The 70,533-nt window shown below is 50.6% G+C and overlaps 2 protein-coding genes across 2 annotated transcripts in view; both read left to right on the top strand.

The window, feature by feature from the left end:
• Positions 1–1,028, top strand: part of LIN52 (lin-52 DREAM MuvB core complex component) — a 121,304-nt gene extending 120,276 nt beyond the window's left edge. Inside the window, exon 6 of the mRNA XM_032179582.2 lies at positions 1–1,028. This exon is cut by the window's left edge and continues 784 nt beyond it. The gene's annotated coding sequence lies outside the window, so the exon portion shown is untranslated.
• Positions 1,029–40,463: 39,435 nt separating this feature from the next.
• On the top strand, positions 40,464–63,683 carry VSX2 (visual system homeobox 2). Its single transcript, XM_032179581.2, has 5 exons — positions 40,464–40,833; positions 42,084–42,168; positions 46,045–46,168; positions 60,376–60,556; positions 61,365–63,683. Exons 1-5 carry the CDS (start codon positions 40,464–40,466, stop codon positions 61,688–61,690), a joined length of 1,086 nt encoding a protein of 361 aa, XP_032035472.1. The 3' UTR covers positions 61,691–63,683.
• Positions 63,684–70,533: the final 6,850 nt, after the last annotated feature.

Below are 70,533 nucleotides of genomic sequence, written 5' to 3'. Positions count from 1 at the left end.
GTGACGGAAAGGACTTTTGAGTTCTAATTAATCTGTTACAGATTCAAGCAAGAAAGTCAATGTAGCCTGAAAGACAAGAAACGGGGTGGTTTATAGGAGTTCCCATTTGGTTGAAAGCTAGAAGCCCTAATTGACCTTAAAGGAACATGCTATGGGATGGTGGGATTGTCCCCTCTGATAGCACGTATGAGATAGTTCATCTATATAATAGAAACACACACACACGAAAGAGAATCTTCTGACTTAAATACAACTTTCATGGAGTTCTTCACCACTTATCTGTCTCTGTTAAAATCCGAAAATCTAGCCCATGGGTAAAATCTATTATATGTGTTCTCCATATTTCTCATATAAGCCAGTCTCCAGTATCTGATGTTTTAAGAAGTGCATGGAGTTTCCTAAACTTTGCACAAAAGAATATCCTGGGGCCGGGCATGGTGGCTCACGCCTGTAATCCCAGCACTTTGGGAGGCCAAGGCAGGCAGATCATAAAGATCGAGACCATCCTGACCAACGTGGTGAAACCTTGTCTCTACTAAAAATACAAAAATTAGCTGGGCGTGGTGGCACACGCCTGTAGTCCCAGCTACTCGGGAGGCTGAGGCAGGAGAATCGCTTGAACCCAGGAGGCAGAGGTTGCAGCGAGCCAAGATCATGCCACTGCACTCCAGCCTGGGCGACAGAGCGAGACTCCATCTCAAAATAAATAAATAAATAAAAAAGAATATCCCGGCCAGGCGGCGCACGCTTGTAATCCCAGCACTTTGGCAGGCTGAGGTGGGCAGATCACTTGAAGTCAGGAGTTCGAGACCAGCCTGGCCAACATGGTGAAACCCTGTCTCTACTAAAAATACAAAAATTATCTGGGCGTGATGGTGCATGCCTATAGTCCCAGCTATTTGGGGGCCTGAGGCACGAGAATCGCTTGAATTCAGGAGGTGGAGGTTGCAGTGAGCCGAAATTATGCCACTGCACTCCAGCCTGGGCAACAGAGTGAGACTCTGTCTCAGAAAGAAAAAAAAAAAGAATATCCCTGTGACAATAGTCTGATGGTGTTTGGACACAAGAAAATTATGGTTTTGAGTCGTGAGTGTTTGCTAGGGCATGGCACTCTTCAGTTTAACAGCTGATCCATTAAACATTTTCTGACATTTGTGCCTTGTTCTCATGCTAGAATTAATGCTGGATTTTTCTCTCATTTGACCATCCATGTAGTTTTACTTATTGAAAGGAAAAAAGACTTAACACAAGATAGGAAAGATGAGTATGAGAAGTAAAACATTCTGCCGGGGTGCTACATAGAAGGTTAGGTTGTAGGGGCTTTGATTTTAATTTAAACTTATTATCGATTGATATTTCTGTATCTCACTAAATGCGGTTGAAGAGTGTGTGTGTGTGTGTGTGTGTGTGTGTGGCCAAAAAATAGTGCCATAATGTCAAATTTTTCCTTTGCTCTGTTTTTGAGAGTTGATGACATCAGGCACTTTTCAGCGTTTGGGGAAATTGATTGGGATACCTCCCCCAAACCAACTCAAGTCTGTAACTGGAAGCCAGGTAGTTGGTTTTCTGGTCTGCTTTGGCCTCTTTCTTTTACCGTCATCTTATTCACCAGCACTTAATGTAAGTAGATGTTTTAGAATTGCGATATTTATTGGTTTTGTATTTGTCATCCTTAGAAATGTTAATGATGTATTTTTATATTGATAATATAAATTTATGTACAGTATGTGCGTATATGTATTTCAGGATGTTAGTATTGTACTTTGTATGTGATGGTTTCTGTGTCTTCATAATAAATATGTCCCTTTTACAGGAGGGTGAGTTTTTCCTCAGAGGGCCGAGTTGGATATTTAAAGCACAGACCTCATCAGAAAGTATAACTATAATGATAAATAATCCACTGTTTTCCCCCTTAATATACTTAATGGATAGTTTGGGGCTTTACAGTCATCTACTTGGTCTCCTGCCTTCCAGTCTATCCTACCACTGCCCAACACCCTAAAGTGGTATTTAGAAACCTTTAATACCTGCCGGGCGCGGTGGCTCATGCTTGTAATCCCAGCACTTTGGGAGGCCGAGGCGGGCGGATCACGAGGTCAGGAGATCGAGACCACGGTGAAACCCCATCTCTACTAAAAATACAAAAAATTAGCCGGGCGTGGTGGCGGGCGCCTGTAGTCCCAGCTACTCGGAGAGGCTGAGGCAGGAGAATGGCGTGAACCTGGGAGGCGGAGCTTGCAGTGAGCCGAGATTGCGCCACTGCACTCCAGCCTGGGCGACAGAGCGAGACTCTGTCTCAAGAAAAAAAAAAAAAAAAAGAAGCCTTTAATACCTTCCCGTGTCTACTAATAAAGTCTCAATCTCTTGACCCGGCATTTTAAGACTCTCTGCGTGTAATCCTAAGCAACCCTTCCATTTAGTTTTCTTCCTCTGCTATATATGAAGTCTCTGTTGCAGTTACTCTGAACGTTCCCAGTTTCTCACTTGAGTGCCTTTGCTCCTGCCTTTGAGTTCCTAGAAGGTCTTGGATCCATTTTGCATCTAGCAAACTTATGCTTCTTATAATCTCCTGATGATCCAGCCGGAAATGGTCCTTCCCCTACATTCCTATAGCATTTACCCATATCATCCCTGTGACTCTTACCACACTCTGCCTTATATTTAAGTGGTCTGAGTACTTTTTCTTTTTGAGACAGAGTCTCACTCTGTTGCCCAGGCTGGAGTGCAATGGTGCAATTTTGGCTTACTGCAACCTCTGCCTCCGGGGTTCAAGCGATTCTCTGCCTCAGCCACCCTAGTAGCTGGGATTACAGGCACATGCCACCATGCCCAGCTAATTTTTGTATTTTTAGTAGAGATGGGTTTTGCCATGTTGGCCTCAAGTGATCCTCCTGCCTCGGCCTCCCAAAGTGCTGGGATTACAAAGTGCTGGGATTACAGGTGTGAGCCACTATGCCTGGCTCTGAGTACATATCTTATAGCCCTACTAAATTCAAAGCTCCTCAAGGTATAGCCGTCTCCTGCACATCTAGTTCTTCAGTGTCTTCTTTGAACTGGGGGTTCAAAACCTATTTGCTTGCAGGCTTCTGGTTACACACGATAGATTGAAAACAAGTATTTATCTGCCATCTACGAAATCCCTTAGTGTGGGTTCCTTTTCAACCATGTTCAAGAACTAGAAAAGAGGAAGTACTCATTACTGCTACGGCTATTACCCATTGATAGTTTACCTGCTCTAGACCAGAATATGCCCTTTTAAAGAAAACATTTCATTTTAAGGAAAGCAAATTGCTTCTCATCATAGGCCCATCATTTATTTCCAAAAAAGACATCTGGATGAACAGTAGATTTCTGTGATCTAGAAAAGCATGGCTGATTGACTAAGTAGGGACAGTGTTAGGAATGTTTTAAGTCTTTAGAGACTATTTTTACAGTAAATAATTGTTTATTATTTGCCTACAGATATTTTTTCCCTTTTCCTTTGCCATTCCAAATACCATCCTGTAAAGCATCTGTTAGCTGTGAGCAGCAACATTCTGAAAAGCATAGTACTGGAGCTTGGAGACACATTTGCAAATTCTTATTAACATTTTTTTCTTACCAGCACTCTCATTACTTCTTGCTGTCTTCAGTCTCACAGATTCTAGGCCTCTGCTGATTTGCTTGGCCTGCCTTCCGTAGGTTAGAGCACTTAAAGTTCACAGTGTATTAATTGTGTTGATACTGAAATGCCATCATTCATTTTTATCTTTCCATTTTTGTCATATTTTTTAAATGGACACTTGCTAACTGCTCCATGGTTTAGTTCTCTAGCTGCTCTTCTGGACTCTCCTAGATCAAGGCAGTGAAAATGGAACTGATGAAAGTCATTCCCTTGTCCCTGTGGCTTCAGAAGTGTGTTTGGACTTCCACAGGAGCTTTGAAATGAAGCCGAGAAATTTCATTTCCAGTGGGTTGCCCTGACCTGTCCTGTTTCCTCCAGGATTAAGACATCACAAGAAGGTGAACAGGCAGAGCAGGAAGTGAGGAAATGGACAGTTGGGCCAAGGTGGATGGTCGCAGAAGCCAGATAACACAGTTTCTTACCAGTTCTCAGCTTCTGCACTAACTCCATCTCCAAGAATTTGGTTATCTTCTCCATTTTCTGTTTTCTTCATCTTGTGAGAGCTACAAGGATACCTGATCCCTATGTGGGCTTTGTTTCACCAGAGAGTCTTGCAACCCCCAACCCCAGAGAGTGGCAAAGGGTGGTGTCTCCACGGTTGTAACTTCTGATGGACTGGAACTGATTATTCCTATCTATGTAAGCTTTTTGGCATTTGGGGTGTGTGTCCCTGTCTATGCCTAAAGAGGCCACTGGCCTTCCCACCCTTTGCCTGGCACTTTTTCCTCTCGAGCAGCTGGCGGCTTCAGACGATACCAGGTGTAACTGTGAGGCTCCTAGTTGGCGTGAGTGCTGGCAGAGCCTGTTAATTAGCACAGGAACACCCCAGTGCTCCATTAGCTGGGCCAGGCATTTGGAACCTTCCCCTCCTGTGGGCCCCTTCCTCCTAATGAGAGCTGGAAGAAGGGCCCTCACAAAACACTGCCTCAGAATAATATTCTGCTTTGTCCCCACCAGTAACCAGGGCTGACAGGATCACTCTGTCCATTTCTCTTCTAATTAGCACAATTCCAGCATGGCCTGAGCCAGCAAATAGAGAAAAGCGATCAAAAGCGATCGGACAACCGTACCGAATCACAAACACAAAGAGGGCCATTCCCTGTAATTAGGTGAGACAATTCCTCAGTCTTTTCTCGGCTGGAGTTTGCCGCTAAGACTCTTGCTGTTTGGGTCCCAGCAACACAAGTTACATGTCTCCCTGGGACACTAATAAGCCCCAAATTGTCTTCCGCTTCACACAACTCTAACCAGAGGACAGACATGGGGTGGTGGGACAGGTGGCGGGGAGGGGGTGGCGCAGTGCAGTGAGGGGACAGGGTCTCCCAACAAGCAGCTGCTGCAATGTTTCCCCAACTTCGAGAAGCAGACACGGGCTGTGGGCAGAGAGGTAAGAGTCAGTTGGCTTGAGAGAACTGCTCTGGGCACAGCCTGGCCCCTGTCACTTGAGCTGGAGTCTGAAGCACTGAGAATTTCTGACCCTCAGGGGAAGCCCCCTCTCAGCCATTTGCCCCACTCTGTTCATTCGCTGCCTCCTGTCTGTGGCCCCCTCACTGCTCCCACCTCTGCAGACCAGTAGCATCATTCCGGGAACTACATTGAGCCCTTCACAAACTGTAAGCCCTATACAACTATAGTTACCCTTTCATAGAAAGCTAACACACAGCACATGAGTGAATTCTGCCCTACAAGACTGCATGACCTGGAAGGGGCACCCACTGCCCCCCTCACTCTGGCCTTCATTTCTAGCACCCATCACCTTTATGTCTCTGGTTGTGTCCTCAACCCCTGCCTACTATCTCCTCTCTCCTGAAAGATCCCTGTTTTTTTAAAACAGAAAAGTGGCCCATCTGCCAGGGCAAGAAGCTGTAACTGGCCGCACTCCATGTGGCTCAGAGGTTGGCCACTTAATGAACAAAAACAGCTCCCCCAGGATTGCAGCCCATTACGGGGATTACTTGGGGCGATACAGCCGTAAACTTGGTCATAGCCAGGGACAAAGGAATGCAGGGGAGAGTGGCAGTTGGAATCTCAATTAAACTCAAGTTCGGGGCAGAATTGGACTCACATATTTTCATCTCTCTCTTGCCCTGTGCTTTCTGTCTCGATCTCTATACCTGATGTTTCTGAAAGTGACCTCCACTACCAAAGGAGATTCAGTTATGTAGAATCCAAGGAGCCAAAAAACTCAAGTAATCAAGAGTTGCATTGTTTTTCTACCTTCATTTTTCTGAGACACAGGATAATGATAAGATTTGACTTTTAAAAATAACTTTTGGGACATGCCAAAGAATTGATCCAAATTTGTTCAATTTCCTACAGTATCTTTGGTTATAAACAGAACTACCTGGCACATAATAGGTGCTAAAATAAGAATTTGTTGAAAGAATGAACTGTGCCTTGACATTCGGTGTTCATAGCCTCATTGCTGGTCTAAGATACAGTAAGTGCTTGGATTTTGAGAGAGAGGCAGGGGTGATCTTGTGTAAGTTACTTCTCTCTAAGCCTTGGTTTCCTTAGGACCTTTTCCACTTTTAAAGAGTCATATCAGCATCATGGATAAGGGCACAGGCTCTGAAGTCAGGCTGCCTGAGTGCAAACAGCACCTATACTAGGGTAGCTGTAGAGATTAAATGAGTATTGCAAAGTGTTGAGAGTGGTGCGTGGCATATCTTACCCATTATGTACATAATTACTTGATGGATAGATCTATAAAACAGATTCCATGTAGTATTTAATTTTTTATTATACTCACATTTGTTAAAAATTGACAATCTCTAGGCCGGGCATGGTGGCTCACACCTGTAATCCCAGCACTTTGGGAGGCTGAGGCGGGTGGATCACTTGAAGTCAGGAGTTCAAGACCAGCCTGGCCAACATGGTAAAACCCCATCTCTACTTAAAAAAAAAAAAAAAAAAAATTAGCTGTGCGGGGTAGCAGGTGCCTGTAGTCCCAGCTACTCAGGAGGCTGAGGGAAGGGAATTGCTTGAACCTGGGAGGCAGAAATTGCAGTGATCTGAGATTGCACCACTGCACTCCACCCTGGGTGACAGAGTGAGACTCTGTCTCAAACAAAAACAAACAAAGAAACAAAAATTTGGCAATCCCTATAGGGAAAATACAGTAACTTCTGGTTACCTTGACTAGTCAGTTAAGCATAATACCATTTGTGTAACCCTTCAGAAGAGCTGACAGTTTACTATTTCTCCTACCCGCATCCTTCCACCCGCTGAGGCCCTGTGCCAGCATGGACACTCAGTAGAAACCATAGTTGACTCTACAGACAGTGGCATTAAGCAAGGGAGGGAAAGGTATTCTTTGGGACATTGGCAAGTTTCTGAGCTGATACTGAACTTGGCATACATAAGCCTTAAATCACTGTGCTTTGCTAATCTTTGTGGTCCTAGTATTTTCTGAGCATCCATGCTTTTCTAGTCACTGCACAGGAACACACTTCCCTGTTTGATTCGGTCATAACCTCCTACCCCTAACCCACCAGTCCTCCACATTCCTCCAAATAGTTTTCTTTTTCCTTTCCCTTCCCTCCTTGCTTGCCCCCCCTTCCCCCCGCCCTTCCTTCCTTCCTTCCTTTTTTTCGTGAGACAGCATCTCCCTCTGTCACCAAGGCTAGAGTGCAGTGGCATGATCTCAGCTCGCTGCAACCTCTGCCTTCTGGGCTCAAGCAATCCTCCTGCCTCAGCCTCCAACGTAGTTGGGACCACAAGCACGTGCCACCACATCTGGCTAATTTTTGTATTTTTTGCAGAGATGGGGTTTCACCATGTTGCCCAAGCTGGTCTCGAACTCCTGGGCTCAAGTGATCCGCCCACCTCCGCCTCCCAAAGTATTGGGATGAGCCACTGTGCCTGGGCCAGATAGTTTTCTATGGTGTGAGATTTGTCAGGTTCTCGCAAACCTGTCAGGTCCCTTTCCAGGAATAAGCAGGGTCCACTCAGGCTTCTGCTCACCCAGCAGCCTCGTCTGTGCTTTGCCTACTCTGGGAGCCCATGGAGAGACCCTCGCCTGACTGCAGCCTGAGGCCTCAGGGTCAAGCGAGGCTGAAGGTCACATCCCAGGGCCTTCCTGGATGCAGCCAAGCCCCAGAAGCCAAGTTGGCCTGAGCCAGTGACTTCACACAAAGGAGCAGCTGAGAAGAGTCAAGTTGGGAAAGTCAGTGACTTGAGGCTGAGTAGAAATGAGAAGTGCTGGCTGTGGCAGGACCCATGAGGGATATGTGAGGTTTGGAACCAGAAATGGTCTCTGAGGAATGGTGGCTGGGGGGGCTCATGGTAAAGCAAGGTCCTGCGAGCTGCTTCACCTTGGCCTCGTGCTTCCCGCCATCCACCTCTGCTGCTGCTGCCTCTGCCTTCAAGTGGCCCAAAGGCTGTTCAGATGTGCAGCTGTTGAGTAAATCATGGTACATTCCCATAGTGAACTACCATGCAGCCAGTTGGTGTGTTTGCAAAGAGATTATGATATCATGGAAGAAATGGTTTTGTCATAAGGATAAGTGAAATGGCCAGATGTAACATAATTACAGCAATGTGGGGCGGTGAATGGAAGGCAATAGGCGAAAGTGGTAATAGTGCTTGCTGCCTGGTTGGAGGAATATGGGGTATTGTTGTTTTCTTCTGCATTTTCCAAACTCTCTACGGAAACAGGTATTGATTTTATAATACAGGGAGAAAAAAGCCTCTGGGGCCGGATATACAGATTTTAAAAGCCCTGCTTCTCAGCTCAGCCTTTTATCCTGCACACATGTGCACACATACATAGTTCATCGATGACCTTTGTATATGGTAATGAAATTTGTTCTTTAGTATGCAATTGTATATCAATCTGTACACCAGTAAGTGTTTACTGAGCACCTAATAAGCATCCAGCTATACTCTAGGATCTCTACTCCATTGCATGTAATGTGGAAAAAAAAACTTGTTCCCTATTCATGACAGTCCCATCTCTCCCCACACTCTTCAGAGCCTTTGCCCGGGAACAGAAAAAATCATTCAGTCGGTAGGTGTTCAGTGTTGCCAAATAGCTATCTTTTTCCTCAGTCTTTCCCTACCCTGAGAAAATATGTCTCACCTAACTTTGCTGTAGAGTCGTAGCATTAAGTTTCCCCCAGCTCTTGGGCATGCAGCACCTTACCTCAGATGTGTTTGCAAGAGTTTCCTTCACTGCTTTCTCCTTGCTTCCCTTCCCCTTCCCAACTGGAGGAGAAGGAAGAAAAGATGAGTTAATTAGGGGGTCAGGAGTAGGAATGGGTCAGAGAGGAGTCTGGAATTATACTCATGTTTTCATCACAGACAACCAGTTGGAGGCGCTGCACAATCAGGAAAGAGAAGGAAGTGCATTTCATCCGAGTTGGGGTCTGGAAGACACAAGGGATATGTAGGAGGTGGTTCTCACTTTTATTGGGAGACAAGTGTGTATATAAAGTCAGTTTCCCTGCAGGATGAGAAGCATAGTCATGGAATTGCTAAAGAAGATATAAAACCCTCAGGACCAAATGACATGAGAAAATCGTGAAGAAGAATTGACCTTGTCCCCAAGAACTGACTTGACCACATCAGCCCCGGGTTCCCAGAATATACAAGCCCACACATCTGACTAGGCCTGGGCTAGAAAATGGGGGGAAATGGGGAGCACTCCCCATTTTCCTTGATAGAAATAGATGCAGCAATGAGTAAAATTCCGTGCCTGCCACATCTGTGTCCTCCACTAGTGTATGCACTTGTCCATCCTGTTTTCCAAAGAGGGACTGCTTTCTGCCCAGCTCAGAAGAGCAAAACAAAGAAGGAACAGTGTCAGCCATGTGTGGCCCTGAATCCTGCCTGACCATTGCGGTCGCTCCAGGGCTTTCAGCCAGAAGAACTGGGGTGGCCAGATCTGATCCGCCTTCCAAAGGAGAGAAGAGCACTCTAGAACAGACGGCTGAAGCAGTTGTTACAGCAGCAGGATTGCAGGGCGGGCGACACTTCACAACATCACCAAAGATTGATGCAAATTGGTTTGGTTCTGACCCTGTCACACCAGGAAGGATAATGACTCCAGCAGCGCCAGGCATGGGAGGGAGCACGTGGTGGGAGCTGTGAGGATTGGTGTCTCACTTCACATCTTCATTAATGATCTGAAAGACAGGGGTAAACAGCATGCTAATGAAACCTGCAGATGATTGGTGTTACAAACCCCAGAGAGGACAGAGAAATAGCACAACGAGACCCAGAGAGCTTAGAAATATGGGCAGGAGATTGTCAAATGAGACTCGTCTTAGGAAAATGAAAGTCAACATGTCAGGGAGGAATGATGAACGTGCCTCTGGGTGGGGGCCTGCAAACCTGAAAAGCAGAGATGGGTGACAGGGTCAGGAGGTTGAGGGATGCGATAAGGTTTGGGGTGTGTTGGAGGGAGACAGAGGAGCTGACCTTGAGGACCCAGGGGACAAATACCCTCGTGCATTTCTGGTCAGGACTGACCATGGGGCCAACAGTTTGTGCAGCCGGGGAACCAAGCAGGTTGTACTGGCCCATTGGCCTGTGTCAGCCCCAGGACCCCTCTGCAAGCCAGGACCTCTGATTTCACAGTCACAAGCTGTGCCTATTTGCACCCAAGCCATTAAGGCTAAAAGCACCATTTTGACCCGACCTGCTATTTTCCTAAAATGAAACAAGCCAAAATACATCTTTAACATTTTGCACTAAATTATTGGGGATAGGATATTCAAGAGCAAAGAAAGGAAAAGATGTCCGTATTTTCAAGGGTTTCCCATTCAATAACGATTTATCAGAGGCGTAACTCATTTACATTAAATCTACAAATCTTAAGTGAACGGCTCAATGATTTTTTTCCTTGACCAAATCACTTCACTTCACCAAGCCTTGGTTTCCTCGTCTGAAATGAGCATAACAGCAGAACATATCTCACAGCTGTGTTGTAAAGATTAAATTAGATCGGTAAAGCCCCTTGGGCACAGTAAGTACTCACATATGGGGTGATTATTATTACTGTTTATTATCCTCTAATTTTATTCCTTAAGCTTTACTCTTAACTCCCTAAGTAAATGATTAATTTCTTGAAGTCAAGGACTGCCTTAAACTTCTTTTCAGCTCATGGGTGCTGAATAAATCCTTGTTTGATGGATTAACGTGTTAGAAAATTCTTTTCATATAAATAATTTTATTCTTACCCAACTCAGATCTACTTTAAATGAAATCGCTTTCTTCAAAATAAAACAAAAACAAGTAAAATCCTGATATCACAAGAGTGTTTTGAAGACAACATATTCTGCCTTGAGTCTATGCTAACACCACGTGCTGTCTGGTGAAATTTTAGGCCAGAGGAAATCCCAACCTGATGATTACGAGCTCACTTTTGGGGCTGGGTGTGGTGGTCACGCCTGTAATCCCAGCACTTTGGGAGGCCGAGGCGGGTGGATCACAAGGTCAGGAGATGGAGACCATCCTGGCTAACACAGTGAAACCCTGTCTCTACTAAAAATACGAAAAATTAGCCAGGCATGGTGCCAGGCGCCTGTAGTCCCAGCTACTTGGGAGGCTGAAGCAGGAGAATGGTGTGAACCCGAGAGGCGGAGCTTGCAGTGAGCCGAGATCGCACCACTGCACTCCAGCCTGGGCAACAGAGCGAGAATCCATCTCAAAAACAAAAAAAAAGCCCCACTTTTGAGTCCAGTCGGGTTTGAATTGGGGTGACTAACCATCTGATTTGCTTGGAACTCAGGGGTTTCCTGGCAGGAGGAACAGTCTTGACCATGTGACAGTTGATCAGTCTAGTTTTAATCTGGTTTCTTAATACTTAATAGCTTTGGGGTGTGGCCTTGGATAGGATTCTTAGCCTTATTGAACTTAGTTTCCTCTTCCGTTAAAGGGGGAAAATAACTACTTCACCAGGTTGTCGAAAGGATCAACTGTCCCAGATGCAGTGGTTCACACCAGTAAACCCGGCACGTTGGGAGGCTGAGGCAGGAGGATTACTTGAGTCCAGGAGCTAGAGACTAGCCTGGGCAACATAGTGAGACCCCATCTCTACAAAAAAAAAATTTTTAATTAAATAAAATTAGCCAGTGCAGTGGCACATCCCTGTAGTCCCAGCTGCTCAGGAGGCAGCGCTGGAAGGATGGCTTGAGCCCAGGAGTTCAAAGCTGCAGTGAGCTATGATCATAGCATTGCACTCCAGCCTGGGCCACAGAGTGAGACCCTGTCAAAAAATGGACAGGGGGTGGCAAGCATGATACACCTGTAATCCCATTACCTTGGGAAGTTGAGTCAGGAGGATCACTTGGGGCCAGGAGTTCAAGACCAGCCTGGGCAACATAGTGAGACCTCATCTCTCCACAATTAAATTAGCCAGGCATGGTGGCACACACCTGTAGTCCCAGGTACTTGGGAGGCAGAGGCAGGAGAACCACTTGAGCCCAGGAGTTTGAGGCTGCAGAAAGTCATGATTGTGCTACTGCACTCCAGCCTGGGCAACAGAGTGAGACTGTCTCAAAAAAAAAAAAAAAAAAAAAAAGAATTCAAAGAATATACCTATGCCTATTCCACTTATACCCAAGAAAAATGAGTTGACACCAAAAGACATGTGTGAAAACAATAGCAACTTTATTCATTCAAGTAAAAAACTGGGGGAACAAAGGCCATCAGCAGGAGAATGGATACATTGTATATTCTATGTGGAATGCCAATTGGCAGTAAAGAATGAACGAACTACCATGCCGCTTCACACAGTAATATGGATGAATCTCCCAAACACGAATGAAGGGCACATACCATATGACTCCATCTGTATGAAATTCTAGAACAGGCAGAACTAATCTAGGTGGTAGAAGTCTAAATAGTAGTAACCTTGGAGGTATTAACTGAAAAGGGGCCCAGGGAGCCTTCTGGGGTTTTGGAAGTGTTCTCTCTCTTGATCTGAGTGGTGGTTAACACAGGAGGGTATGTGTATAAATATTCATCGAGCTGTGCAGTTAATGGTTGCACACTTTAGGTAAGCTGTGCCTCAAAAGAAATTAAGGTTCTCTGAGTCTCTAAAAGGAAGTGTTGATGAAAGCTGATGGTTTTTATGTTTCAAACCACCCCATGAAAGCTATTTGGGGCAATAGCATAGGGGAATCTAGAGGATCCCAGTCTCAGCCTGGGTTCAAAGCTGTGAAGTCAGAAAGAAGGACAGAAGATGGTCAACATGTCCCTTTGGCAGCTGCCACTCATGCTCCACCAGTGACTGAGCATAAGGGCTGGAGGGCCCTGTCCCGTGCCCTCACTCTCCATGACCTCAATGTGGGGGAGGGCTGTCAGCCAAACTCCAAGCCCAGATGCTGCACCCTTGGGCTCTCCTTCGAGGGAGCACCATTGTCTATCCACCCTTTACTGAGAAATCAGTCCCTAGACTGGGAGCTCCTCAAGAGCAAGGACCAGATGTGTGTTTCTGTTTCTCGAGAGCCTGACCTACCATAGATGCTCATTGCCAAATGGATGCCTCCAGTGACCTAACTCATCACTTAAATTCTTCCCAGATGGAACTGGCCACTGATCTCAAAGCCAAAGATATGCTTTTTCACTCATGGATCATTCAGGCGCTCCTTCCTAAAATAACTGGGATTCCAAGAGAGCTATCGGTGTCTCTGACATGCTTCCGATCAGTGCAATTCTGATTCTGTTAGAAAGGATCTTCAGACCGGGCACAGTGGCTCACGCCTGTAATCCCAGCACTTTGGGAGACTGAGGCAGGCGGATTACCTGCAGTCGGGAGTTTGAGACTAGCCTTTATTTTTAAAATAAAATAAATTCAGTTTCTTAGTTGCGCTAGGCACATTTTGAGTGCTCAGTAGCCACTTAACGGCTACTGACTACCACTGTATTCGACAGTGCAGAACTGCATACATTTCCATCATCATAGAAAGTTCCAGTGGACAATGATGGATTCCAGGTAATCCTCTTGGAGCCCGTAGGGGAGGGGAGGAAGGAAATAGGTGGGTAGGACTGGGCCCCCACCCCCAGTTCAACCAGAGGCACTTTGCCTATAAATTCAGATTTCAAGTTAGATTTCATTTGGAAAAAAAAGTATGACTTTTTAAATTCTTTTTGAAAAGGTAGTAAATACAAACTATATTTAAAATGAACAGATTATGAAAAAATACATCTCCTTGCCATCCCATAACCCTCAGACCACTAGTTAACAGCTTGTGGAAACTACACGTGTTCTGCAGCTTGCTTTTTTTTTTTTTTTTTTATCTTGGATCTTGTTCATATTGGTACCTAGAGATGTAACAGCTACATACTATTCCACTGTATGGATGTGCCTTTGGTTACCTAGCCAGGCCCTGTGATGGACATTCAGGTCATTTCCTGTCTTCTGCTACTACAAACTATGTGGCGATGAGCAGATATCCTTGTGTTTAGGTATCTGTGGATATATCACTAGCAGGGGAATTGCTGGGTCAAAGACCACGTGCATTTTAAACTTTAATATATATTGCTGAATTGCATGCCCCGTGCCAAAAAGAGATGGTAACAACAAGAAGGTCTTTTCCCCATACCTTCCACCAGGCCACTGTAATCAGGCCTGCAGGTGTCCTGCAGGGTAACGGTGGCTTACCTCGGGAGGCGGTTGCCATTGCCTCCCCACAGCCCTGGGGCCCATTCCACCCAATCACACTCTCTTCTTGTCACTCCTTCCTGCCACCAAGAATAGTTAACTTTTTATTTTAAAAAATTTTAATGGACTAGTTAACATTTGATTGAGCACTCATCAGGCCCCTGGGTACAAATCCTACTCAGCCTGACCCTGCTCATTCAATTCACAGATTTGTCCTTTACTTCAGTGTTTCATGGACTCTTCACGACAACCTCCTGAGGCAGGTACCATTATTATTCCCATTCTACAGCAGAGAAGCCTGAGGTTTAGTGATTAACTCACTGGTTCACAGTCACCTAGCTGGTTAGTAGCAGAGCTAGGATCCAGCTCCGGGTCTGTGTCACCCCACAGCCTATGCTTAGTTCCAACAGGCTGCCCCACTCACCCGCTTCCCCTCATCCCTCCTCCCTTCATGGACACCAGCTCTCCCTCCCGCCCTCTGGCCCTGTTAATACCCCACCTTTCTTAGGTGTCTTTGCTGAAGTGCCCACAAGCCCTCACTCCCTGCCCACTCTCTCTCTCTTAAGGTCAGGGCAGACACCTCCATCTGGACCCTTCCTCCCTCACTGCCTTGGCTTCCTCTACTCTTGGCCTTGGGACTGCCCCACCTGAACTCCTGGGTCGGCCCAGCCCTCCCCTAGGTGATCACCTCAGCCTACAGGGGCCGGGAGAGCTGGGGAGGGAGAAGCAACGGCTTCCATCACCTGACCCTACTCAGCCAATTCACGAAGACAAGATGTCAAGTTAATGAGCCTGTGGGCCTCTAATTAGCTGTCAATTACCTCAAATTAATCACCTCCTCGCCTAATTAAGCATTATCGGCAGGTGGGCACAAAGCAGACCATTGTGTGAGAGCCATGAGAAAAGCTGGGCTGGCAAACTTGGTTAGGATCAGCTCTGTGCACTGCGCCCGCCTCCCCACAGCGCTCAGCCATGGGCCCAGCTGAGAGGCCCTGGGGCCCTCTGCCCACCACTGTGCCCAGACACTGGGTTACTTGGGGACCTCCTGGAAAGCTGAGTGGACTGGGAGGGAGGTGCAGAGCCTAGAGGCAGGTGAGACAGCTTTGGGGCAGTGGGGTGGTAGGAACTGGAGGCCACGGATAAGGGCGGGGCTTCAAGGTGTGGTGACCAGCTCCTGGCATTTACTGAGAGCCAAGGTGGGAGCTGGGCAGAGGGGACGCCAGGTTATGGCTGGGCGTCCAGGCCTGTGTGGGCAGGCAAAGCTGGCTTCCAATGCTGGCCTGGCCACTTGTGAGTTCTGTGACCCCAGGAAGAGACTTAATGTTTTTGAGCCACAGTTTCCATCCCTGGGAAGAAAATTTTTTTTGTTCTAAACACTGTTCTGGGTCTTTGTGAGGGTTCAGTAGGATCATGCTTGTGGAGCACCTGCCGCATGGTAAATGTTCAATGTCTTTACTAGTGGTGACAGTGGACGTGGGTGGTTTAAGACCCAGGGCCACCTCACCTAACAACTGCTGAAGCTTTTTTGTATCCCCAAATTCTGAGCCCCCGCGCCTCAAGCCTGTAGTGCACCCCTGAAAAATGTGAGTGGGCTGGCCAGGCGTGGTGGCTCAGGGCTGTAATCCCAGCACTTTGGGAGGCCAAGGCGAGTGGATCACCTGAGATCAGGAGTTCGAGACCAGCCTAGCCAACATGGAGAAACCCCGTTTCTACTAAAAGTACAAAAATTAGCCAGGTGTGGGGGTGGGTGCCTGTAATCCCAGCTACGCAGGACGCTGAGGCAGGAGAATCGCTTGAACCTGGGAAACAGAGGTTGCAGTGAGCTGAGATCACGCCACTGCACTCCAGCCTGGGCAACAGAGTGAGACTGTTTAAAAAAAAAACAAAAAAAAACGGAAAGAAAAAAGAAAAATGTGAAAATGTGAATGGGCTGCTAAGACGCACGGTTGCTGGATGCTGGGCTATCTGGCTACCACTTCCTCTCCCTCCCCATCGCCCAGCACCTTCCAGGGATCAGAGCTCCACTCACAAAGTGCCCTTGGTGCCATATGGAGCTCACCAGATGAGAAGACCACAGTTCTCTAATTAGAGACAAGAAGAAGAGGGCCCCTTGGGTCTTGGGGCTGCAGGGCCTAAAGCAAGGGGGGTCTCCAGGCAGGCCCTGGTCACTGAGTTCATGCCCCCAGCCATGGTCCTGGGAGGCTGAACAGTGTTCCCACTCTCCTCGGCACAGGGCAGGGTGAGGCCGGGGACCACCTAGACAGCTCCGTGCTCCCACTGACTGTCAAATGCCACCACTCCTATGCCAGATCTGTCCCCTCACCCCACCCTAGCCACCCCTTATAATCTGTACCCACTACTTCAGCCCTGGCACAGGAAGACCTTTCCCTGTCTCCTGTGGCAACAGAGACCCTCAGCCTCGCCGCCATGAAAGCTTGGAAACATCTTCCCCCTCCTTGGTCTCGGTCATTTAGCAAACATTGTACCTTTTAAGCTCAGTGTAAAGGGGTGATGGGCAGGTGAACACAGATCATTAATGCATGCTCTGGAGAGACAAAGAACAAAAAGGAGCTAGCACTTATTAAGTGCCTACTGTGTGCTGACAGGAGTGGTAAGAGATTCCGTGAATATATTACACCTGTATATACTGTTGTGTTTAATGAATTATTTATTTATCAAAATAGATAATACATATACACACAATTTTTTTTAACTAAAATAAGGGTGTAGAGGAACATAGGCTTCCCTCACTCCCCTGCCCTCTAGCCATCTTATTCCATTTCCCACAACCAACCAGTAACCAGTTTTTCATATACTTTTCCAGAAATTAAAAAATATTTATATGTATATACATATTTCATTTTCACAAGTGGAATAAAACATACTGTCCATCTTCCTTTTTTAAAAATAATACTGTTGGCCGGGCGCAGTGGCTCATGCCTGTAATCCCAGCACTTTAGGAGGCCAAGGCGGGCAGATTACCTGAGGTCAGGAGTTCGAGACCAGCCTAACGTGGAGAAACCCCATCTCTACTAAAAATACAAAATTAGCCTGGCGTGGTGGCACATGCCTGTAATTCTAGCTACTTGGGACGCTAAGGCAGGAGAATAGCTTGAACCCGGGAGGTGGAGGTTGCAGTGAGCCGAGATCGCGCCATTGCACTCCAGCCTGGCAACAAAAGCAAAACTCCATCTAAAAAAAAAAAAAAAAATACTGTCTTGGAGACTGAATGTGGAATAGCAGCACAGTATTCCACTGCATAAACATGAACTTTTTTCTTCTCTTTAAAATTACGTAAAAGTTGGCCGGGCGCAGTGTCTCACATCTAGGAGCGTCTGTCCGTTAGCTTGTATGCCTGTCCGAATGGAAGTGCCTCCCTGGGCTGGGTGCGGTGGCTCACGCCTGTAATCCCAGCACTTTGGGAGGCCAAGGCAGGAGGATCACTTGAGCCCAGGAGGTCGAGGCTGCAGTGAGCCGTGGAGGCACCACTGTACTCCAGCCTGGGCGACAAAGCAAGACCCTGTCTCTAAAAAACGGGGTGATGAGGCTCTTCCGAGTGAAAAGGTGAAACTACTGACCTAGTCCCACCCTGTCAATTCACCATGAGGAAACAGGCTAGAAAAGGGGTTGACTTGTCCGTAGTCTGGAGCTGCCTTGTCAGGTTCTTCCAGGTATCACTTGATCACGTGGACGGGCTGGCATTAGCCGTGTACAGTGGGCAAATGCTCCGCCGCCCTCCCTGCTCTGCTGGGCTTGGGATGAGTATGCGGTGGGCGAGATGTCCCTGATGTGTTGTGCCTCCAAGGAGGCCCTTTATTTATTCATTTATTTATTTATTTATAGTTGAGTCTCACTCTGTCACCCAGGCTGGAATGCAGTGGTGCTACCTCAGCTCATTGCAACCTCTGCCTCCCGGATTCAAGCGATTCTCCTTCCTCAGCCTCTCGAGTACCTGGGATTACAGGCATGCGCCACCACGCCTGGCTAATTTTTTGTTTTTTAGTAGAGACGGGGTTTCACCATGTTGGCCAGGCTGGTCTCCAACTCCTGACCTCAAGTGATCTGCCCGCCTTGGCCTCCCAAAGTGCTGAGATTACAGGCGTGAGCCACCGCACCTGGCCCAGGGAGGCACTTCCATTTGGACAGACATACAAGCTAACGGACAGACGCTCCTAGGATGGGTGCTATGCATTGCTTAAGAAGGGGAGCCTTTGAGGACCCTTGAAATCCCTCCCCTCTGATGCCTTGGAGGAAGGCGAACTGGCCCAGATTCCCAGACCGGCATCCGCCACCTGCCTCTCTGGTCTCCTCCCACCCCGAGGGGATCGCGCCCGCGCCGCGCCACCCGCGCGGCCACCGCTAGAGGGAGCCGGGAGCGGCCCCGAAGGCTCCCGCTTGCGGCTTCGCTCGGGCTCTGCCTTTCACCCGCCTCGCAGGGGCTGCGAGGCTCCGACAAGACTGGTCCCCTCTTGTCATTAGGCCCTAGGCCTGCAGCCCTCCGCGGCCCCGACCTCTAGGAGGTGCCCAGCACCAATAGGCCGACGCCATGCCCCCTACCCAGCCCTCCGCTATGAAAACCCTAATGCTGCTCTGCTACTGCCCCCATTTTACCAGTTAGGACACAGAGAGGCTGACAGATGTACCTAGGGTCACACAGCTAATGCGTGGCAGAGCCAGAAACCCAGGGGGCCTGGCTCCAGACCCCCATGCCTCAGAGGATCTCAAGCGCCTTCCTGTAGCCTTCTGTTCAAGGGGAAACTGAGGCACAGAGCATGTCTAGAGCATACTGCGTGGGTGGCCCAGTCTGTCAAGGACCGACAGGAGGCTAAAGCTAGGCGGCCAGCCCCTAGGCAGATGACCACAGCAGAAAAGCCTGTGGGAAGAAGAGGTGCCAGCCTGCCCCAAGGTGGGGTGGAGGGGGCTGTTGGTGCCTCCCAGGATGGGTGACAGCTGCAGCCTTGGGTGGGAGGCCAGAGGCCCCACACGATAATAACTTTCACTCACTGCCCAAGAGCTAATCCCATTACTCTGCATGGACCCTCTGGGACCACCTCCCTAACCCCCCTTAATCCCCTGTCTCCCTCTGGGAATGGTCCAAGGGCCTCCTGCCAGCCCATGCCAGCCCCAGGCACAGGCAGACCTTGCCCCTCAAGCTCTGTCAGACCACCTGTGCCCACGAATGCCCATCCGTACCTGATTCTTGGGGCCCCAAAGGGACAGCCAAGAAGGGTGGAGGTCCAACCTCTCTCACCCACCTTCCCTGCCATCCCTGACCCTGCCTGCCAGTCCCCAAGGCACCTTCCCAAGATAGCCTCCGGCTGGGATCCAGGATTTCTGAGCCTCGTGTTCCTTTCTAAGCAGGCTTCTGGGGCTTGTTATCGTTTTTGTTGAAGGAATTGGCAGGAGAGAGCTTGGGTCTACAGTATATTCATCTGTAAAATGTACACAGTCACCCCCACTTTCTATAATCGTTCCAAGGATGCAATGAGACACTGTGAGACACTGAGGACCCAATGAGACACAAACCTCCGGAGTGTTATTGTCAGTGCTACAGAGCTGTCTTCAGATATGCAAAGGAAGTGGATTTCTTTTGTGTGTTACCAGAAGGAAGCTCCATGGCCAGAAGGCAGATGTTAGAGAGGAAGATTCTGAAAGATACACACCATCCTATAAGGGTGATAAGAGCCGCCATGTACTTGTCTTGATCTCTTCCTTAGGCGCCAGGCACTTAAGCTTCACAGCACCCTATGAGGTAGGTACTGTCATTACCTGCGTTTTGCAGCTGTGGGAACTAAGGTTAGGAAATGGCACACAGTGGTGGAGTTGGAATCAAAAACAGCTCTGACTCCAGAGTTTTCTGGGGCATTCTGCCTCTCAGGATCTGCTTCTAAAAGGGGGAGCTGATGTCTGAGAGCCACCCTGCCCCCAAAGTAGTGAGCTCTCCATTTGCCAGAAGTGTTCAAGGTGATGCTGAGGGGCCACACCAGGAACCACCAGTCAGGAGCCCTGAGATCCCGTGGCAGCCCCCAATCCTCCCAGCATCCCCAGGCGCCCGTTTCCAGGAGGAGCCAGGCCACTGCCCCCTCCCCAGCCTGGACACAGAGGGGGCTCCGTTTGGTGCCCTGGGCCTCCCTCTCCCCCACCTTCTGCTGCTCCTCATTTACATAAATTATCTCTCTCCAATTATCCATCCAGCTGTCCCAACGGTGATCTGTGAATGAATTAAAAATGGAATATAATTTAATAATGGCTGATTAGAAGGAGATTAGTTGTTATATAAAAATGAAAAGCCAAGAGCCAGCTAGTTGCCCTTAATCTGAGCCAATACCATCGTTATTCCGGAAAGGCCCCCCTGGCCACCATCAGGCAAGGCAGACACGGGGACAAAGATTGGGGCAGAGCCAGGTGGGGCTAGACCACCCCAGAGAGAAGATAGGGCACTGAGAGCCTGGAATTTGCAGCACCTTTGAGCTGTGTGGGGCATGGGCATCTCCTGTGGCTTCCTTCAAAACAGGTTTGGGTGGCTTCTGGGCTCCCTTTTTGCTCTAAATTCTAGTCACCCTCGAATCAAACCACTGGGCTTTCCCAAGGCAGCCAATGACTTACACCAGACCCTGCTAGGCATAGGATCTGGGGTTCAGGAATCTCATTCCTGCTCAGGCCCCCCCTCTAAGAACACCTAGCAGGGGGGAACACAGGCCTCCCCTGAGGGGGTCTGCCTGTCTAGGATAGATAGGTGGTCAGAGAGGGTCGCAAGCTTGGTTGGCCCAGAAGGTCCATGGAGGATGGACTGGCTGAGACAAAGAAGGGTGAATGTGCCCAGTGGGACCTCTGGGCCATCTGAACCTCAGGTTAATGACTAGATCTAGTGAAGGGGACTAGTGACCCTCCTCCAGGAAACCTGCCCTGATCTCCTGGGCTTTGGGGTGTCCCCAGTGTTTCTACGATGCCCTGTGTTTTCTCCATCAGTGCACTGAGCACTGCCGATGGGGTGTTCAGGCCCCCGTTTGTGAGCTCCATGGCTTTTTCATCTCTGTATCACCAGTGCTAGGCACACAGTGGTTGCTCTGCCACATCATCGAACAAATAAAGACACCACCTCCAAAAAGCCTCTGCAAAAAGCCTCTGTGATTGCCCTGGTGTAGGTTATGCGCTCCTTTCTTTGCTCCCCAAACACACTGTGATTATGCCTTTAAAAATAAGGCAAGTCATTGCCATGGAGAATATAGAGAGGGACAAAATTTTAGGTAAAAGTGGATAGATGGAAATAGAGCAAAGTGGTTAAGAGGATCAGTTTGGAGTCAGACTGCCTGGGTATGAATCCCAGGTCCACCTCTTATTGCTGTATGACCTGGGTGAGGCATGTTACTAATTTCTCTGTGCCTCAGTTTCCTCATCTATACAGTGGTGTATATAATAATAGTACCTACTCCATAGGATTTTTGTGAGAATTAAATGGAAGCACTTGTGGTTCTTATAATGCTTGTCACACAGAGAGCCTCTCATCTCTGTTGATGGTGCTGGCTGGACAGTGGGCCTGCACAAAGCCATCCCAACATCCCTGGCTGCTGCTTTTACACTGCAGGGGCCACAGGGACACCACACTGTGGCGAGACCAGAATGTTTCACCAACCTTAGGCCTTCCTGAAGAGACTCACAGTTCATGACATGCCCATGAGAGGGGTCTGAGCCCCGGGGCTCAGGTCTGGGCAGCGAGGCCTGTGTGACTGACATAAGAGGGTGTCGGCTAGGCCTGAGCTTGCACAAAAGGAATGAAAGGCCCGGTTGGCCAGAGGAGATGGGCATGCAGACCAGGAAGGGAAGGCTGAAGAGCTCTCTGCGGCCACTGACTCAGGCCTCAGGGGCCATCATGGAGCAGACAGCCAAGGAAATATTGTCCACAGTACCAGAGGCTGGGAATGAATGGGGTGGACACCAGAGGAGGCTAATTCTCTCAAAATGAGAGGCAGTACAGATTGTGCACCGCAAGTGTTTGTTGATTGGCTAACTGAGCTACACCAGATTTTTCTAAGCTTTCTTAGTCAAGAAAATCTTGATTTCTTATGTTTGTGGAAGGGCCTGGGAATCTGCACATTTGACAAGAGCCCCCGGTGAGTCTCATGAACAGGAGGTTTTGACCCCAAACTCCATCTGTCCCTCAGTCACTGCTGCAGTGCCCTCTGGGAGTGGGGGCTGACTGGTGACCCCCACCTTGCCCACTACCCTCTGACACTCCTATCTCCCCAGCCTCAGCCTCTGTCACTGCCAGGACAATCTCCCTTGTGAAGCCTGAGCACATCGGTCCATATTGCAGCTGGGGGAGGCCTCCCAGACCAGCCCAGGCTGTGAGATAATTTGATATTCAAATCCTGGCAAAGACCTGCTTCAAATTGCTGCAAATTAAGCTGATTTTGCCCCTCTGAATGAGGGATTTGCTCCTGTGGATCAACCCTCTTCTCAGGACTTGATGAGGTCAGGATTAGAGACAGGGAGAAAAAGCCTGAGGCCGGAGGCCGGAGAGCTGGAGAGCTGAGGGGTGGGGGGAGCCGAGACCCTGGAGTTAGTGAAGGTTCCCAGGGTCTCAAAAGGCAGCTCTACCCAGTGATAGCAGAGCCTCTGAGGCTGAAATGGGTCAGCCCCACTCCTCCATCCCCCCAGGAGAGCACAGCTCTGTACTGTTCCCAAAGCAGTTCGTGGACCTCATCCAATCTTTCCAAGCACCTGTGACCCAGGGTGGAAGTGATCACCCCCATTCCACTGATGAAAGGGGAAATGAGGCTCTATTGGCAAAGACAATCTGGACTCAACCACCGCCACAGACTTGCTGTGTGACCTTGAGCAAGTGACCGCTCTCTGAAACTCCTTGTAAGGATGACTGACGATGCATGTACAGTGCCAGGCACATAGCAAGCCCTCGATAGCATTGGCCAATGTTCCTAGCCAAAGCCCTGAAGCTAGAAAATAGCTGAATGGAGAACGTGGGGTTCTCTGGACCTCAGGAAGAGTCACTCCCCTGCCTTCACCTGGAGGTCCGTGCCGTCTCCCAACTCTACCCCCTTCTGACAGGACCTCCCCCAGCCCTGGCAGAACCTCATTTCCATCTGTTTTATCAGGGCCTGTACTGTATATTGCAGCAATTTCAAATTGCACCATTAAAGATTTTATGCTGGAGACGTTAAAATTAAAAAGATCTATGTGCAAAGAGTCACAACGAATTTAATCAACTTGATTTAATAGAAAACAGCAAATGGAATTTATGATGCTCCAAAAGACAAGGGAATTTTTTTTCAACAAAAAATAATAAAAAGCACTTTGTGGAAAACAGAAAGTGGAGTGGGGTGGGGGTGGGGGCTCCCCATCTGAGAGTTGATCAAAACCTAATCCGCCGCCAACAACCCCAGTCGGGGCTGTTTGCCCACTAATCCCAGCTGCCATTAAAATATTAAAGATAAATCTAATCGTCTCTTTATCCAAAATAAGCGACTTTTGTGTGGGGAGAAAACATCTAACCCTTTGGGAGGAGAATTAGTCCTAATGCATCAAATGGAATTCGGTCCAGGCAGGAGCAGAATAGGGTTTACAGGCAAATGAGATGGTAATAGAAATAAAACCCAGAATAACAAATTAAAAACCCTCATTTACACGAATTAAAGCGGCTCACAAAAGAGCTGGAGGCCCAGCCCTGCCCTCCTCGGCCCCAGGCCCATTCCCCCCTCCCCTGGTCTCACCCACCCGCAGTCCTCAGAGGAGCCAAGGCCTGACCTCATCTTTGCAACTTCTGCCCCACACCCTCCTGGATACTTACAGGGAGCTGCACCCAACACCCGCTCTCCAAGCCCAGGCGCAGGCTGGGTTTCTGAAGGCTCTCACTGAGTCTTCATTCATCTCCCCATCTCCCCTGCACCGGTTTTGGGGTCCGACAGAACTTCATGCTTGTCCCAGTGCCCTCCCCTACTATGTGAGGTCTTGATTTGTTTCTATTTATTTATTTAAAATATATTTTTTAGAGACAGAGCCTCACTCTGTTGCCCAGGCTGGAGTGCAGTGACTCAATCGTAGCTCAATGCAGCCTCTAACTCCTGGGCTTAAGTGATCTTCCTTCCTCAACCTCCTGAGTAGCAGGGACTATAGGTGTGCACCACCATGCCTATTTTTTTTTTTTTTTTTTGGTAGAGATGGGATCTTGCTGTGTTGCTCAGGCTAGTCTCAAACTCCTGGGCTCAAGTGATCCACTGGCCTCGGCCTCCCAGAGTGCTGAGATTAGAGGCTAGAGGTGTGAGCCACCACGCCTGGTCCTAGTTTTGTTTCTTAAACTCCCTGAGCCCCTATTACTTGGGGAAAATTAGGATAATAACGGCTCCTGTCCTCACACAGCCCTTCTCCCCAGCTTTGACCCCCACTGCTGCTCCCTGGCCTGGCTCCATGGAATTTGATGAGGCAGCAGCATATGGAAGGCCCAGCACTGTGTCTGATCCACGGGGACCGCTCAATCACAAGCTCTCACAGGAGTCTCCCCCGAAAGGATTCTTAGTCAGCTCAGCCACTGAAGGACCCTAGGGAAGTCGGGCCTCTGTCCCTGGGAGGAAGGATGCCTAGCAATGGGCCAGCCACGGGGCAGAAGGAGCAGGCAGCAGCCAGTTTGAGTAACTACATGGGGTCACCCACTGGGTTGTCACTCATGGGGGCTGAGGCCACCACCCCAGATCTTCAGGGTTCTCCCTAAGCGGCCCCTTGCCCCCCAAGGTTGCCTCAAGTTTGGCCCTGTGGCTCCTCCTGTGTACCTTCCCCCGAACTGGGAACCCCTCCCCACCTTCTGCTCAAGGTCTGGATCCCCTCACATGAATATCCTGCTCTCTGCCTTAGTGGCTGGACGCTTCTCAGAGGAGATGCACGCTCCCTCAGGAGGCTCCAGGACCCTCTGTGAGCCATCACAAACTCATGAGGCCTTGGTACAGACAAGTGGGACAGACCCCTTCCTGAGAGCCTGTTTGGCTTGCTGAGGGGAGAGGGTGAGGAGGGGGCCCTTTTGCCCGAGTAACCCCCACCACACACACCCTACTGGAGCCCCCACACCAGGAGGGCCGGAATACACCTCTGACCTCCCCAGCCTTCCTAACAAATCCACTTGAACAGGAAACTCATGTTGACAGCATTCTATTATGGGATATTAAGTGGAATTGGATTGTGGGGCTAAACCTTTCCCTGGCTGGGTTTCTGCATTCGGTTGGCCTCCTCGCCTCTGTGCCTACCACAGTCCTTCCCTCCAGCAGGGCTCGACGGGGGAGGGGGGGTTTCCTGCCCACCTTCATCAAATTCTTCCCCCAGACTCTGTCCCCGACCCTTGGACTATGACAAATGATGATCCTAGTAGTGATTTTCAAGAGAAAATTGGGCTGTGGCCGTGTGAGAGTGGGTGACCTTCTTCCCACCTTCTTCCCAAGATGGCTAAAAGAAAACATGAGAATGGCCAGGTGCGGTGGCTCACGCCTGTAATCCCAACAGTTTGGGAGGCCGAGGCGGGCAGATCACCTGAGGTCAGAAATTCGAGACCAGCCTGGCCAGCATGGTGAAGCCTTGTCTCTACTAAAAATACAAAAATTAACTGGGCCTGGTGGCGCTGTGCCTGTAATCCCAGCTACTTGGAGGCTGAGGTAGGAGAATCACTTGAACCCAGGAGGTGGAGGTTGCAGTGAGCCGAGAGTGCATCACTGGACTCTAACCAGGACGACAAGAGCAAAACCTCAAAAAAAAAAAAAAAAAAAAAAAAAAGGAAGAAAGGAAGAAAGAAAGAAAAGAAAAGAAAAAGAAAACATGAGGAGATGGTGGGCAGGATGGGATTTTTCCAGAGGGGTGTCCTAAGCCTGAGATTTGGTGGAAAAGCATTGGGAGGAGATGGTCACAGGCAAAGAAGCTGGGGCCTCACTGTTGCAGGTCAGTGATCATTCTAGCTTCGTAGTCCAGCCCCACTGCTGCCTCCTCTAGGAAGTTTTCCCTGCATGGCCCATATTAAAAAGGGGAAACTGAGGCATGGTGAAAGCTAAGTTGCCAAGTCACAGGCTAGCAGGTGGTAAATGGGGGAATTGAGCCCAGGACTGTGTAATTTAAGGGCCAGAGTCATTAACCACTACACCACGCTGCCTTGTGGGTGATCTTTCTATTTTTGGAGACTGAGTTTTGCTCTGTCACCCAGGCCGGAGTGCAATGGCTTGATCTCGGCTCACTGCAACTTCTGACTCCTGGGTTCAAGTGATTCTCCTCCTGAGGAGGAGAATCAGCCTCCCGAGTAGCTGGGACTACAGGCATGCGCCACCACATCCGGCTAATTTTTTGTATTTTTAGTAAAAAAGGGGTTTCACCATATTGGCCAGGCTGGTCTCAAATTCCTGACCTCAGGTGATCCACCCGCCTTGGCCTCCCAAAGTGCTGGGATTACAAGCGTGAGCCACCGCGCCCGGCCCTTGTGGGTGATCTTGGCCTGGAGGAGATTGGGGAGAAGGAAAGGCTGAAAGACCCAGCACCCACAGTGCGCCGGGGCCTGTCTGCATGCTTCGTCGCCATCACGTCCCTGGGTCCTCTCAGTCTCACTGCAGAGCAGGTTTTCAAAAGAGATTCCCATTTTACGGAAGGAAAAACTGAGAACTGAAGAGGTTAAGGGAGCCCTTTCTCCACCTTTGTTCACGTTACAGGCCTTCCTCGGGAGCCCTCTCTTCCTCCCTCTAACACCTTGCCAAGTAATGCCCACCTGTCTTCAGGCTCATAACAGTGTTCTGGGCAGTCTTCCCGGATGCCTCTTTCCTGAGACCTTGGCCCTGGCCCTTCACCTCCACCCTACCAGCCTTCCCATCTTCTCTCCCACCCCAAGTCCCCCCAGAACACGGCCATTTGCACCCCACCTCCCAGTCTTGCCCTTTGCCACCCACAGGCTTCTGTGCTCTGTCCCTGGCCAGTCACTGAGTGCAATGAGGCAGAGGCCCTGGCATGATCCCCCCACGGACCCATCCTAGTGCCAGGGTTTGGCAAGGCATTGAGAGCAATGGGTGGTTCTATAGGTGGGTTCTGTCAGCCTTAAGTGGAAAGGACTTGAGCTTGAGTCAGGGAACATCCAGACATTTAGTAAATGTGTATCAAAGAGGGGTAGAAGACATTTGGGGTATATTACAATGTATTCAGGGAGGAAGAAAGTTTACAGAACAGTATACAGAAGGATCACTTTTAAAACAATAGAGACAAGGTTTCATTATGTTGCCCAGGCTTGTCTCAAACTCCTGGGCTCAAGTGATCCTCTTGCCTCAGCCTCCTGTGTAGCTGGAATTACAGGGGTGAGCCACTGTGCCTGGCTCCCCATTTTTAGGAATACAAGTACTTACATGCTTAGAAAGCTGCCAAACAACAGGTAAACCAAAATATTAATGGCAGCTATCTCTGGATGATTTTAATGTTTTTCTATTTATCAGTATTTTCTTATTTTTCACCATGAACATGTATTACTTGTATAATAATAATAATAAATGTATGCTGGGTTGAGGTTTTCCTAACAAGGCATTTTTCAGATTCTTGGTGATTTGTCTAAGTCTTTTTTTTTTTTTTCCCCCCCACCCAGGCTGGAGTGCAGTGGCGTGATCACAACTCATTGCAACCTCTGCCTCCCAGGTTCAAGCGATTCTCCTCCCTCAGCCTCCCAAGTAGCTGGGATTACAAGTGCCTGCTACCATGTCTGGCTAATTTTTGTATTTTTAGTAGAGACGAGGCTTCACCATGTTAGTCAGGCTGGTCTCGAACTCCTGACCTCAAGTGTTGGCCTCCCAAAGTGCTGGAATTACAGGCGTGAGCCACCAAGCCCAGCCTTTCTAAGTCTTGTTTGCCCCTGATCAGCTGCTGGCAGGGAACTTGGGTGTAGCAGGGGCATCTGGGAGTCATCGAGGCTGGGCCTTGTCTGAGCCCAGCACGCTGGGGAATGGGAAGAGGTAAACCTAGGTCAAGAAGTGGGGTGGAGTAGAGGGGCCTGGAAGGCTCTGGGCCATGGGTGGCCCCTAGAATTATTGGAAGCACCCCTGAGGCTAAGGAAGAAGAGGAAGGAGAAAGGCCTAGCGGTGGGGCAAGGATGGCAGAAGGAGGGGACAGAACGAGGCCTAGGAGACACACCATGCACAAGAAGTGCCCTGTGGGAAGAGGGAGAAGTTCAAAGCCAGTAAGCCCATGGGAAAGGGGCAGGAGGGTGCTGCATCCCAGGTTGAGGCCTTGGAATAGAGAGGGCGGTGACCCTTGGGATGGGCATCTAGAAGCCCAGGGCCCAGCCAGGGCTGAAAACAAAGGGGCTCTGAAAAGAAGAGGTCTGGGGGGACCACTGAGGTGAGGCTTCACTCCAGAGGCTGGATGGGCTTGACCAAAAGAGACGAGTGCAGATGACACGGCCACTGAGTAGGGTCAGCACCAAGACTGCTTCTCTTCAGCACCCTCATCACCAGCCTGGGAACTGTGCATCTGGTGAGGTTACAGGTTGGCCAACGACATTGAGTTCTTTTGGGGAAGGCCACAAGGAGCATGGCTTTTGGAGTGTCCTGGGCCTGGACTCAAACCTCATCTCTGCCACTCACTTCTCTGTGGCATTAGCCAAGCTACATACTCTGTCCGACCCTTATTCTCTAAAATAGGATTTGTAACATAACAGGTGGAGTGTCTTAGTTAAGATCTTCTTTAGTTGATAGTGTGACAGAAACCCATATTGAACTGATGGGAATGCTGGAACATTACAGCACAACCTTGACCAGGGCAGGAAGGTGAACTTGAGCCAAAGGAGCGACTGGAGAAGGGACTCCCATGTTGGTCAACTCCCTCTTATCATCCTAATGCTCTGGCCATGGACTTTCTTCAGAGGCAGAAAAAATGGTTGCTGACAACTCTCAGGATTGTTGTGTTAAATCTTCTCCACCATCAGCAACAGACTAAACCCAAATCTCAGTCTCAAATCCAGAAATCCCAAGAAATTGCAGGGAGACCTAGGTCAGGTACCCATCCCCGAACCAACCAACTATGGCCTGAGAGATGAAGTCATCTAGAACACAAATAACAGGGTCAAATGATCCACCTGCCTCAGCCTCCCAAAGTGCTGGGATTACGGGCGTGAGCCACCACACCCAGCCTATTCCTTTACTTTCTTAATAAACTTGCGTTCACTTTACCGTATGGACTCACACTCTCTTAGAGTCTGGATCAGGATCCCTTTCTGGTAACACTATGGCTTTGCACTGCTTGGATGTCCCTCAAGAAAGAACTTGCTATTCAGGTGCAAGAGTGCAGTTAATAGACGGCCTCTAGCTATAGCCCCTCTGAACTCCACTGCAGTGTTTGAGTGATTTGAGTGACACAGAGTCTGGCCATTTCTGCCCAGCTCAAGCTCCTCTAATGGACAGCCTTTGCTCTGAGCTCCCTGTTAGGTTGACTGAGATGGTCAGATGTACACTGCAGTTTGAGGCTTCTTCTGCCCAGTCCTGCTTCCTCCTCTTCACCTTTCACAGGTGTCACCCCTCCACTGATAAGCCACTTGCACTCCCCAGCTTGTGTCCCAGCTGCTGCTTCCTTAGAGTCCCCAAACTGTTTGCCACAAAACCTCATTCGCTGAGTTCAGATACTGACTACACAACTTCACTAGCTGCCTGACTGTAACCATGCTGTAACTCAGTTTCCTCATCTGTAAAAAGGAGATAATAGAAGCACCCACTTCGTGGCTGTTTGTGAGTTTTAAATATGATAATCTGTATACAGTGTTAAGCAAAATGCCTGGCACATAGTAAGCACTCAATAAATGTTAGCTGAGATTGCTAGAGGTAGTTGTAAATCTCAATAGATCAATGATAGTCCATCTATGTAAATGACAGAGGGTAGAATACCAAGTCAACAGGAATAAATCTTCAGGTGGATCTTCAAAAGGCTGAAGAGTAAGAAATGTGGGAAGATGAGTCGCAATTGTGGACAAGTATAACACAGAAAAAATAACTAAAGCTTGTAAATGAGATGGTTGATATACTCTGAGTTATCATTTATAAACAAGAAACAGATGACCAGACTTCTGCACAATCCTTCACCATCTTCGGAGCACTTTTCTGAGAGCCCTCTAAGAAAGCCAGGACAGGCATCACTATCCCCAGTTTACAGACAAAAGAACTGAGGAACGGAGAAGCTAAAAGACTTGGCCTACAGGACACCACAAGTACTAGAGGCAGGATTAGAGCCATGACTGTAACTCTGCTGCAGGGCAGGGGAGCCCCCACATCGGGGCTCTGTCTGGGAAGGTTTTTTGTTGTTGTTTGTTTGTTTGTTTTTTGAGACAGAGTTTCAGTCTGTTGCCTAGGCTGGAGTGCAGTGGCACGATCTCGGCTCACTGCAGCCTCCGCCTCCCAGGTTCAAACAATTCTCTGCCTCAGCCTCCCGAGTAGCTGGGATTACAGGTGCCCACCACCACGCCCGGCAGATTTTTGTATTTTAGTAGAGACAGGGTTTCACTATGTTGGCCAGGATGGTCTCGAAATCCTGACCTCAGGCGATCCGCCTGACCTTTGGCCTCCCAAATCCTGACCTTTGGCCACCGCACCCGGCCGAAAACAGCTTTATTGAGATGGCGGTGTTGCAGCTCTGTGACTGCCCCTGCAGAGCAGGACGAACCCACAGGCAGTGTTGAGAGTAGCAGCTCCGTGGCAGGTCCGTAGTCACATTTATACCCACTTTAAATTGCATGCAAATTAAGGGGTAAGTTATTCAGAAATTTCTAGAAAAAGAGTGGTGACTTCTGGGTGTTGCCATGGCTACGGTTAACTGTCATGGGGCACTGGTGGGTATGTCTTATGGGGAGGTGCTTTAGCCTCTTCTCTGTCTCAGCCAGTCTTCAGTCTGGTCCGGAATCAAGCCCTGCCCCCTACCTCAGCTTTTTCTGTGCAGAGAATGCTGGGCATTATGGAAAAAAAACACCCAAACAAAACAGTAAGGAGCTTCCCTGCAGCAAAGCCAAAGTTGATGGTACCTAGACCACTGCAAAAGCTATTCTGGGGGCCACCACTCAAGACGCTGGAGAAGGACATCTAGATGGCAGGGAAGAGAAGAGGATAAAGTGAGTATCGAGTTGTAGGAGGCTGGAGAGGAGAGACAGATACAAGAGAGATTTCCAGCTGTTAGGACTTGGGGACAAATCAGATCTCTGCTATGACAGCAACCCTTCCATTTTCGGGCAGGTCAAAATGTTTGATTTCAAATGCTTCTCCATGGTATCACTGAGGAATCACTTGTGGCCTCTAGTAACAGAGATCAGAGACCAGCGGATTAAACGCTGAGCTCATTGGGGCAGTCCTGGGCTGATATGGTGGCTCACGGGTTTTTAGGCACCCAGACTCCTTCCTTCCTTCTGCTCTAATGTTGGCTTCCATCTTCAAGGTCACCTCATATCCAAAACAGCTGCTGGAATACTAGCCATCATGTCTGTGTTTCAGAAAGGAAGCCAGAAGAAAGGTGAAAAGAGCAAAAAGGGTGTGTGCCAAGTGTCTTAGAGTCTTCTAGGATGAAGGAAGCTGGGAAGTGTAGTCTTTTATCTAGGGATAGTACCACTGAAAAAAAATAGGGTTCTCATACTAAGAAGGAAGGAGAGGGTGGAAATTGGGATGACAACCTTCGGTCTCAGCCATACCCATAGAGCCAGAATTTATGAAGAGATCTCTCTCCAAAGCCTTTCCATTTATAATCCCATGCTAATCACAGCTCAAATTTGGCCCAAATTAGATTATTTAGAGAAACAAACGTCCCCAGCTTAGATTGTGGTGGAGAGTAGGGTTAGGTACCACATTCACATCCTGTAATAATTTGGGTTCTGGGTTATGAGCAACTCTGAATTTCACCAAAAAGGAGATTTACTAGAAAGATACTGAGTAGTGGCCGAGTGAGGTGGCTCAAGCCTGTAATCCCAGCATTTTGGGAGGCTGAAGTGGGCAGATGACCCGAGGTCAGGAGTTTGAGACCAGCCTAGCCAACAGGGTGAAACCCCATCTCTACTAAAAATACGGAAATTAGCCAGGCGTGGTGGTGCATGCCTGTAATCCCAACTACTTGAGAGGCTGAGGCAGGAGAATTGCTTGAACCCGGGAGGCAGAGGTTGCAGTGAGCCGAGATGGCACCATTGCACTCTAGCCTGGGTGACAGAACAAGACTCTGTCTCAAAAAAAAAAAAGAAAGAAAGACACTGAGTAGCTCAGAGATTCACCAGTAGGTTTAGAGACTAGAATCAATGCCCAAAATCTTGCCACAGTACTAGTCTGATGAAGCTACTGTAATTACTGTCACCGTCGCTGGACCCTAGGTAAGTGCCGAGGCTCTCACTGCTGCCACCATCAACCCTGGGCATGGAATTCTGTTGTTAACTTATTGCCCTGCAATTTGATCTTGCTGCAACCACTACTGCTACCAGAAAAGATTCTCCACGGTTCTTGCTTCTTGTGTCACTGACTCTGGTTAAAAGTCCAAGATGATTGCTTCTGATTGGTGGAGCCCAGGTCACATGGCCACATTCTAGCTGCAAGGGAAGCTGGAAAAGCAAATGTTTGGCATTTCCAGTTTCATTGCAGAATAAGAACTCTGGGCCGGGTGCGGTGGCTCACAGCTGTAATCCCAGCACTTTGGGAGGCTGAGGCAGGTGGATCACGAGGTCACGGGTTTGAGACCAGCCTGGACAACATGGTGAAACCCCATCTCTACTAAAAATACAAAAATTAGCCGGGTGTGGTGGCACATGCCTGTAGTCCCAGCTACTTGGGAGGCTGAGGCAGGAGAATCGCTTGAACCCAGGAGGCGGAGGTTGCAGTGAGCCAAGTTCATGCCATTGCACTCCACTCTGGGTGACCAAGCGAGACTCCATCTCAAAAAAAAAAAAAAACCACACACACACAAAACTATGTCTTCCACTAGGACTCGTAAGTTGGGGAATTTCCCTAAATAGGAATCAAATTGAAATGTAGAACAGCCCATAAAATAATCACTGTCCATTATAAGACTTTACATTGTTTCATGTGCTCCTCACAACAATCCTCTAAAGTAGACCTTATATTCCCATTTTTTGCATGAGAAAATGGAAGTTCAAAGAATGAAGTAACTTTCCCAAGGTCATTTAACTAGAAGGGCCAAGCTGCACACCTCAGAGGGCCAATAAGTGTGGAATCTGGAAATATCTTCTTGGGGTCAGATCCTGGTCGTGCCTCTGCAGCCCATATCCCTTTCCTTTCCTTGACTAGATGCCCCATGGCCATGGTCCCTGGTCCCCACCTACTTTCTGGGTCATGGCCATGGTCCCTGGCCCCCACCTGCTTTCTGGGTCTTTGGGGAAGCTACCCTCAAGGTCATGTGCTCTCTGCCTTCCTCACATCCACCTGCCTTTCCACACATTTACAACAGCTTAATAGCTTAATAGTAACGGCTGCTGTGGGCGCCGACTGTTCATCGTGTGATTCTAGCTTTGCCCTTGATTTTGACAAAGAGATGGAAGCCGAACTTCCAGGAGCCAGAAGAGAGGCTGCAGGGCCCTTGACCCAGGAGAAGCTGACATGGGGGCTGCTGGGACTCTGTTGGGAGAACGCAGAAGTGGTTTTCAAAAAGACTTCAGGTTCCAAGCTCTCTGAGCTACAGACTATCGGAATCATACTCCACCTTGGGAGATCACTGGGCACTTTCAAATTTCTTCTGTGTGAATCCCAAGGCCATCCTCTTCTCTCCCTCTCCACTGCCACCCTCCACCCTGAAGCCATCCCCTGCTGGCTCTTGCCTGGACCACACTGTGAGCCCCTCACTGGCCTCCCTGTTTCACAATTGCCAACAGCTTTCTCTCTCTCCCACTGGGGATAACATTCAAAGTCCTTGCCCTGGCCCAGGAGGCCCGGCTTATGAACCCTAATGAGCTCTTCTCAGAGGCTCACCTGCTCTTCCGCCTTCCCCTCTAGCCTCCTTCACCTCCTCACTGGTCCTCAGAGACACCTACCTGGTTGACCCCCAGGATATGCACATGTACAGACCCTCTAACCCCACCCCCTGCCCCTGCACCCCACAAGATTGGCCTCTTCTCCCCACCCAGGTCTCTGCCCAAATGCTAACTCCTCAGAAAGGCCCCTCCTGCCCTGCATCCAAAAGAGGCCCCTCAATTAGCTGGGTATGGTGGTTCACACCTGTAATCCCAGCTACTCGGGAGGCTGAAGCAGGTGAATCGCTTGAACCCAGGAGGCGGAGGTTGCTGTCAGCCGAGATTGCGCCACTGCACTCCAGCCTGGGCAACAGAGCGAGACTCCAACTCAAAAACAAAGAAACAAACAAAAGAGGCCCCTCCTGCAATCACTCATGTGGCCTGATTTCCTCCTTAGCACTTTTCACCTTCTTAAATGGTCTTGCTTATGTCCTTGCCTGTTTGTGAACTGTACCCCACAAACAGAACATAAATTCCATGACAACAGGGGCTTTGCTTTCTTTCACCCCACTGTATTCCCACCAAGAATAGTAGCTGACACAGCCGGGCGCGGTGGCTCACGCTTGTAATCCCAGCACTTTGGGAGGCCGAGGCGGGCGGATCACGACGTCAGTAGATCGAGACCACGGTGAAACCCCGTCTCTACTAAAAATACAAAAAAAAAAAAAAAAAAAAAGAATAGTAGCTGACACATAGTAGGTTCTCAGTAAATATTTGTTGAAGGAATAAATACTCAACTAGATTGTCTTACAACGGTCTCATGGGGGGCTGTAAAACAGAACGCATGCCCTCTCAGGATGGTGGCACCCACACTATCTGAGCCTGAAGGGGAACCTGAGACACAGCCCGAGGTGGCCAGCCAGGTGGTAATAGACAGTCCTGTATGGTTGCATCTTTCCATTGTTCCACACTGCCCACAGCTGAACGTGGCAGGAGAGACAAGGACATGGTGCGGGTGTCTTGCTTTTCCCTTGAGAGGCTAAGGAAAGGTTAATGCTGTGGGCGTCATGATGTAGGGGCTGTGGGCAGCTAAAACCTGATAGGTAATGTTCTGCTGGATGAAACCCTCAGCTGAGCTACAAGGGGCACCTTGAACATGACTGACAGAAGTCAAGGCCTTCTAGAGGGCTGGCTGGAGGCATTACCAAGAACCTGTGCCTTCCCTCCCACTCCCCCAGGCCCTCCGAGAAAACTCTAAGAGTACAGATGACTCCTTGGAAAACTAGAAGAAAAAACCAGACCCAGGTGTTTGAGGTGAGATGCCCTTAGCAGCCCTGGGTTCTGGGGATGCCCACCAGCCTGGACCGGGATAGCCCTTCCCAAGCCCTCTGAGGACCCCTTCCTTTCTTCTCTCCCATTCTCCATGGCCCTGGTAGCTCAAGCATTTTTGGGGCAGGGTTCACCTCCCTCTATCCAAGATCCCTTCCTCTGCTTGAGGCTGTGGTTCCATCTTTAAGAAAACCAGAATGCAGTGAACTTGGACTCCAGCTTGGCCCTGGATAGCTCTGTGTTGTTGGGGAGGTCACCCAGCCTCTCCAAAGTTGCTTCCTCATTTGAAAAAATGATACACACCTTTCAGGGTAGTTGGAAGGATTCACTGAGACAATGCAAAAAGCCCAGGAGTTAATAAATGTTCAGTGTGTGTAGGTTAAGTGTGAATCAAAATCCCTCCTGTTTTCCTCCCATCATGAGCCTCTTTACTGAACAAAGGGAACCGAATATCTGGTCCAATGTCCGATGACAGGAGGAGGTGAGAGCAGGACCTTTGGGGAAGGCACATCCTGAGACTCTCTCAAGAGAACTGTCCAGCACAAAGAAAAATAAGTTTTACCCCTCAGGGTAAGCCCCAAATACACAAGCATATTAAAAAAGTGAAACACACTCATGGGTGACAGATTCATAATGGGATTATTGATTCAAACACAGATCCTTTCTCCTCCCTGCATTTTCCAACCCCTCCCAAAAAATTGTTGCTGATGGCTGGATGGTGACTTGGGGAGGCAGCTAGCAAGGGAGAATGATTTGGCTGTAGCTGGTGCTACAAATGGCCAGTAACCAAGGCAAAGTATAGAGACGGCATCCTCCCTCTTCCCTAATCGCCCTCTTGGAGCTTTAGTGTCTTATTTGTGACAAGGGGGACAGAACTTCTGGCCTCTCACAGAAGTTGAGTGGATTAAAGGTGATAAGGGGCCTGGTACCCATTCACAGTAGCAGTAAAAGCCACAATGTATTGAGTCCCCAGGGTCAGACACCATGCTAAGTGCTTTAAATATGTCACCTCCTCCCACCACTCACCCAAGTTCCAGGAAGGCAAGGACCAGGTCTTTGTTCTCCACCACATTACCAGTCCCAAGTACAGTATCCTGCTGCATGGTAATAATAATAATAAACATCAAAGGAGCATTCATTTGTAGCCTTTTTGTATACTCACAGTCTACACTGATTCACCATGTGCAGCACTGGGTAGCTCTAATCTTCATGACACTTCTTTTTTTTTTTTTTTTTTTGAGACGGAGTCTAGCTCTGTTGCCCAGGCTTGAGTGTAGTAGCGCGATCTCGGCTCACTGCAGGCTCTGCCTCCCAGGTTCACGCCATTCTCCCACCTCAGCCTCCTGAGTAGCTGGGACTACAGGCGCCTGCCACCACGCCCGGCTAATTTTTTGTATTTTTAGTAGAGACGGGATTTCACTGTGTTAGCCAGGATGGTCTCAATCTCCTGACCTCATGATCCACCTGCCTTAGCCTCCCAAAGTGCTGGGATTACAGGCATGAGCCACCAGGCCCAGCCTTCATGACACTTCTTTTTTTTTTTTTATTTTTGAGACAGGGTCTCACTCTGTCGCCCAGGCTGGTGGTGCAATCTTGGCTCACTGCAACCTCTGCCTTCCAGGTTCAAGCAATTCTCCTGCCTCAGCCTCTCGAGTAGCTGGGATTACAGGTGTCCACCACCATGCCCACCTAATTTTTTAGGAGAGACCAGGTTTCACCATGTTGATCAGGCTGGTCTTGAACTCTTGACCTCAAAGGATCCACCTGCCTTGGCCTCCCAAAGTGCTGGAATTACAGGCGTGAGCCACCACGCTTGGCCCTTTATGACAATTCTAAGGGGTGGGTCCTACTATGATCCCCATTTTATGGATGAAGAAACTGAGGCACAGAGGGCACAAAGAGGTTAGATAATATTCCCAAAGTCACCAAGCAAGTGGTAGAGTGGGAGTCTGAACCCAGGCAGTCTGGCTTTAGAGACCATGCCCTTGTCCTCTGTGCTAACTCAGGGGGTCAAGGGATGCTCACAACCCCGTTATCGAGCTATTTTCTAGGTAAAGCAATCGATGTTAAGAGAGAAGAGAAATGATGAGCTCAGAGAAGCCCCAGGTTTGGACTCAGTGTGACCAAGCTAAATGCCTCTGAAAGGGTTCACTTCACTCCCCACACCCCTGGCCCAAGCTGTGGGGACCTGCATTTCCTTGTAGGGTCCCCTGCTAAGGTCCACAAATGTCTTTTTTTTTTTTTTTTTTTTTTTTTTTTTTTTTTTTTTTTTTTTTTTTTTTTTTTTTTTTTTTTGAGATGGAGTCTCCCTCTGTCATTCAGGCTGGAATGCAATGGCGCGATCTCGGCTCACTGCAACCTCCGCCTCCTGGGTTCAAGCAGTTCTCTCACTTGAGCCTCCAGAGTAGCACATGCCACCACACCTGGCCAATTTTCGTAATTTTGGTAGAGACGGGGTTTCACCATGTTCGCCAGGCTGGTCTCAAACTCCTGACCTCAAATGATCTGCCTCCCTCAGCCTCCCAAAGTGCTGGGATTACAGGTGTGAGCCACCACGCCCACCCACAAATGTCTTAAGTCTGGGTCCAGCCCAAGCTGGGCAGCTGGGGAGCAGTAACAATGACACCTCAAAAGCTCAGAGACAGCCCTGTAGCCAGGAGTCTGTCAAGGAGTCCGGCTCCCAGGATGGAGCTGGCCACAGGTGGAAGCTGAGTCCTCCCTTCACCCTCAGCCTCTGGCAAGGGTTTTTCTCAGGGGATCTGCAGTTGTCCTGGTCTCCAACCTCCTACAGCAGGATGGCGACTGTCTCTCTGATATTCGGAACTGGCAGCTTCAGACATGGGGTTTGGTCAAGAGATTTTTCATCCTCATCTCCTGGCAAGAGCCGACTTCATCACTCACACACTTGTTTTCCATCACTCACGTTTGCCCATCAGCGGGCATCTGGCTCATCGTGGATGTCTCATGATAAGTCAGGGACATGACAGATGCCATTAACGTAACATCCTCATCCGTCCTCCCAGGGTGGGCTGGAGTGGAGAGTGGGCTGAGAGAGGGATGGAGTCAAAAGAGAACAGCTTCTGACATCAGACTCATGAGGCTGACTCATCTGACCTCTGATGCTTACTAGCTAGGTAACCTCTTAGGCAACATAAGTTTGTGTATCCATAAAATGGGGACAGAAATTCTTTTCTGGCAGGTGAGTCTACTGCTTTGCACAACTCCAGAGGGCACCATTCACATTGTTGTCTACGTGAGCGGTGTTACTTGGGACCCACCTCCATAGAATATAAGGTGAAGAATGCCTTGAGATTGTGCCACCAGAGATGACACCATGTAAGGGGCCTGGGATGATGTATGCACAGTAGGCATGGCCTTATTATGGGATACGGAGGCACCGCTCTCCCAGATATCTCCTGCACGGCGAGATGCCCCTACCTAATTCCAGCTGTCATGTGGACCAAACCAATGGGAGTGGAAACCCTCCTCACAACAGCCCTGCTAGCAAGGTCTAGGTTCCACATCCTGAGGTGCCTCCTCTTACCTCTTAGGCTGGCCCCATGGCAGCCATGAGGGTACCAGACACCTTGGCAATAGGCCAGGTATGGCTAGGGGGTTCCCTTCCGTTTGGGGGTTTGCACCTGACTGGCTAAGAAATCCTGCATGGAATCTTCCCAGCCTGGTTTTCCAATCTCTGTTTAAAGCAATGGACCTTGTCCTTGTCTCCCAATAGGGTGCCTTCAATTCAAGGAACATACCATGAACTGACCATATATGCTAGGCGCAGTGGAGAGGGGAGCCTCAAGGTCGATAAGATAGTTCCCAGCCCCAAGAAAGTCACAGAAGAGTTAGCTGAGGTGGTGGAGTGCAGGGGAAAGCAGCTCACCTTTTAATTGCCTCTCACCCCCTTCCTCCTTCCTCTCCCTCCACATCAACAATCCCTTCCTCTTCATTCTGTTTGCTCAATGAACTCTGAAGTATAGCAGGGCCCTTGCCTTGTCTGATTTACTGCGGAACCCCTGGCTACTAGCTAGGAGCTAGTAGCTCAATACATATTAGTCGAATGAATTGGGTGGAAGAAATCAAGTCCTCCCATGAAAGCTGGGCATGCTTCATGCTTGCTCTAGGAAGAGGTTTGGATGTCCACGGTTGTTCTCCAAAAGTAATCATCACGGCTCCTCTTTCCCACCAGGGACCCCTATTTCTGACCCATTTATCATTCATTCATTGGGCCAATATGTGTTGAGTAGCTCTTCCGAACTAGGCATTGTACCTTGTGCTGGGGAAGCAAGCTTTCCCCACCCCCACATCACCCTCTGCACACCTTGGCCTGATCTTTTCCTGGCTTACCAGGAAAAGTGCCCCGGCACTTACCTTTCCCTTGTTCCACCGTTTACACAGAGGTGCCATATTCAGGCTGCCCTGATGCTGCCAACCTGCATAGGAGTTGAGGGAAGGAGGTCTCCCAATCTCTCAACTCTGCCCTTAGCCCATCCTTCCACCTGACCTCAGGGACCTGTCCCTGTCAGAATCTGCGCACAGCCCCAAGCCACTCTGCCTCCCGGAACAGCCCTGAACCTGAACCTGAACCTGAACCTGGTTGTCTCACTTCAGCCCCTGGGGTCCCTGCGCATGGGCATCCTGCAGAGCCCACCCGGTGCTCGACCCCCAGCACCCTGGCCACTCGACATTGCCTGCGGCGGGAGCTGCCAGCTTTTTGGAATTCCTAATCGCTCCTGGCCCCGGTGATTGGCTGCTCAGCTCTGACCCCACTTGGGCTGCCGCCTGGTTGGATAAAAGGGGAATCTCCTTGGGCTCCAGAGCATTAGACACCGGAGGGGGCACCTGGGACCAACTTCGCGAAGCGGGAAGCCCGGCGGGGGGGTGGGGGGAGCTAAAGACCTGCGGCCTCAGCCCCTCCAAAGAACCAGGAGATGACGGGGAAAGCAGGGGAAGCGCTGAGCAAGCCCAAATCCGAGACAGTGGCCAAGAGTACCCCGGGGAGCGCCCCGGCCAGGTGCACTGGGTTCGGCATCCAGGAGATCCTGGGCTTGAACAAGGAGCCCCCGAGCTCCCACCCGCGGGCAGCGCTCGACGGCCTGGCCCCCGGGCACTTGCTGTCGGCGCGCTCAGTGCTCAGCCCCGCGGGGGTGGGCGGCATGGGGCTTCTGGGGCCCGGGGGGCTCCCCGGCTTCTACGCGCAGCCCACCTTCCTAGAAGTGCTGTCCGACCCGCAGAGCGTCCACTTGCAGCCATTGGGCAGAGCATCGGGGCCGCTGGACACCAGCCAGACGGCCAGCTCGGGTAGGTGAGGAGAGGTCGCGCTGCTGCCTGACTGGGGTGCGACAGCCCGGAGCCCCGCGCCGTCGGCTCTCGCTTGCTGGACCAGGCCTCCAGGCGGAAAAGTTACTGCCAGGCCGGGGGTCGCCGCCCGGGCCTTGGGCCGACGCGCCTGGTGACGGGGCCCGGGAGGATACTTCGGCGTCCGCAGGGTTTCGGCCCCAAGCGTTTCGGGGGGCCGCGCAGTTCTCCAGTCCCCGCGTCGGGCAGGGCTCCGCCACGGCACTCTGTTGGGGCCCCACTGAAAACCGGGTTTGGGGTGTCGGAGCCCGTGGTGCAGGGTCCCCGGCCGGGTCGGAGGGCCCCAGCTCCGCGGCTCCACTGCGGCCCCGGCCTCGTGTAGGATCCGCACTCCCCGAGCCCGATGCTGTTCCGGCTCCGGCCCCATCCCTGGTGTCCAAAGTTGTCTGATTCCCAAATCCCGCGTTGGTCAACTGGGGTTTATTTTTCACCCCCACGAGCTCAGACAACCCTTCCATCGCGGCAGCCAAAGCGGCCGCCATCCCCTCCCACGTAAGCGCCACTATATACCGGAGCCCGGCGACGCGCGGGCTCGGAGACCCTGGGTGACCTCTCGGCTTTCTCCCCGCGCTGCTTTCCGGAAGGTGTGTCGCGGCCCGCTCGAACCTCCGATTCTTGTTTGAGCTTGGCAATTCCCCCGATTTTTCGTTGCGTTTTATTTTGTTTTACGTGGAAAGGCAACGAAAACCAGCGCGTCCCAGACTCTCGGGCCTCGAGTAGGGACGCATTGTGCTGCCCCGAGAAAAGGACGGTGCCCGGCAGCCCCCAGTCTTCCCGGAGCCCAGCTCCCCACGCCTCGGCTCCGCTCCTCGCTACTCGAGGCCAACTTTCTGGCCCGGGGCACTGGGGCTGGCCGCGCAGGGCAGGGCGCAGCAGGGTCGCGAGGGCTGCCGGGGGTCTCTGCGGCCCCCTAAGGCTGCCTCGCTCTCCGTCGTCCCGGTCCCAAGCGCGCCGGGGCCTTGGCCTCTCTTACAACGAAATCTGTTCAAAACCTCCGGATTCGGGCCCCGGCGCGGGAGAGGCCAGCCTGAGCTCAGGGATGGGACGGCCACCGGGGCGTCCGAAGGCTTCCTGGGGAGACAGAGCAGGTCCCCGCTGCTTGCGGAGGCAGCCCGGGGTGGGGCCCTGGCGGGTTTCGGGCACAGCCGAGCGCGTCCCCCACTCTGCCGCATGTCCCTCCGCCCGCTTTTCAGATTCTGAAGATGTTTCCTCCAGCGATCGAAAAATGTCCAAATCTGCTTTAAACCAGACGAAGAAACGGAAGAAGCGGCGACACAGGTGAGGCCCCCGATTTCTGTTACCTCTCCTGCCCGCGCACCCCCCTGCCGTCCCCCGTTCCGGGCTCGTGTCTCTCGGACCCTATTTTAGCCGACCCCGGATCTGAGGTCCGAGGCCGTGCTGGGGCGCAGACCACGGGTTGTTTGGCGGAATCTGCCCGGGGCCTTGGCGTCCGCGCGGGTTGAGCACGATGAGTGGCCGCCGGGAAAGCGCATCGGTTCGGGCTTTCTCCTCCTTGTGCAGGAGAAAGGAAAGGCTCCAACACAGGCCAAACTGAGCCACAGAGTGGAGGCGGTTCCCAGATCCCCGCACCTGTACACGCCGAGAGCCACACAGACCCCGCGGCTGGCAGATTAGCTCCCACCTCTTGCCAGAGCCCGTTCTTTGCCCTCGGCCTTACCCGCCGCCCCCATTTCTCTCCCAGGGTCCCTGTCCTCTCTGCCAACTCCCTAAGCTTTCTGCTCCCACCGTTCTCCAAAGCTGGAGCGATCTCTGCACTGACAGAGCATTTTCTTTTGGCTTCTGCTCGTTCGTGATTCTGACCAAGTCGCTTCCCTTCCGTGAGCCTCAGTTTCCTCGTCTGTAAAATGGAGTGGGAGGCGATGTAGACTGGACGGTCCCACCAGCCGTAGCTGGAGTAGGGTGGGCTGCATCGGGGTACAGACTAGAAAGGGTTTTTTTTGTTTGTTTTTTTTTTTTTTTTTGTCTTTAAATGGAAATTACTTGCACAAAGTTAAAACTCAATAGATGCCGACAGGTATATCTTGAAAAGTAACCTACCCTTCTCCCACCCCCGCCCTCATTTCCTTCCGCACCAGCCGCACTGCTACCAGTTCCTTGGGTACATTTGTAAGGTGGTTTTCAAGGAAATAAAGGAGAGAGAACCAAAAATCTGCCTGCCTTTCTGCGGGTGCTGCTCGCAGATGCTGCCCCGGCGCTCACCTCGGAGCTACTTCCCCGCACCCCACTCCGTCCCCATCAGGTGGGGCCGCCGCAGGCTCTGCGCCCTTTCGAGACATGTCTCCACTAGGGCGTTCTCGGGCACCCCCGCCGCCACATCCTTTTCTCCCACCCCAATTTGTTCTCAGCCTATTTGCACCCTCTCTCTCTTCGCTTTTCTATGCTTCGTTCTTCCTTGGCCCTGGGAAACTCCACTGTTGACCCCCATCTTTTAAAACGGCCTATTCTCACCCCTCAGGCCCTAATAGGTTTTGGCTTGAATGCAGGTGAACTTCGACTTGGTTTCTCCGGACCGCGGTTTATTCTTTTTCCGGCAGCTGTTGGCATTTGTTTAGTTTGTATTGTTTTATTTTATTTTTTTGGTCTTGACCTTTGGTCTTTTTTTTTTTTTTTTACATTCAATTCATTCAACGAATATTCATTAAAACACTTTTAATGCACCCATCTTACGCTGGTCCCAGGGTGGGTAATCTTGTCATCTTCCCCAAGCAGGGACAGGGACCTTGCAGGGAGGGCAGGTCAGAGACACGCAAAACTGCTCTTGTCCTGGTGCCAGGAGGGGTGGGAGGGGTTCCCATAGCATGGAGAGCCCTGGAAAAAGCATCCCCAAACCCTGGGTACAGGAATGGCATTTCTGCATCAGGACATCTCACTGTATGGCACTTGGAGCTGGGTGACCCATAGCCCAAATTCTATGCTTAAGGTCTCTGACCGTCTGTTTTCATCTGTCACTCTCTTGGCCAGGAACACCTTTGGGGGCTTTGGTCGATTTTCATGGGGGCAGAACAGCAACTCACCAACACCCGGGTGTTAACTGCGTGGGGTTTCTATTTCTGTTGCATGAAGGGAGAAGGTTATCGAAGAGAGGAGAATGGCTATGGATTTCAAGTGCTTGTTTTAATTAGGAAAAAATACATTTTACTCGAGCTTCTGTCATTTGGGGATTTGGGGTGAGAGACCCTGGAATCTGGTGATGAGAGATGGGCTTGTTTTTATCTCCCAGAAACAAACCAGACTTAAAAGTGTTTGGGGGGTGGGGTGGGGACAAAGCAGCCACGGTGAGAGTCTCTCTGATTTTGCTCTTTCTTTCTACTGGGAAAGCTCAGCTCCTCTTCAGACTGGACAAAACAGGAGCCTGAAGGGTCTGGGGTTCTGCATAAACCAGGAACACAGGCTGGGTCACATTATGGGGGAAGCGTGTCAGCTCTGAGGCATGAATTAGGGAAAGTTTGGGAGATTTGAGTTTTTGTTTTGTTTTTTGAAGAGGGGCGCTCCCAAGTAGAGACTGGGACTTGAATGGTTCTACATGACCTATAATTGGCTCTCCTCTTTGACTGCCTTTGTGCCTCAGTTTCCCTGGTTTTGGAAAGGACTTGCATTTCTTTATTGTTTATTTTGACACTGTCCATGGGCCCTTCAGCAGATGGCAGAAACGAAAAAGCAGCAGATCTTCAAAATTCTCAAGAATTAACTTTGTGTGTGCATAAGCATTTCACATCACCGCGCCCCCCTCCCCCCAGAGAATAGGAGAAACGATTTAGAATCAAACCAGTCATTTTCTGTAAAGAGCACAATCTTTCTTCCCTGAATTATCTCCTGAGATATTAAAGTGGACACCAGCACAAGGAGTGTGTGAGGTTCAAATCTGTACTTTTGGGTTGTGTTAGATGAAGGCGAGGGCCCAACAGTGAGGGATTCTACACCCCTGTGCTGGCCCCAGAGTCTGATCCCAGGGGACCAGGCAAGGGCTGGACCATTTCTACAAGTTCAGTTTGTGGACGCTGGACTATATTGCCTGTTGGCTTGTTAATGAGGTTTCAGGATAAAGATCACCCAAAACCTGGTGAAATTAAGGTCTGGAAAGAGAAGAGTTTGTGTCTGGAAGTAGGTGTTTAGTGGTTTATTCAAGAAAGGGGACCTATGAATCCCCTAATGTTGGAGGCAAAATTTTACTAATTGGGGCATATTTATTTGCCCATTTTCCTAGGGTGAGAGAATGTAGTTTTTACCAGATTCTTAAAGCAGTTTATAACACAAAATAGATCAATATGAACTGCTCTGTGGGGGGTGGGGAACTGTGCCTGTGGGCTCTCAGGGTGGCCCCAATGGAACCCCCTGCAGGTGAGTGGCTGAGTTTGGAAGTATGGGATGGTTGGAAGGTGGCCCTTCCCTTCTCAGCACAGAAGAGGACGGGAAAAGGCTCGGGGCAGTGCCGGGAAGCTGGCAGGTCTGGGTGGCGTTGAGGAAGAGCAGGGGAGGAGGAAGGGGCACTGGGGTGAGTTGAGGGAGTGGGAGATTCAGTTCTCTGCTGTATAAACACTGAGGTTGAGGCTGCATTTGACCTTCTGGTGAATCTTCTAACTTTGAAAAGCATTTAAAAATTCAGCGACTGTGAGAGGGGCCCGGGAAGCTGGTCTGGGTGGAGCTGGGCTATTTAGTAATCTGGTAAGCCCCTCTTCTCTGTGCTTGGGAGGAAGAGGGGCTTTCTGCTTTTCTAGAATTTCTTCTTAACAGCCTTTCCCCCAGAGCACCTCCAGAAAGATTCCCAGTGTGAAATGTCACTGAGGGCTGAAATAATGGCCACCCTCCAAACACAGGAAGGGTAGTGTGACCCCTCAGCCTTGCGGAAGAAGAGTCCAGAGGGTTAAACTATGAGACAGAGAGAGAGAAAGTGTGTCTGTGTGTGTGTGTGTGTGTGTGTGTGTGAGAGAGAGAGAGAGAGAAAGTGTGTGTGTGTGTGAGAGAGAGAGAAAGTGTGTGTGTGTGTGAGAGAGAGAGAGAATTTATGTCCTTCTGTGCTGAGCCAGCCTGGGTTCGGGGTCTGCCCAGGAGTCACAGAGGAAGGCGGTTCTGTCCTCTCTGAGACAGGCTCTGTTAGTTTCTGGGGTCCTGAGTGTTCGGTTTTGCTCCCCTCAGGACAATCTTTACCTCCTACCAGCTAGAGGAGCTGGAGAAGGCATTCAACGAGGCCCACTACCCAGACGTCTATGCCCGGGAGATGCTAGCCATGAAAACAGAGCTGCCGGAAGACAGGATACAGGTAACAACCCTGAGCCCCTCCCCCTCCACTCTCCCCTCTCTGGGTGACATCTACCACTCCAGGGTTCCAGACGCCCATGACCCCGCCTCCCAGCCCCACTCTGGGCATGTGCTTGCCTGTGATCATGTTCTCAGCCTATTTAAGCTGAACACCTGCCACATGAGGTGGGTGCTGTCGGGGGATGAGAGGCACCCAGTTGTGCCCTGGCTGTTGTTCCAGACTATAGGCTTCCTGGGGAGTATGTCAGACAGACCCTGCGGGGGTCTGGGGATGAGAGGTGGAGTATTGGAGGGGCCCCCGGTCCTGGGCAGGGTCTCTGTTGAGGTAGAGGTCCCCTTGGTACAGCTAAATGTCTGTTCCAAGGCCAGAGGGTGCCCCAGGCCTCTGGGTGGCTGTGAAGAGGAAGGTGGCTTCTAGTCCTAACCCCAGTCTGTTTCCCTCCCCTCTGCTCCCCTCCCCATGATGAAAGTGTTACCCCTTCTCTTCCTGCTCCCCACCACTCCATCCACCTAAGGCTCCCTCCTCCCACATACAGCCCAGCAACTGCTGCCCTGACCTGCTGCTCCTTTTCTTCTCCCCGGTCTGGCCCAGGATGTGACCTGGGGCAGGGCCCTGCAGGTGGCTCACTAAGCCCTCCTCCTCTCCTGGGCAGTTTTGTGACATAACCTGTCACTGATCTAGGCATGTGGTAGGCATGGGGCCTCCACTTAGCGGCAGCGGGACCTTGGCAAGTCCAGAGTCCCCTACTTGGGCAGGAGTAGGGCTGTGGAATCATTTCTCTGGGGGACGATGGAGTCTGGGCAGGGCCTCCATGAGGCAGAAGGAGTGGGGTGGGAGGAACATTTCGAGAATATTTGGGGTTGTCTTAGCTGCTGCTCAACCTTCAATGAAAGCTGCTCGCATCGCCTGAGCGGTCCAGAGCTAGTTCATTGCGGAGGCTGGGGGCTGGTCCCGACTTCCTAGAACTGCTCTGCTCTGCGTCTCCTCCCCAGTCTAGGTCCCTTGTATCTCCACGTGTGATGTGTGCCTGGGTGGCAGGGGGAGCCAAGTAAGGTGTGTGGGTTGCTCTTTACTCTCTCACTGGAGGACCAGAGAATGTGAAATGAGGCTGTGAGGTCTTGCTCTCCCCTGGAAATCTATTTGGAATTTCAGCCGATGGTTTTAGACATTGACACTAACAATAAGCTCAATTATTCATAAGCAGATTATGTTTGGTGCATTATCCATGGTGGCCTGGACCCATTACCCTCCACCCAATTGGGTTCTAGTGAGGTAAGCTGGGTGTTGATGTTGAATTGTGTGTGTGCACGTGTGTGTGTGTAAGCCAAGCCTTACACTGCATGGCAGTAACCCCTGCCTGGCCTTTATTAGCATAAAGTTGGCCATTCCAGGTGGCTGCGGCAGGGAGGAGCAATGACAAATCCCCGCTGTTGGCAGGCCCCACATTTGCAGTATTGACCAGAATGAAGCAATAGCTTGTCTCTTGCAGTGGGTTGTCCTGAAATCGGCTTGGTAGATTAGGTAGAGGAGGGTGGATGAAGTGTTTGAAACCTGCTGAGCTCAGGATTTGGGGGCAGGCTCTCCCTCAGCTGTAACTGCATTGCTACGAATGCCCTAACAGGCACATTTAACTTAACAGGACTTTGTTAAGTTGCTTGGGGGTTGCTTATACGGTGGTGCCTGAGGGCACCAGAACCAGCACAAAGGAGCTTGGGGTGTGGGATGAGGAGAGCTCATCGCCCTGGGACTGTGAGGATTGGCTCTGCAATTTGTGGATATCGGAGAAATGAGGGAAGAGTCTCAGAGCCTCTGAGCACCACATGCCTGAATGCTACCCCCAGAAGCTGTCTGTGAGTTGTCAAGGCCTCTTGCCCCAGTTCAGTAAAGTGGCCTGGGAAAGATGTTGGTGTGCATCAACAGCAGTCACAGCGATCGTGTCCAGAGGAGTTTCCATGTGCCAGGTGTTCTCCTGAATTCACGATGTGCACAGGACAGGCAGGGTGGTACCGTGGTTAGGGTAACTGACTCTGGGGCCAGACTGTCTGGGCTCCTGGCCGGGTTTCACCTCCCAGAGCCTCTCAGTCTTCATCTGTACAATGGGGGTGACAGTGGCACCTGCTTTTTGTGCGGAGACAATGAGCCACGTGTGTGCAGTGTTCAGGGCAGTGCCTGGCACGTGCCCCTGGCTCACGCGGTGTCAGATCTGATCTTATTAAGTCCTGGTCACAATCAGGGGCTGAAGACCATGAATTTCCTTTGAGAACTGAGGCAGCTGAGGCACAGCCACTTGCCCGGGCCCCACGGCTAGTAAGTGGGAGACACAAGACTCAAACCTAACTCTGAATCCAAAGCCCACAGTGGCCCTGTCCGCCTCTTCTGTTTGAAGTCTTTGCTTTGACTTGAAGCTGGGGGAGCAGAGGTGATTTGAAGTCAGGCAGGGGACCTGTATCACAGTAAAGATAATCAATGTTTATTGAGTACCAGGCACTGTTTAAAAAAAACAGCCCAAAACTCACTTACATAACAAAATTATTTTTGAATGGGCAAATTCTGTACATGAGTTCAAGAGGGTGAAAAGCAAGTCTTCACCCTCCCTCCACCAGCAGCCCACCTGTGTCTTTCATTTCCTCACAGAGCTAGTTCATTTATATTCAGCAGAGTCCTCAGAACACCCATGAGCTAGGGGATATTATTTCCAGTTGACAGATGGGGAACCTGAGGCACAGACAGAGGCCAGAGTTGAATCCCTTTAGACTCCAAAACCTTGCTTCTCTACCTTGCCTTCCCTCCCCATCATTTCCCCTCCACGTGTTGGCCACCACTCCGGAGCCAGCCCCCTCCCAGCCCAGCTTTGGGTCAGAGGACTCTGTAGACGAGATGAGCGGGAAAGGGGAAGTTATTACCAGCTCCAAGTCTGGAGTAAGAAATTCTCGGCCACGTGGTGGCTCAGGCATGTAATCCTAGCACTTTGGGAATCTGAGGTGGGAGGATTGCTTGAGCCCAGCAGTTTGAGACCAGGCTAAGCAAAAAAAATAAAAATAAAAATATGAGACCCTGTCTTGGAAGAAAAGAAATTCCTGGCCAGGTGCAGGGGCTCATGCCTGTAATCCCAGCCCTTTAGGAGGCTGAGGTGGAATAATTCCTTGAGTCCAGGAGTTTGAGCCCAGCTTAGACAACATAGTGAAATCCCCATCTCTACAAAAAAAAATTTAAAAATTAGCCGAGCATGGTGATGTGCGCCTGTGGTCCCAGCTACTCAAAAGGCTGAGATGGGAGGACCACTTGAGCCCAAGAGGTAGAGGCTACAGTGAGCTGTAATCGCACCACTGCACTCTAGCCTGGGTGACAGAGTGAGACTCTGTCTCAAAAACAAATGAACAACAAAAAAAAACAGAAAGAAATTACCAAGGTGGAATGGAAAGGTTATTGAACTGGAGATCAAGAATCCGGATTTTAGCTCCAACTCTGACATCTGGTGTGGCAGAAGCTAGGCCACTTTCCATCTGTGAGCCTCAGTTTCCCCATCTGTAGAAGAAAGAGGTAAGATCCTTTCTAGGAAGGTGCCTCCTGAGGATTCCCCCACCACAAGCCTCTGGGCTGCCATTGGTGGAATAGGGGTGCAGGGCAGGTGAAGTTTAACAGGCCCAGATGGACTGCTGGGGCATACACCCCTGCTGGGCCAAGCCAAGAAACCCCTGCATGTCTGAAGTCTACTGTCTGATGTCTGATGAGAACCTGCGGTGTGGACGTGGAAAGGCAGACACACCTACTTCCAGTGTTTGTTTCACTGCCAGCAAGCCAAACTCTGAGTCTGAAATTACTCATTTGTAAGATAATAATATTTTTCCATAATGCTAACAATAAAAATAGTGTTGTTACTGGCATTTATTAAGTACTCACCATTGTCCCAGATTTAAGTGCTTTCCATGTCTCATTTCTTCTCTTTTTCTCTCTTTTTTTTTTAGAGACAGGGTCTCTGTGTCACCCAATCTGGAGTGCAGTGGTGCGATCTCGGCTCACTGAAACCTCTGCCTCCCAGGCTCAAGCAATTCTCCTGCCTCAGCCTCTTGAGTAGCTGGGACTACAGGTGCCTGCCACCTTGCTTGGCTAATTTTTGTATTTTTAGAGAGACGGGTTTTTGCCATATTGGCCAGTCTGGTCTCGAACTCCTGACCTCAAATGATCCACCCACCTTGGCCTCCCAAAGTGCTGGGATTACAGGTGTAAACCACCATGCCCGGCCTGCCTCATTTCATTTAATCTGTAACAGACAAATTAGTTAGATGTCATTCCTATACCCATTTTCTAGATGAAGAAACTGAGGGGCTGAGAGGTAAAGTAAGACTGGGATTCAAACCCAGTACTCAGCTACTGTGACATGAGATCCTACGAGATAGACATGAATGTCTCTCTATACAAACTGTAATAATGCAAAGAACAGTGATGATAAACCAGTCCCAGCAGAAAGGCATGGCAATTTCCTCTGCCTTTGTGTTTAGAGAGTAAACATGTCCTCACTCCACATCTCTCTGGGCTGGAGGTGGAGGATTATGGTGCAGTGTTGGGGAAAGAAAAGCTTCTACGTCTCCACGTCAGACTCAGGCACACCGTCTTCTTTGTGTCTTAAATAAATAAATCAAATGCTGGTGCCTGTGATCCCAGCACTTTGGGAGCCTAAGGTGGGAGGATTACTTGAGTCCAGGAGTTTGAGAACAGCCAGGGCAACATGGCGAAACCTCATCTCCACAAAAAATACAAAAATTAACAGGTGTGGTGACACATGCTGGTCCCAGCTACTTGGGAGGCTGAGGTGGGAGGATTGCTTGAGTCCAGGAGGTCAAGGCTGCAGTGAGCTGTGATTGTGCTACTGCACCTCAGCCTGGGTGACAGAGCAGAATCCTGTTTCAAAAAAAAATTTTTTTTTTTAAATGCTAGGATATGGCATTCTGGAAGTCCCTGCCAGCTATCAGCCCTGGGGAAGAGAAGGTGGGTTTCCAGACTGACTTAATTTCCTCTGTGGGGTCACTTGTTACTAGAATTGTGAGGGCAGGCTACATATATATTCACATGTTTACTCTATTTTTTTTCTAAGATGTGCTTGTTATAAAATGCAAACATTACAGAGCTATGAATGTTCGAAGTGAGCAGAGACTACATTTCACCCCTCTTAGAAGTCTCGTGTATGTTGAAGGCTGAGGTTTAGATTCTCTGCCGAGCACCGTGTGACTTTGCTTCTTCTAAAGTGGCCCCTGCCTAAGGGTAGGGAACAAAGTATCAGGGGGTCATATTCCAGAAGTAAGAAGATGGGTGCTTGAGTAGGGAAGGGTTGTATGGATCTCATCTCAGGATGGTTATTAGAATCACCAGGGCAGATTTTTTTTTTTTTTTTCTGCTCATTGCAACCTCTGCCTTCTGGGTTCAAGCAATTCTCCTGCCTCAGCCTCCAGAGTAGCTGGGACTACAGGTGCGCACCACCAAGCCTGGCTAATTTTTGTATTTTTAGTACAGACGGGGTTTCACCGTGTTAGCCAGGATGGTCTCGATCTCTTGACCTCGTGATCCGCCCGCCTTGGCCTCCCAAAGTGCCGAGACTACAGGCGTGAGCCACCGCGCCAAACCCCAGGACAGATTTTTAAAACGCCCATGGGCTCCCCCCCGCCAACACCCGGCAATTCCGATTTAATTGGTTTAAAATCAAACATCTTTGGCAGGGCGCGGTGGCTCACGCCCGCAATCCCAGCACTTTGGGAGGCTGAGGCGGGTAGATCACTTGAGGTCAGGAGTTTGAGACCAGCCCGACCAACATGGTGAAACCTCGTCCCTACTAAAAATACAAACTTAGGCCGGGTACGGTGGCTCAGGCCTGTAATCCCAGCACTTTGGGAGGCCGAGGTGGGCAGATCACCTGAGTTCAGAAGTTCAAGACCAGCCTGGCCAATATGGTGAAACCCCGTCTCTACTAAAAATACAAAAATTAGCCGGGCATGATGGCGGATGCCTGTAATCCCAGCTACTCAGGAGGCTGAGGCGGGAGAATAGCTTGAACCCGGGAGGCGGAGGTTGCAGTGAGCCGAGATCCCGCCATTGCACTCCAGCCTGGGCAACAAGAGCGAAACTCCGTCTCCAAAAAAAAAAACAAAACATCTTAATGTTGACATTTGTATGCTTTTAAATCTCTCTAGGTGATTCTGTGTGCAGTAAATGTAAACACACTGGGTTGGAGGCTCAGGAGAGGGGTGTTTCTGTTCTAAGTGGGTTAATATGAGTGGAAGAAAGTGGCGTTTTGGGTGGCACGGGGTTGGGGTGAGGAAGGAAAATGGCCTGTTAGTGCTCAGGCAGGAGGCTGTCTGGAAATGTGGTCGGAGCTGCCCCCTAGTGGGTAACAGAGGCTGCAGCAAGACTCCACTTTTCTGAGCCTTAGGGGATCTGCACAGAGCACGCTGAAATAAACCGCGGCCGAAGTGCTGAGTGGGTGCAGAGTGTGAAGCCCTTAAGTCACACCAGCTATAAGCCCCAATTCATCAGCTTCCAGCCAGAGGGGAAGAAAGAGACTGGGGGAATGTGATGGACGCTCACCTGATGGCATGTGGCAAGATGGCAGGGCAGGGCCTGGGGTAGCGAGGAGACCAGAATGTGCAAAGGGCATCTGTCAGGCACAATGTCTCCTTTAGGAGGTATTTAGGAGGGCGATCCCCGAAGGACTGCAGAGGGTCTCCTGTTGAGACGATTGAGGGATGAAACCCTGGGCATGTTGTCTGGTGGCGATGCCAGGGAGGGAGCTTGCAGGACAGCAGCTAAGTGATGATGCAGAGACAAGAGGAGGTGTGAGGCATGGCCTCGGCTGTTCCTGCTGATTGCCCACGTAGAGAAAGAGCTGACAGGGTTGCCTGGCCTGCTAGCTGTGCCTTTGCATCCATTTGGCAAGAAGTCCTTCCCTGGGCCCAGTCTATCCTTCGAGGCACAGGCACATTCTGTGCCTGCTGTGGAGGCACCCGCCAGCCAGCTGTGGATAGCCACAGTCTTTCCACACAACCTGAGCTTTCTTTTTTCTTTTTTTCTTTTTTTTTTTTTTTTGAGATGAAGTCTCCCTCTGTTGCCCAGGCTGGAGTGCAGTGGCACGATCTCGGCTCACTGAAACCTCTGCCTCCCGAGTTCAAGTGATTCTCCTGCCTCATCCCCCTGAGTAGCTGGGACTACAGGCTCGCGCCACCACGCTCAGCAAATTTTTGTATTTTTAGTAGAGACGCGGTTCCACCATGTTGGCCAGGGTGGTCTCGATCTCTTGGCCTTGTGATCCGCCCACCTCGGCCTCCAAAAATGCTAGGATTACAGGCGTGAGCCACTGCGCTTGGCCAACCTGGGCTTTCTGATTGCTGCTGGGGTATCGCTGCTGATATCTCTGAGGAGAAATGTATCAAGAAACCCAGGCTTGTCCAGGCGTGGTGGCTCACGCCTGTAATCCCAGCACTTTGGGAGGCCTAGGAGGGCGGATCACCTTGAGGTCAGGAGTTCGAGACCAGCCTGGCCAACATGGTGACACCCTGTCTCTACTAAAAAATACAAAAATAAGCCGGGCATGGTGGCGGGTGCCTGTAATCCCAGCTACTGAGGAGGCTGAGGCAGGAGAATCCCTCGAACCTGGGAGGCAGAGGTTGCAGTGAGCCGGGATCGTGCCACTGCACCCCAGCCTGGGTGGCAGAGCGAGACTCCATCTCAAAAAAAAAAAAAGGAAAAAAGAAATCCAGAGGCCCTCCCAACTCACTTTGTCCTGGGACTCCAAATCTGGTGGCCCTGGGTGTCACCTTGGGCCCCTTTTCAGGCACCTGGCACCCTGACTGAAGTATAAGGCAGGGCTCTGGTCCTCGCTGGCACCTTGATGCAGGGTCTCCTGAAGAGCTGGGGACCAGACTCCCATGTGAGAGGAGCAGTCTTTTCTAGAAAGTGAGCAGTCAGGAAAGTGAGTGAGAGAGGGATCAAAGGAATATTGTGGGTTTGTCAGAACCAACAGTCCACCTAGAAAAAGAAGCCTAAATGCTGAGAAGACATATCAAAGGTGGGAGATAAAATGATGGGTTTTATGTGAAAGGTATCCTAGAACATTTGCTAGAAAGCAAAGCTTGTTGCACATCTGTCCACAGAATTTATCAAGCATCAGGCCAGTGTGTTTCAGCTGTTACTATGTGGCAGGCATTTCCCACACACTGTTTAATTTCCACCAGAAACCTGCAGAGAGGTGGTGTCACAGGGCAGGTAAGGAATGGGAAGCTCAGAAAGATTAAGAAATGCACTCGGCCAGGTGTGGTGGCTCACGCCTGTAATCCCAGCACTTTGGGAGGCCGAGGCTGGCTGATCACCTGAGGTCGGGAGCTCAAAACCAGCCCGGCCAACATGGTGAAACCCTGTCTCTACTAAAAACACAAAATTAGCCGGGCATGGTGGCGAAAGCCTGTAGTCCCAGCTACTCAGGAGGCTGAGGCAGGAGAATTGCTCGAACCTGGGAGGTAGAGGTTGCAGTGAGCTGAGATCGTGCCATTGCACTCCAGCCTGGGCAACAAGAGCGAAAATCCGTCAAAAAAAGAAAGTAAAGAAAAGAAAAGAAAAAGAAATGCACTCATAGCCACAAACTCACCTAGAGGCAGAGCAGAAATCCCCAGCCTAGGGCTTCTAGCTGCTGCGCCACAGTCCACTCACAGGGAGTATGGGCACTATGTGGGTGTTCCCCTGTAATGGAGACTTAAGGGCTTGGGATATATTAGAAATGTGGGGAGAGGCCAGGCGCAGGGGCTCACGCCGGTAATTCCAGCAATTTGGGAGGCCACGGCGGGCAGATCACCTGAGGTTAGGAGTGCGAGACCAGCCTGGCCAACATGGTGAAACCTTAACTCTACTAAAAATACAAAAAATTAGCTGGGCGTGGTGCCAGACGCCTGTAATCCCAGCTACTTGGGAGGCTGAGGCAGGAGAATCACTTGAACCCAGGAGGTGGAGGTTGCAGTGAACCGAGATCACCCCAGTGTACTCCAGCCTGGGCGACAGAGCAAGACTCTGTCTCAAATTAAAAAAAAAAAGAAAGAAAGAAAAAAAAAGAAATGTGGGGAGAGTTTCAGGGACACCTGTTTAGCTCTCCAAATGCCTAAGGGGGAACTAGAGACTATCTGTATCGAATATACAGCTGAAGGTTAGATCTTTCTTCCCCTCCTCCTGGATTGTTGTTATTATTATTTGTAAGTCCAGCCTTGAAGGGCATGTGAAGGAGGCCAGAGGGCCAGGTAATGCCATTGATTAACTTGCCTTCTGGGCAGGCTCCCATTTATTTTCAGTGCCTTTACTGAAAACTAACACGTATCGGACACCTTCTGTATGACAAGCACTGATTTTAGGCACTCACTTATTTCATGTAATCCTCCAAAAACCCCGAAAAGTGTTTTTTTGTTTGTTTGTTTGTTTGTTTTTGAGATGGAGTCTCACTCTGTTGCCCAGGCTCGAGTGCAGTGGCGTGATCTCGGCTCACTGCAAGCTCCACCTCCTGGGTTCATGCCATTCTCCTGCCTCAGCCTCCCGAGTAGCTGGGACTACAGGCGCCCACCACCACGCCGGGCTAATTTTTTTGTATTTTTAGTAGAGACGGGGTTTCACCGTGTTAGCCAGGATGGTCTCGATCTCCTGACCTCGTGATCCACCCGCCTCAGCCTCCCAAAGTGCTGGGATTACAGGCGTGAACCACCATGCCCGGCCTGAAAAGTAGATATTCTTATCTTTCATTTGGAGAGACTGAGACTGAGAGAAGTCTAGTAACTTGCCCAAAGTCACACAGCAATTTTTCAGAGCTGGGAATTCCAGGTCAGGACTGGCTGGCTTCAATGCTTCTGGTAAATATTTCAGTTCTATATACAGGCTGGTGGCTTCCAGGAAGGGAATAGAAAGGGACATATACAGAGCAGTTAGGGTTAATTCTAATTCCTTGTCCACTTCCCTCCAAGGCACCATTGCCATAGCATCCTTGCCAACTGTCTTAGAAAGAAATTGTTTTGGCCGTCCAGGTTTCCTCCATAAATTGGAGCAGCATCTGGTCTTCACAGAGAGCCAGGCATTCCAGGAGCCCATAACTGAGGGTCTGGATGACTTCTGGTTTGAGCGACCAGCTGGCACCAGCTCCCCTGGGAGAGAGTCTGTGGGCAAAGTCTGATCTACAGATCAGCCAGATATTCATTTGCCCAAATTAGGAGACCCAGGAAAATGGTTCTGTTTATAGGCCCCAGAGATGATCAGAATCCCGAGTCTGCACCGCCTTCTTTAGTACCCTAAAAATGCTGTTTCCATCTGAGAAACTGCCCCATCTCAAGCATGGGTATTTGTGGAACTCCTGGGGAAGCCAGGGCAGTGCACCTTGCCAGGTATCCACACTGGGTGGGTGGGGGCATCTCTGTCTTTGTATATTCCACAATGCCTTCTCCAGAAACCCTAAGTCTAAACTGCACTGAAAACAGAACGCTCTTTTATAAATTTGGCATCAAAACTCAGTGATGGCAAAAACCGGACCAGACCTTACAGAATTTATTGTTCTTAGTGTGAACATGTACATAAATGCTTTGCTGAGAAATCGAAGCTGATGGGTTTGATCATGAGGTGCTACTGCTGCAGGACATTATGTTACTGTGGTTTATGCATCACATCTTTTTTCTTAAATACAAAACATTCTCCAGTCTGGCTGCACAGATACTAGTTGAGGGGTTGTGGCCTTGTTTTATTAGGTTGGTGCAAAAGTCATTGCGGTTTTTGCCATTGAAAGTAATTACTTTCGGCCAGGCACGGTGGCTCACACCTGTAATCCCAGCACTTTGGGAGGCCGAAGCGGTTGGATCACCTGAGGTCAGGAGTTCAAGACCAGCCTGACCAAAAAGGTGAAACCCCATCCCTACTAAAAATACAAAAATTAGCTGGGTGTGGTGGCAGGCACCTGTAGTCCCAGCTACTCTGGAGGCTGAGACAGGAGAACTGCTTGAACCCGGGAGGCGGAGGTTGCAGTGAGCCGAGATCATGCCACTGCACTCCAGCCTGGGTGACAGAGAGTGACTCCGTCTCGAAAGAAAGAAAGTAATTACTTTCAATGGCAAAAACTGCAATGACTTTGCACCAACCTAATAATGCACTGTATTCAAGCAGGAAAGACTGTCTCCGGACCAGGAAGTAGATAGCTTCTTATATTCATGAACCAAACCTCTGCAGCCCTCTGTGGTCACACTTGGTGTCTGGAATTCCATCACCAGGGGATTCATTCTTTGCTTTCTTCTCTGAGAGGTGGATAAAACCGGGAGTCATACTTTTTTTTTTTTTTTTTTTGGAGACAGTCTTGCTCTGTTGCCCAGGCTGGAGTGCAGTGGCACGATCTCGGCTCACTGCAACCTCCATCTCCCAGGTTCAAGCGATTCTCCTGCTTCAGCCTCCCAAGTAGCTGGGATTACAGGTGTGCGCCACCATGCCCGGCTAATTTTTGTATCTTTAGTAGAGATGGGGTTTCCCCATGTTGGCCAGGCTGGTCTCAAACTCCTGACCTCAGGTGATCCACCTACCTCGGCCTCCCAAACTGCTGGGATTACAGGCGTGAGCCACTGCGCCAGGCCGGGAGTCATACTTTTATGTAGATTAGTCCTTTTAGATTTTTCCTCTGTGGGAGAAAGCAGCTTGCAGCAAGCAGATACGCTAAGGGGAGGATGATGGGGCAGGATTGAGGCCCCAGACAAACCGCAGGCCCCGGGTAAGACAGCTAGTCGGACATACATCCTGCAGCACAGGCCCACAGCGCTGGGGAGATCTACATACGGCATGGAGCCAGGCCGGGAAGCAGGCCCGAGTTAGCCCGGCTGGCATTGCTGCCTCTCCCTTCAGGGCAGGGAGGACAGCCATCTAGCGGCCTTCGGATTACACAAACCCTTTCCTTGGCGGGGGTCTCCCAGGGCAGTCAGGTCCGGATCAGGCAGAGGCCTTGCACCTGTGCTTCCCAGCCCCCCAGTTTTGCGCGGGAACTGCAGGTGCCAAACACGGAGGCAGCAAAAGTGCTGCCCAAACGGGGATGGAGCCACCCGGCGCGGGAGAGGCCGGAGGCATCTAAGGCCATGTAGCTCCCATGTTTAGAGGCTGCCAGTTATTTACAAATGAAGAAAGGCCAGAGGACACGCGTTTGGGTCAACTTAAAGGTGCGCGTGCAGTGTTCTGTGACCTCCGTGGGATGCGAGGCTGGCGGGCCGGAGTGCCCCCTGCCGGGGATGGCCGGCCGCGCTCCGCCGCAGACTCCGGGCCGCTGGGCGCTCACTCCGCCACCTGGCGGCGACGGCGGGAACCGCAGGAGCGCGCGGATCCCCGAGCCCCGCCGGCCCGAGCTCCGGCTCCCCAGGAAGCGAAGGGTTAAGCTGTCAGCGGCGCGATGTTAAACAGGTGTCAAAGGCGCCCCATATATCTGCAGATTGAAATCAAATTCTTCGCCGTATAAAAAGATAAATTACCCAGGCGCTGCCGAGCGTCCCACTCATCACGCCAGCGCCAGACGGCATGCAATTTTTTTTTTTTAATGTGCTAACAACCTAATCAAGCAATCAAGTCGGAGGAGATTGCAGCGTGACCCGGGCAGCCATCTGCCGCCGAGCCCGCATGCATTTCCGCGCCGCGCAGGGCGGGGGCCGCGAGGGGCTGCCGGGGGGAAGGGGGAAAATCCTAAACAAATTAACACCCAATTTTCCCCGTCTAATTAGTTAAATGAGAAGAGTTGGGGGTCCCCGGGGAAGCGGGGGCGCTCGCGACGAGGCGAGCGCTGCCTCCCCAGCTTTAATTAGTGCGGGTCAATGCCGCGGCTCCCGGGAGAACAGCCGCTTTAATTTCCCGTGATATTTCAGTGCCTGAGGCCCATCGATTCAAACTGAAATTAACTTATTTTTCAATCAGCCCAGGGCTGCCCCTGGGGGTGACTCTTCTTTTGCCGCCTCCTGAATAGAGCTGGAGCAATTTTTCATTAAAAGCTGATACCTTGGCCGCGGGGGAGGGGGCCCGGAGGGAAGGGCGGGGCCGAACCAGACCCAGGCGAGGAAATCGGGAGGAAATGAACAGATTTCCCGAGCCCGCCTCGGTCCTCCCCTCCCGACTCCCTCGACTTCCCTGGGGCGACTCGCTGCCCCCGGGGTCGGAGCCTTTAAGGACTGTGAGGGGCGAGAAGGGACCGGCCAGGCTTGGGGCCCACCAGTTCCCGGCGGGCCTGGACCTCCTTGGCGGACAATGCGAGGCGCTCCCGGCTCTGTCAGCTGCGAGAAATCTCCGAAAAGCTGCTCTGAGGGACCAAGAAATCTTCCCTTCTCAAACCTGTTAGGGATTCTGGGATCTCTTCCCAGAATAGGCTAGAGTGCTGCAGACACCGCAGGGTACCCCATTGTCATTCAGACCCTGCACCAATCAGCTTTGGGGCCAGAGACACATTCGCTAGTGCTTCCTCCGCCCCCACTCCCTCCCAGGTCCCTCCTCCCATTTGCTCCTCAACCCTGGAGAATGCTATCTTCATCCCTGGTCCAGCTCCCCCAAACACCATTCAGAGTTAGGCCCGCGGCTGTGGGCACATGTGGCTTGGCAGAGCTTAGCTGGGACAGGGCAGAGGAGGGAGGCTGACGCAGGCCTCCGAGGGGAGTCTCCCTCCCTGAGTTCCCAGCCTTTCTTATACCTGGGTGAAGTGCCCCTAAGACTGTCCCCTGCTCTTTGTCCCTGATCCCTCACTCACCTGCGGCCCTCTTGGATGGTTCTGGCTCTGGGCTTCTGGCAGAGAGGAAGCCCTGAGCCAGACACACTGCTAGTACAGTGCTGGGAAAGGAATTTGTCCCTCTGCAAATCAGAAAAAAAGATTTATATTCCGGAGGTGTGAACACATGCAAGAGAACCATCAGTGGCAGGGCAGGCTTCTCAGCTGCAAACAGTCGACGGCACTGGGTCCTGCGCACCTGCAAGACCCTGTCCAGGAAGCATCCATACCCCACCTCCCTAGAACTACCCACGGTATTCTCTTAAGACTGATGTCCTCCTTCTGAATACTCCCTGAGCCTGGAGGAACCCAGGGGGCACCACGGAGTAGGCAAGCTTAGGTTAAGGACGCCGTGCTGGAGAAAACTTCACTCCGGGCCTGCAAGGGGTAAGGGCCTCAGAGCAAGCCTCTGACCTGTTCTGTGCACCTGCAGGTCTGGTTCCAGAACCGCCGAGCCAAGTGGAGGAAGCGGGAGAAGTGCTGGGGCCGGAGCAGTGTCATGGCGGAGTACGGGCTCTACGGGGCCATGGTGCGGCACTCCATCCCCCTGCCCGAGTCCATCCTCAAGTCGGCCAAGGATGGCATCATGGACTCCTGTGCCCCGTGGCTACTGGGTAAGAGCCCGCACCCTCCTTGGGGTCCTGCCCCTGCGGTGAGGAGAGCGGGCTCCTTGGAGGAGGGGACAGAGCCTTGAGGCAGGGGGACTTGGGCCACAGCAGCCTAGCAGGAGAGAAGTTCTTCAAAGCAAACCTCTTGGTCTACCTTGGGGGACTCAGAGCAGGGTGGGCCTGGGGCCTGGTGTCTGTCACTTGCACTGGGTGCCAAGAACTCTCATCATGAACGAGTCCCTAACTGTGGATTATTTTGTCCTGTGAGAAGGGTGTGGCTGTTGCCCTGGAGTCTGTACCCTCCTCTCCCCTTGGCCAGAGGTAGGCTTATAGTGAACAAAACAGCCTTCCTTGGGGGTTAAGAGGACCCCTAGGTCCCTCTGGCTGCCATTCTGCTTTGCCCAAAGGACTTCTGTCCCCCAAATCTCTCTACTTGCTATATTCCCCACCTGCCAACTTCCCCACCTGCCCTCTGGGCCTATATCTGAGAACAACACCAGCTTCTCTTGGGGTTCTAAGATCCGGAATCCCATGGGAGAGGGACAGGGGAGCATGCGCTGTGGCTTGGGACAGAACAGGCCACCCGAGGCCCAGGTGCCCAGGGCTTTGGCAGGGGGAGGTCCTCCACAGGGCTGGCGACCCATCTCCCCGTTCCCTGACCCTGGCCCAGCCCTGGGACTTGTGTGACTGCGGTGTGGGAAGTAAGGCTTTCTGCTCGTCCTTAATTCTGGCCTCTCTCTATCTTTGCCGTTTTCAGTTCAAGATGGCTTTCCCAGGCGCTTTTCTAAACCCGAATACCAACAATTCTTTCTAGGGATGCACAAAAAGTCGCTGGAGGCAGCAGCCGAGTCGGGGAGGAAGCCCGAGGGGGAACGCCAGGCCCTGCCCAAGCTCGACCAGATGGAGCAGGACGAGCGGGGCCCCGACGCTCAGGCGGCCATCTCCCAGGAGGAACTGAGGGAGAACAGCATTGCGGCGCTCCGGGCCAAAGCTCAGGAGCACAGCACCAAAGTGCTGGGGACTGTGTCTGGGCCGGACAGCCTGGCCCGGAGTACCGAGAAGCCAGAGGAGGAGGAGGCCATGGATGAAGACAGGCCGGCGGAGAGGCTCAGTCCACCGCAGCTGGAGGACATGGCTTAGGTCAAGGCGCGCTCAGATGCCGAAGCCCCAAGACTCTGCTCTCCTCGGGCCCTGTGGTGCTGGGAGGTGCTCTCTGAGGCAAGGCCCAGGCCTGGCCTCTGCCATCCTCCCTGTTCCCCCCAGGTCCTCCATCACCCCTGGTGGCTGCAGGCACCGCTGGGTTCTGACTCTGGACCATGCTGAGACATCCCTCATCTAGTCTTGACCTCTCCAGCATCCCAGCTTCAGAAGCCTTCTTGCTGCCCACAACATCCCCTCAAGCCCCTTTTCTCTCAATCTCTTTGCAATGCTCACTGGTTTTGGCCACCCCTTGCTCTCTGTTCTCTTGCTTTAAAGATCCCTCCTTCCCAGCTCTACATTCCGCTCTGCGCATGCCTAAAGCCCATTGCTGCAAATGCATTGTGCATTGCCTGCCACAGCTGTGACACAGACGGAGGACTGGAACTGCAGCTCCAGCGTCCTGAGTACCCCAGTCCTCAGTAAAAGTCTTCTCCCAACTCAGCCTGTTCCTTCCTGCAGACCTGGCTGGGCCTGGGCTTCCACAGTGTGAAGACACCGTGCAGGCCCAGGCAGGCCCAGCCTCTGCCCCACCCATCAGTGGAGTCCAGATGGCAGGCTACAATTGGGAAGTCTCAGCCTGGGCCCCTCAGCCACCCTTGGTCTCATGCCCTGCCATGGTCACCCTCAGGAACCCACGCTGTCCACACCCAGCCTGTCCCACTGGCTCCTCCCAGCACAGGCAGCTACATGGCATGTGGCGACATACGCTGCGTGCCATGAGTCCATGTCCTATGCCTCACAAATGCCGTGGCTCACTGCACTGTTCAGGAGTCCAAACCTTCTGCCCTGGGTCCTTGGTCCCCTGAGCCTGTGTCCTGAAGCATCTCGACTCTTGCGATATGCTGCTTGTGACCTTGACTTGCTGTGAAGGCACCCTTCCCCCACAGCTCCTTGCAAACTATGAGTTCACATGTGCCCTGCCTTGAACAACCCAATCTGGCTGGTAAATGACATCTAGGAAGCCACAGGCCTGGCCTCAACTGAGAAGCCAAGCCTGGAGTAGGCCCGGGGCTATGCATACGCATTAAGGGCCTGCTGGAGAAACCTTCACTCCAGACAGACAGGGGACTAAGGGCCTAGGGCTGAGCACCCCTCAGAGCAAGGCTTTGACCTGTTCAGAAGGATGGGAAAAAGGCTGGAAGAAAAGCAAGGCAGAAGGCCAGGAGTAAGCACAAGCTAAGCTGCAGGCACACACGCCTTCATGCCAGTGCATGCCAGGAGGCACATCCACTAGACTAAAACACGGTAACCATGATGGAATAAGGAGCCGGGGCTTCTTTCTGCCGGCTGATAAGTGGACCTGTTAGTACGGTGACCTCTCTGGCCTGGCCTTTTCCATTTGCATGAGCAATGGGAGCACACAGCCCTGCTGACCTGCCAGATCCAGATTCCCAGGCCAGCCTCCCGACCCCATCCACCCATCCACCACCCCATCCACCTTTGCAGGGAATACCTCATTACAGAATGGCCTGAGACAGTGCGTTGCAACTTTAATTCCATATCAAAAGTTGATTTCTTCTTCATTCCATTTATGGAACTTCCCTCCCTCCAGCCCGGTTCTTCTTGTCTTTGTCCCTGTTGGTTTGAAGTGTTAGACTATAGCCCCTGGTGTGTAAATAATGTACATAGAGTGAGAAGAAAGAAACTTGATATTGAAGTGTTTGAAATATGGAACTGTAATAACTTCTAGGTATTCGAAACTTGTGATTTCTGTGCCATTTTCTGTAAAGATACAAGTAAGAATAAAATTGGCTTAAAAATAGCAGGGGAGGAATCCAGGAGTCCACTGTGGGTAGGGAATGGTTTGTGTTCGTGTGTATGGGTGGCATAAAAAGTAAATCTACAGCTGGGTGCGATGGCTCATGCCTGTAATCTCAGCACTTTGGGAGGCCGAGGTGGGCAGATCACTTGAGGTCAGGAGTTCGAGACCAGCCTGGCTAACATGGTGAAACCCTGTGTCTACTAAAAACATAAAAATTAGCCAGGGGTGGTGGCACACTCCTGTAATTCCAGCTACTCAGGAGGCTGAGGCAGGGGGATTGCTTAAACCCGGGAGGTGGAGGGTGCAGTGAGCTGAGATCATGCCATTGCACTCCAACCTGGGCAACAGAGCAAGACCCTGTGTCGAAAAAAAAAAAAGTAAATCTGCAAGTTGATATTTTAGGTCAAAATTACTGGGTTCCTTTTTAAAAAAACATAAGTGGCCTACGTCTCTCCACTGAGCTGATACCACCCTTCAGTGACATTCATCACTGCGACATGGGATCGGCCTCCATGAACCTAAATGTCCCAACGATCCATAGTTCTTACCTCTGACTCCCTCCTACTCCCCACATAGTAGTTGGCATTTGCCTCTCTCCTTGGTACTGACTTACTGATAACCCTGTTTCCTACCACCCTCTGCAGAAGCTCACAGCCCACCTTGGCCCCCAAGAGAACTCCCTTCCTTTTGTGCACACCTGTGCCCTTCCATATCTTACCCTCAACCTAAACAACAAACGAAAAAGGTAACAGTATCTGGAGTTGAAAGCCAGACAGATTATGCTAAATTGGTGTCAAAGAGAAGGAGAGTCAAAGAGAAACAGCTCAAGGAAGACCACATGAAATTGTCTGCAGACAGCTGTGACCCACCGACTTGGTGATTTGATGGATGGAATTATGAGATGAGAGAGTGGGGTGAGCAGATGAGATAGGCTGTATTTGAGCTTTGGGCTCAAGGAATCTCATAAGATTGTTTCAAATTGGCTTTGATGTGAACTCCCTCATGGATGAGGTTTCTGGCAGCCCATCAGCGAAGGAGAATGACAGGAGGTCAGCAGTCCTAATACCCTGGATTGGACCCAGATGTGGTCCTCACAGACCAGGACCCTGAGGGGCACACGTGGGAAATCTCCAGCTCCTGTGTGGGGACGGGAAAGAGCTATGAGCTTGGCTTCAAGTCCTGCCGTGCCAGGCTGCTCCCAGGCCTTCCCCGGCACGTCAGCCCCTGCAGGATTCATCCTCGGTCTAGGAATGCCTTTCTCTCACCCTGTGCTCCACCAACTCTCCAGGAAGGAAACCATTTGTCAACCTTCCAGTCTCCTCCCCTCCAAAGCCCTCCTGACCTTCCAGGAAGAGTGTATTTGTTTACTGATTTATTTATTTTTGAGACAGGGTCTTGCTGTTGCTCAGGCTGGAGTGCAGTGATGTGATCATGGCTCACTGCAGCCTTGAGCTCTCAGATCAAGGTGCCCTCCCACCTCAGCCTCCCGAGTAGCTGGGACTACAGGTGTGCATCACACTGGCTAATTTTTAGTAGAGATGAGGTCTCACTATGTTGCCCAGGCTGGTCTTGAACTCCTGGGCTTAAGCAATCCTCCCACTTCAGCCTCCCAAAGTGCTGGGATTACAGGAATGAGCCACTGCGCCTAGCCAGCAATAGTTTATAACCTCTGTTTTCTGACAGCACTTGGGACATTCCTGATTATGGCATTTTCCACGTTGTGTTGTAATTTTTTTTTTTTTTTTTTTTTTTTGAGATGGAGTCTCACTCTGTCACCCAGGCTGGAGTGCAGAGGCACGATCTCGGCTCACTGCAACCTCCGCCTCCCAGGTTCAAGGGATTCTCCTGCCTCAGCCTCCTGAGTAGCTGGGATTATACGTGCGTGCCACCACGCTGGGCTAATTTTTGTATTTTTAGTAGGGACGGGGTTTCACCATGTTGGTCAGGCTGGTCTTGAACTCCTGACCTTGTGATCTGCCTGCCTTAGCCTCCTGAAGTGCTGAGATTATGTAATTTTTTTATTTACAAGTCTATCTTTCCCATAAGACTGATTTCTTCAAGGGTGGCACTACGTCTTATTCTTCTTTTATCCCAGGACCCATAAAAGGGCCTAACCCTCAATCCATTATTGAATGCATGGATGAATGTTCTGCCTATAACTCATCATTTATTCAATAATTTAAAAATAATGACTGAGCATTTAATATGTATCAGGCAGTGGGGCAAGGCATTGGGGATATAGTAGTAGGCAAAGCAGTCCCAGGTTCCCTGTTTTTTTCTTGTTGTTTTTGTTTTTTTCTTTTTGAGACAGTCTTACTCTGTCACCCAGGCCAGAGTGCAGTGGCACAGTCTCGGCTCACTGCAACCTCTGCCTCCTGGGTTCAAGCAATTCTACTTCAGCCTCCTGAGTAGCTGGGATTACAGGCATATGCCACCACATCTGGCTAAATTTTTGTATTTTTCATAGAGACGGGGTCTCGAACTCCTGACCTCAAGTGATCTGCCTGCCTGAGCCTCCCAAAGTGCTGGGATTATAGGCGTAAGCCACCGCACCTGGCCCCAAGTTCCCTGTTCTCATGGCACTTACAGTCTGGAGGGAAAGACAGCATTTAAGTAACCATACAAATAAAATATAAAATTGCAAATGTCCTGTGAACTTGGAGGCATGCTATAAGAAACCATGAAAGAATCTAATAGGGTGACCTGACCGTCTGTGGGCCTTGGGCCAGGGTGTTTACCCTCTCTCTGTGTTCTAAAATGGAAGAGTAACATCTGCTCTGCCCATCGTGGCGTAGAGTTTCCAGGAAGAAGCGAGGACGTGGAGAAAGGCACTGTATAGCTCAAAGGAAAGGTGGAGGGGCCAACGCAAGCCTCTCAAGCCCAGGGGGCAATCTTGGCAGCTGCCCCACCCTCAGGTAGGCCTAGGGGACAACTGGGACACTCAGAGCCTTGGGAGATAGCAGAAATCCTCTTGGACGATCACCTCAGGGGATTTGCCTGGAGGAGAAGCAAGCAGCTCTCTGCACAAGGAAATGCAAATAGGTTTACAAGTAATCGATGAGGGGAGAGGCTGGACAGGAAAGGAAGGCCTGGATGGCCAGGCCCAACTGAGGCAGAACAAAGAAAGAAGTCCTGTTAGGTGGGACTGTACCCCAGGAGTGTCTTCTTCCCTCTGACCCTGACACCCGGCTCCTGGAAGGGAGATTTTATTCCAGGTTCTGCAGGGCTAACAGGCTGCCTAGAGATGGCTGCATGCCCCAAGAAGAGCAGCAGAGAGCTACAGGGGCGGGAGGGGCTGATTCATGAGGATTGCGGGCGCTGGTGAGCAGGCCTGGCAGGGAAAGATGAGGAAGAGTCTGGCTGGGGGTGGGAGAGTGGCAAGCAGGGCTGGTGACAGCGGGGGAGCTTCTGAGGCCAGTCCTATGGCCTGGAGAGAGCAGCTGCTGCAAGAAAGAGGGACTCGATCTCAGGGATCACTGGGACCTGGTCACAGCCTCCTGCTGGCCCTCCAGCCTCCTGTGTCTCCTGCACCCAACAACTCACTGGGGCCTTGAAGTCTTTCTCCTACTGCAGTGCCTTCCCCACCTCTCTTCAGAGTGTGGAGCTGAGGCAGCCTGGCCCATCAGTTTCAACAGAGGTACCATACTAATATCGATGCCAATAAGAGGCAACACTGGGTGAGGAGGTGTCTTAGTCTGTTTTGTGTGGCTACGACAGAATACCACGGACTGAGTAATTTATAAAGAAAAGAGACTGGTGTGGTGGCTCACACCTGTAATCCCAGCACTTTGGGAGGCTGAGGTGGGTGGATCACTTGTGGCCAGGAGTTCAAGACCAGCCTGGCCAACATGGTGAAACCCCATTTCTAGGAAAAATACAAAAATTAGCTTGGTGTAGTGGTGTATGCCTACAGTCCCAGCTGCTCAGGAGGCTGAGGCACAAGACTTGAGCTTGGGAGGTAGAGGTTGCAATGAGCCAAGATTGCACCACTGCACTCTAGCCTCAGCAATAGAGCCCGACCTCATCTCAAAAAAAAAAAAAAAAAAAAAAGAGAGAGAAAAGAAATTTATTTCTTACAGTTCTGGAAGCTGGAAAGTCCAAGGTTGAGGGACTGCATCTGGTGAGGGTCTTCTTGCTACATCATAACATGGTGGGAGATAAAAGGGCACAAGAGCATGTGTTAGAGAACAAAAGGGGGCCGACTTTGCTTTTATAACAGGCCCACTACCATGATAATGTTAATCCATTCTCCCTTATGACCTCATCCGCTATTAGGACCTACCTACCAACACTGTCGCACTGCGGATTGCGTTTCCAACACATGAACTTGGAGGAACACATTCAAACCACAGCAGGGGGTTATGAGGTCTCTGTACTATGGACCTGGGAATTCTGTACTATCTTCACAATCTTTTTTTTGTAAATCTAAAATTGTAAAAATAAAGCTTACTTTTAGGCCGGGTGTGGTGGTTCACGCCTGTAATCCCAGCACTTTGGAAGGCTGAAGCAGGTGGATCATTTGAGGTCAGGAGTTCGAGACCAGCCTGGGCAACACGGCAAAACCCCATCTCTACTAAAAATACAAAAATTAGTTGGGCATGGTGGTGGGTGCCTGTAATCCCAATTACTTGGGAGGCTGAGGTGGGAGAATCCCTTGAACCCGGGAGGCAGAGATTGCAGTGAGCCAAGATTGTGCCACCGCACTCCAGCCTGGACGATGGAGTAAGACTCTGTCTCAAAAAAAAAAAAAAAAAAAAAAAAAACAACTTTATTTCTTTATTTTTAAAAATAAACTAGTTTGTTTTCTAGAGGGAAAACAACAGAGGGCTTCTTTGGGTTGGAACAAGTGCCAGGGCTCCCCCTCTCCCTGTCTCTGATCCCCCCAGGGCTCCATTTACCAAGTATCCCAGTTGGTCCCCCAGGCCCCCAAGACCTCCCCTCTGGGGAACCAAGCTGGGGTCAAGAGCCCCTGGCCCTGGCTGGCCCTGTCTCCGGGAGCTTCCTGCCCCCTATTTCTCTTTTAGGTCTCTGTGTTGTCCCCACCTCCTGCCTGCCTGCTGCTCAACTCAGGTAGCAATAAAGTCAGGGAAGTCTCTGCTTAATCACAGCTAAGCAGGCCCAGCAGTGATTTGCTCTATTAATTCCTCACTCCAGATCAATCCCTCCCAATGCTGACTATTTTCATTGATTGTTGGCCTCCTCCCCTCCCCCACTCTTCACCTCTGAGCCAAGAAACCCTCCCATTTATCTCCGTGGCTCTGTTCCTCATGAGGCAGAGCCGGGCTGTGGACCTCAGGGAGTCTCTGTCACAGGAAGGGGTCAAAGAATAAGGAGGTGGCCTTCTGTTCAGCTGCAGAATTGCTTGAGCTGCTCACTGGGCTGATATTCGCTCACCCCTTTGCTTGGTGTTGAGGCCAGAGAAAAGGTGGTTGACCAGGGGGACAATAGTGGGCTCAGAGGTGAGAGGAAAGAGGAGGAAACATTCACCATTTCCTCCACACAGCCTCAGTGAAGGTAGACCAGAGCAGTTTTTACCTGCTCAGATGCAGAAACAAATTATTAAAAGGCAAATCTATGCTCAGCCAACAAACAGCTTCGCAGCCATCAAAGAGATGATTACACAGGAATTAGACTGATGAATATATTTATGAAAAAGAAAATATTAAGGCTGAGCTGGGACCAGTGGCTCACACCTGGAATCCCAGCCCTTTGGGAGGCTGAGGTGGGTGGATCATTTTAGCCCAGGAGTTTGAGACCAGCCTGGCCAACATGGTGAAACCCCGTCTCTTCTAAAAAATACCAAAAATAGCCAGGTGTGGTGGTATGCACCTGTAGTCCCAGTTACTTGCGAGGCTGAGGCTGGAGAATCACTTGAACCCGGGAGGTGGAGGTTGCAGCGAGCTGAGATCGTGCCACTGCACTCCAGCCTGGATGACAGAACAAGACTGTGAAAAAAGAAAGAAGAAAAGAAGGCAGACAGAAAAGAAAAAGGGAAAGGGAAAGCGAAGGAAAGGAAGAAATTAAGGCTGGGCATGGTGACTCACAACTGTAATTCCAGCCCTCTGGGAGGCTGAGGTGGGAGGATCCCTAGAGTTCAGGAGTTTGAGACCAGCCTGGGCAACACAGGGAGACTCCATCTCAGAAAGAAAAAAAAAAAAAAAATGGAAGGGAAAGTTTAAGACAAGTCTGAGCTTAACAGCAACAGATACAGGAGGATGTTCAAAGGACCAAAGGACAACAGCATTCTCTAACAGGAGCGCCTCTTTCTCCTCCACCCCACATTTCTGTCTCCCACAATGTCCTGTGATTCAGGAGTCAGTCCATGCATGGTTTCCATGCAGAAGGCACAAGTGTTTAGGAAGCGAGGGGCAGAGTATCGTGAAAGGTGAAGACTTCCCAATAGCCCTCCCTCATTCGGGACCTTTCCTATACAGAAAAGTGCAAGGCACCATGGCCCAGGGAAGACAACCCGTGATGAGAAGAGTGTGACCTAAAAATGGAAAGAACATCAGAGTGGATCTAGAAGACCTGAGTTTAAGTGCAGTCTCTACTACTCTTTTTTTTTTTTTGAGACGGAGTCTCCCTGTCACCTAGGCTGGAGTGCAAGGGCATGATCTCGGCTCACTGCAACCTCTGCCTCCTGGGTTCAAGCAATTCTGCCTCAGCCTCCTGAGTAGCTGGGACTACAGGTGCACGCTGCCATGTATTTTAGTAGAGATGAGGTTTCACCGTGTTGCCCAAGCTGGTCTCAAACTCCTGAGTACAGGCAATCTGTCCACCTTGGCCTCCCTAAGTGCTGGGATTACAGGCGTGAGCCACCGTGCCTGGCCTTTACTACTCTCTTAACTTCCTCAAGTATTGGTATGCTCAGGCATAAAACTGCAGTCCTAACAGTCCTGCACAGCACTGTTGTGAAGCCCAATGAGATGAAGTGGTTTGCACTAAACTTTATTTCTTAAGTCAGTTTTATTTTGCTGTTATTTAAAAAATTTTTCCTACCTTGTATCTTTTTTGGAGGAGA

This window comes from Hylobates moloch, unplaced genomic scaffold (genome assembly GCF_009828535.3).
Source record: "Hylobates moloch isolate HMO894 unplaced genomic scaffold, HMol_V3 SCAFFOLD_16, whole genome shotgun sequence".
Classification (NCBI taxonomy): domain Eukaryota; kingdom Metazoa; phylum Chordata; class Mammalia; order Primates; family Hylobatidae; genus Hylobates; species Hylobates moloch.
Note: the sequence above shows the minus strand (reverse complement) of the source record. Positions and strands in the feature narration are given on the sequence as shown.

Coding starts and splice junctions, on each gene's coding strand:
- VSX2 (XM_032179581.2), top strand. CDS start 40,464: ATGACGGGGAAAGCAGGGGAAGCGCTGAGCAAGCCCAAATCCGAGACA. Junction 42,169..46,044: donor CGGAAGAAGCGGCGACACAG/GTGAGGCCCCCG, acceptor TGCTCCCCTCAG/GACAATCTTTACCTCCTACC. Junction 60,557..61,364: donor CTGTGCCCCGTGGCTACTGG/GTAAGAGCCCGC, acceptor AATTCTTTCTAG/GGATGCACAAAAAGTCGCTG.